Source organism: Sarcophilus harrisii, chromosome 4, assembly GCF_902635505.1.
Source record: "Sarcophilus harrisii chromosome 4, mSarHar1.11, whole genome shotgun sequence".
Lineage (NCBI taxonomy): Eukaryota > Metazoa > Chordata > Mammalia > Dasyuromorphia > Dasyuridae > Sarcophilus > Sarcophilus harrisii.
This window is the reverse complement of record NC_045429.1, coordinates 60,153,527-60,225,615: the sequence shown is the minus strand read 5'-3', so window position 1 is coordinate 60,225,615 and position 72,089 is coordinate 60,153,527. Positions and strand designations below refer to the sequence as shown.

At 38.1% G+C, this 72,089-nt stretch overlaps 3 protein-coding genes and 1 long non-coding RNA gene across 8 annotated transcripts in view; 2 read left to right on the top strand and 2 right to left on the bottom strand.

Annotated features, from left to right (window-relative positions):
* Positions 1-11,502: 11,502 nt before the first annotated feature.
* Positions 11,503-45,109, bottom strand: LOC100919517. 4 transcript variants are annotated; one of them, XM_031936896.1, is made up of 9 exons: positions 44,761-45,109; positions 42,157-42,235; positions 33,255-33,366; positions 30,261-30,348; positions 28,003-28,110; positions 22,950-23,069; positions 21,662-21,774; positions 17,284-17,342; positions 11,503-11,896 (listed from the first exon to the last, which is right to left on the bottom strand). In XM_031936896.1, the coding sequence occupies exons 3-9, from the start codon at positions 33,272-33,274 to the stop codon at positions 11,706-11,708; spliced, it is 699 nt and encodes a 232-aa protein (XP_031792756.1). In that variant the 5' UTR covers positions 33,275-33,366; positions 42,157-42,235; positions 44,761-45,109; the 3' UTR covers positions 11,503-11,705. The 4 variants fall into 4 exon arrangements, with proteins under 4 accessions (XP_031792756.1, XP_003767468.2, XP_031792757.1 ...); XM_003767420.4 differs by lacking the exons at positions 42,157-42,235; positions 44,761-45,109 and adding an exon at positions 40,597-40,732; XM_031936897.1 differs by lacking the exons at positions 28,003-28,110; positions 42,157-42,235; positions 44,761-45,109 and adding an exon at positions 40,597-40,732.
* Positions 45,110-45,652: 543 nt separating this feature from the next.
* PIGC (phosphatidylinositol glycan anchor biosynthesis class C) lies at positions 45,653-50,761 on the top strand. Its single transcript, XM_012547665.3, has 2 exons — positions 45,653-45,795; positions 49,432-50,761. The coding sequence occupies exon 2, from the start codon at positions 49,585-49,587 to the stop codon at positions 50,461-50,463; it is 879 nt and encodes a 292-aa protein (XP_012403119.1). The 5' UTR covers positions 45,653-45,795; positions 49,432-49,584; the 3' UTR covers positions 50,464-50,761.
* Positions 50,762-65,869: 15,108 nt separating this feature from the next.
* The window catches only part of DNM3 (dynamin 3), a 565,331-nt gene continuing 559,111 nt past the window's right edge, over positions 65,870-72,089 (bottom strand). Inside the window, exons 22-23 of one of the 2 annotated variants that reach the window (XM_031936892.1) lie at positions 66,707-66,780; positions 65,870-66,047 (exon numbers count right to left, since the gene is read on the bottom strand). In XM_031936892.1, the coding sequence (XP_031792752.1) occupies positions 66,747-66,780 (34 nt within the window). In that variant the 3' untranslated portion in view covers positions 65,870-66,047; positions 66,707-66,746. Of the gene's footprint in view, positions 66,048-66,706; positions 66,781-67,755; positions 67,838-72,089 lie in introns of those variants that run through there. The other variant, XM_031936891.1, reaches the window with a different exon arrangement.
* Positions 67,721-72,089, top strand: part of LOC116419061 — an 11,108-nt gene continuing 6,739 nt past the window's right edge. Inside the window, exon 1 of the long non-coding RNA XR_004229284.1 lies at positions 67,721-67,791. This is a non-coding gene — a long non-coding RNA (uncharacterized LOC116419061). The remainder of the gene's footprint in view (positions 67,792-72,089) is intronic.

Below are 72,089 nucleotides of genomic sequence, written 5' to 3'. Positions count from 1 at the left end.
GGGTTGGAATAAATCAAGTCCTTGTACTCTCAAAGAAGACTTAATGCAAGATAATTGCTACAGATGAAGGAAATAGCAACATGACTTGTGTGGGAAAGCTCTCATAATTGAAATTGAGGCTCAATTAACCTTATTCATGGAAGATCTGATGGGAGAAGGCAGCCAGTGCAGAACAATAAAAACCGATTGACTCTGCCAGGATGGTGGTGAAATACAGTCCGTTTCCTTTTTTTCCCTCTCTCTCTTTTCCTTCCTCAAACCAATTTCTGAATTCTGGAAGTGTGGTTTGCAAACTATGTTGCATAAGTCAAGTTCTTAAGAAGCTTTATTTGGCAGATGAGAAGGGGAATAGAGGGAGATGATGGTGAGGGTGGGGGTGGAGAAGATGATTCATAACTTCCATCAATAGTTGTAAAATTTTGAGTCTTGAGACTTCTTTATACTCTTAAAAATTATTGAAGACATCATGGAGCTTTTGTTCATGTGGCTACATCTGTCAATATTAACTCTATTCAAAATTAAAACTTAAAAATTTAAAATATAAATTCAGTTAAAATAACAGTAATAAATCTATCTCTTGTTAAGACAATATATATTTTTATGAAAAAAAAAACAAAAAGAAAGTAAAAAAAAAAAAAACCTATATTTTTCAAACCAAAAACAAATTAGTAGAAGAGCGGCTTTGTTTTAATATTTTCACAAATCTCTTTAAAGTTTAGCTGAATTATTATCATATTATTTTGGTTGAAATATAGAAATAATATCTATTTTCACATAGTTACATAGCTGGAAAAGGGAAAAATATGTTAATAGACAAATAACATCTTAGTATTATTGTGAAAATACTTTAATCTTTTGGACTTCCCGAAAAGATTTCAGTGATCCACAAACCATGCTGTGAGGACTACTGATTATTTTAAAGATGAGGACAGAGAGTCACAGAGAATGTTAGTTTTGATTTTCACTAAATTTACTTTGCATCACTTCATATTTCCTTGTATTCTTTATCTTTTTTATGGTTTAACATAAAATTATATCCATATATATCTTATCTTTTGGCTTAACCAAATTGTTGGATATGAATGTTACAAGTTTTCACTATTACTGAAAAAAATCAGCTAAAGATAATTTTTGTAAAAGATTAATTGTTCCTTTTAATAATATCCCTACTACACCTTTCCTAGGCACTTGCTAATCCTACCACAACCCTAAGTGTTTTTGAGACAAAAAGCAAGATCTGTTTCCAACTCTTAATGTTTCAAGCAACTTATTCTAAACCAGAAGATTTTAACTTTTCTGAAACTCCACATTCCTGTTGAATTACAGCTCTGAGCCAAATAGACCAGAGTTCTCTACAATTAAAAAATACGTTTTCTTGGAAATAGCAAAGAGCAGCTGTCTAAACCTGGCTCACTTTTCTCTAATTCACTGACAGAACATCTCACATGCCTTGCCAAAGATTCCTCAAAGTACAAGAGGGAATAGAGGGATGGATAATAAATGAACACACACACACACACACACACACCCATGTCATTGTTTCCCCATCTGGTCAACTATTTATTTATTTATTTTTAAATTAAATTTTTTAATAATTTATTATTTTTTTTATTATAGATTTTTATATGCAAAACATATGCATGGATAATTTTTCAACATTGACCCTTGCAAAAACTTCTGTTTCAACTTTTCCCCTCCTTTCCTCCATCTCCTCCCCTAGATGGCAGGTACTCCCATACATGTTAAATATTCATCTCTTTATTTGATTTAATTCTACAAATAGTCATTAAGCAGTCTTCCTGTTTCTTTCATGTGACATATCATCTCCCGACACTGTACCTTTGTATTGACTGTTCCTCATGCCTGACATGCCCTCCCTTCTTACTTCTATCTCTTGTCTTATAAATACTTGGCTGCCTGTAGGACTCAACTCAATGTCTTTGGACTCCAATGCTCTAGAGGGGAAAGTGAGATAGGTGACCTGGCACAGCACTCCCTCACTTAAATCCAACTCACTTGTATGTCATGATACCACTTTCCTAATGTCATGGTTCTTTCAAGAACAAAGGACAAACAACAGGGTTATTACTTTTAAAAGACCATTTCTGGAACCCTCTGATGCTTGTAACTCATTCCTTTTCCCCATGCCAAGATCTCTTTGTACTTATTCTGAAAGCTTTTAAAACAAAATCTTAAATGTGAATGTTGTATTTTTACTCTCCTTGGTTCCTTCCCACAATTAGAATGTCAATTCTTTGATGGCAAAAAATATTTGCTTTTGTCTTTGTGTTCCCACAATTTAGCACATAGCAAGAGATTAATAATCAATGTTTGTTGATCAATTGATTGATGATTGATTGATTCCCTATATTACTTTCTGAAAATGGTATGAGAAAAGCAGTGAGGTGAAGTAGAGAGCTAGCTTTGGAGTCTGGAACATTTCAGTTCACATCTTGTTTCTGTATCTATTAGTTTTGTGACCCTGGGCAAGATACTTAATCTCTCAGTGTCCCAGGAAACTGGAAAACTGAATTGTGTAGGAAATGATTAGCACAAGTAGAGGGAGTTTCCTAGTGAGTTCCCTACATAAATGAAATCACAAATTTGGTTTTAAAAAAATCCACATCAATAAAACAACAAATCTTAGATTCAAGTCTGGGGAGATTCATACATACCTCAGCAACTATCAAAGTCTTGAGCCATCCTGGCATGGGATTTTTGTTGTTGCTCATAGAGATCATAGGGTATGAGTGAATCCCAATACTATCACTCCCTTGTGACCTAGGACAGATTATATCTCATTTGCTATTGTTCAGCTATTCAGCGGTTTCTGACTCTTCATGACCACATGGACCATATTGTCCATGGGTTTTCTTGGCAAAGATACTGAGGTGGTTTGCCATTTTCTTCTGTAATAGAATAAGTCACAGAGGTTAAATGATTTGCTCAGAGTCACATAGCTAGTGAGAATCTGAGACTGGATTTGACTCTAATCCACTGAATTCTTCACTTTGCTGGACTGTACCTTCCTCATTTATAAAGTAATAGAGGGGATGGACTCAAGGACTTCTAAGAGACCTTCTAGTTCTAAATTATTTCTTTAGTGGGATAAAGCTATTAGTTGATATGAACAAATCTTTGAAAGGAATCATCCCTAGTATTCAGTTCATATGTGTTTTTTGATTTTGACCTTAATTGGACCCTTAATTTGACAAATATACACACGTGTATTTTATCTTTTCAATTTAATTATATGTTTGTCAAAAGTAGGATCCCAGTTTTTGATCCATATATATCCCATAGAGCAATTAGTAGCAATTGAAGACAGCTTCTTATACCTGCCTTTGTATTCAATTTATTATCATGTTATTTTGATAATATCTAGTTTCACATAGTTATATCCACATAGATCCCATAGAGCAATTAGAGCAATTGAAGACTTCTTATACCTGCCTTTGCATTCAATTTATTATCATGTTATTTTGGTTGAAATATAGAAAGAATATCTGGTTTCACATAGTTACATAGCTGGAAAAGGGAAAAATATGTTAATAGACAAATAACATCTTAGTATTATTGTGAAAATACTTTAACTTTGATCTTGATCTCAATGATCTTTAAGGTCCATTCCAATTTAAAATTTTTTTTTTTCTTTACAATCCTGTCTGTAAGAGCTAACATGATTGCTCAATTCAACATTTATTAATCCCTCACCACTGTATTGTAAAATAATGTGCTAAATAGTTTTTCATTTTTTTTAAAAAGAAAGAATTCTTGTCTTTAGGGAGTTGACTTTCTTTTGGGACTTGGGGATGATTTACAATGTCCACAAGCATAAATAGGAAGTAATTTGAATAGGGAAAGTGAATGGAACAAACTGTGGGGAAAGGATAGCTCTGGGATTTTGCTGTTGCACCATTTCAGTTGTGTTCAATTCTTTATGACCACATTTGGGGTTTTATTGGCAAAGATACTGGATTAGTTTAATGTTTCCTCCTCTAGTTCGTTTTACAGATGAGGAAACTGAGGCAAACAGGATTAAGTGCATGTGAATGGTATAAGACAATGTAATAGAAAATATTCCTTTGGAGCATAAGTACATAGTACAAACAGAATTAACTACCATAGCTTTTCTTTGGGAATAGTAGTTTTAGTTCATTTCTGGAATACTCCCTCTACCTTCCTATTTGTAGAATAGTCAAAGAGATCATAGATTCTTGATTTAGCCATCAGAGATCTGCAAGAAGATATTGTGTGTGATCTAGTATAAAGCTTCTTAAACTGTGGATTCCATACATAGTTGAAAAACTGAATATGAAGATTATGATTTATTTTCAGCAAATGTGTGATTTACATACCTATTTTATATTCCTATTTTGTATTCCTATATTTATATGTGTATATATATATATATATATATATATATATATATATATATATATATATATATACATACATACACACACACACATACATGCACACACTGGGGTCATATAAAAATTTCTTGAGAGAAAAGGAGTCACAGGTGGAAAAAGTTTAAGAAACCCTGATCTAGTACAAAGAGCTTAAAGCCTTAGAATCAAGAGGCCTGGGGTTCAAGTCTCTTGACTTGAGTGTAGACAATCTCTACACTTCATGGGTATGCAGTCTTATACTAGTTACTTAGCTTCTTGTTTGTTAAATGGAAACCTTTCTCACAAAGCTGTTGCCCATAAAGTATTTTGTGAATCTTTAGGGCCTTTTAAAATATGGACTATTTATTTATTTTTCTTTTCTTTTTTTTCTTTTTATTTAATAGCCTTTTATTTACAGGATATATACATGGGTAACTTTACAGCATTAACAATTGCCAAACCTCTTGTTCCAATTTTTCACCTCTTACCCCCCCCCCCCCCCCCCTAGATGGCAGGATGACCAGTAGATGTTAAATATATTAAAATATAAATTAGATACACAATAAGTATACATGACCAAAACGTTATTTTGCTGTACAAAAAGAATCAGACTCTGAAATATTGTACAATTAGCTTGTGAAGGAAATCAAAAATGCAGGTGTGCATAAATATAGGGATTGGGAATTCAATGTAATGGTTTTTAGTCATCTCCCAGAGTTCTTTTTCTGGGCATAGCTAGTTCAGTTCATTACTGCTCCATTAGAAATGATTTGGTTGATCTCGTTGCTGAGGATGGCCTGGTCCATCAGAACTGGTCATCATATAGTATTGTTGTTGAAGTATATAATGATCTCCTGGTCCTGCTCATTTCACTCAGCATCAGTTCGTGTAAGTCTCTCCAGGCCTTTCTGAAATCATCCTGTTGGTCATTTCTTACAGAACAGTAATATTCCATAATTTTCATATACCACAATTTATTCAGCCATTCTCCAACTGATGGACATCCATTCAGTTTCCAGTTTCTAGCCACTACAAAAAGGGCTGCCACAAACATTCGTGCACATACAGGTCCCTTTCCCTTCTTTATAATCTCTTTGGGATATAATCCCAGTAGTAACACTGCTGGATCAAAGGGTATGCACAGTTTGATAACTTTTTGAGCATAGTTCCAAACTACTCTCCAAAATGGTTGGATTCGTTCACAACTCCACCAACAATGCATCAATGTCCCAGTTTTCCCACATCCCCTCCAACAATCATCATTATTTTTTCCTGTCATCTTAGCCAATCTGACAGGTGTGTAGTGGTATCTTAGAGTTGTCTTAATTTGCATTTCTCTGATTAATAATGGCTTGGAGCATCTTTTCATATGACTAGAAATAGTTTCAATTTCTTCATCTGAGAATTGTCTGTTCATATCCTTTGACCATTTTTCAATTGGAGAATGGCTTGATTTTTTATAAATTAGAGTTAATTCTCTATATATTTTGGAAATGAGGCCTTTATCAGAACCTTTGACTGTAAAAATATTTTCCCAGTTTATTGCTTCCCTTCTAATCTTGTCTGCATTAGTTTTGTTTGTACAAAAACTTTTCAGTTTGGTAATATGGACTATTTATTATTGCCACTCAAGTGGACTATGCTTTTCCTTTATTGGTAACAGAGAACACAAAAGTGGGACTTATTGAAACATTTGCAAGTTTTAAAAAAAGTGACAAAAAATAACAAGAGTAAATTTAGAATATAGAACAACTTTACAGCATAGTAGTCATTTTAAACTTGAGGGAACGACTCCCCAGGTCACTGGTGGACTTAAGAGGTGCTAAAATGAGAAGAAGCTGCTCCCTGAAGGTCCATCTGCTTCCTTTGTTCAGAGGCTCAGTTTCATCAATTCACCCCAGAGGAACCAAGGTTTGAGACATAACTCCCTAAAAAGCAAGCTTACAAGAGACTGGTTGGCAAATGAGAAAGTGATTTACTGATTTGTAATGAGAAATATAATTGCTAGGTGGACCAAACTATTTACATCATTTGGTCAATATGATTTTTCTTTTCTAAGTAAAGATGTTTACTCAGGAAATGAAATTAAGATGTAAAGCCTTTTTGATGGACATAGGGTCCATAAAGGGAAGTTATAGCTTAATGGACAGCACCATAAAATTATGGAATCCTTATGTTTCTATCATCAGTTTTAGGAATATATGGGTAAAATAGGAAGGACTACTTTGTGTTAGCCTGTTAGGACACTATCTCCTTTAGGTAAGGCTGGAAATGCATGGCAGTACTCTTAGTATGGGAACTCCCTTTTTTTAGATATCATATTGGAAGTATTTTCCTCATGTTATGCTAGCATTATTTCAGATGATTAGAATTAATTAGCACAAGTTCATTAAATATGACTTATATTTCATATATTTGTCAGTTATATTTTAAATATTAGTTCATTTGTTGTATATTATACACCTTATCATGCATTGTTTTATATATCACTTTATATTTTTATGTAACTTGTCATAAATTAGTTATGATTTACAAACTAGTATGTATTATTGTATATTTGTCATCTTTTATGCACATTATCATGTATGTTATATTTAATATATTAATTTATACATTATCACATATTTGTTATAGTTTAGTCTTTATGATGCGATTTGGAGGAAATCCACTAACATATTTGGTAAAGTTCCTTCGGAGGATCAATGGAATAATGTAGACAAGCATTGTATAGGGGGAGAGGTGTGAATGGGTTGGTTGCTATCTGCCCTTATTAAAAATATGTTCATATTGAAAGGATCATAGTTCATTCAATATTGCGATATGCTCAATATAAGAATCAAATTCCCATTTTATTTGTGAAACATTAATATTCTCTTTTTTTCCTCTTTGTCCCTTTTAATTTACTACAAAAATAAATGGCCAAATGAGCGGGGGTGTGGGGTGGAGGTGGGGTTACAGGTTAAGAGTTTAGTAGTATTCCCTTTAGCCTACTTGTAGGAGTGACAAAATTTCACAGGATGTGCAGGCCTGGGTGGGTTTCTATCTGCATCACTGGAGGGAAGAACTACATCCATAAAATCCTAAATCCATTGAGTATTGGAGGTATTATTATAGAAAGCTTATCTGGGAACAATCTATTCCTAGCCATATCTAATTTCTAAAAACTGACCAATTCCATTCATTTAATTCAGCAGATTTGAAAGGCAAGGATAGATCATTGATTCATTTAAAATAAAATTTCATTATTTTTAATGGTTTTTCTTTTTTTAAGTGGGGGTTCTAAATTTTCTTCTTTCCTCCAGCCCCTCCCCTATCCATTGAGAAGACAAGTAATATGAAATTAAAAATGTAATCTAAAACATATTTCCATATTAACCATATTGCAAAAAAAGAAAGAAAAAAAGAAAGAAAGAAAGAAAGAAAAAGAAAAAATTATGCTTGTTTGCAATTAAGAGTTCACCAGTTCTGTTTCTGGAAATAGATAGCATTTTTCAACGTTCAGAATTTCAACAAATGTTTTAAAGGAACTTTTATGTAGAAGACAAAGGACTAGGCATTGGGAATAAAAAGATGAACAAAAAATAGTTCCTTCCTTCAAAGAATTTACATTCTCTCAGGGGAAATGTATAGATAAGTAATAAATGCCTATTTGGCTTTTTAAATTTAAATCTCACTTTTTTGAATGGAAGAAATTTACTCTTCTCCTCCTCACTTGAAACAAAGCAAAACAAAACCCTTGCAAATGTAGAGTCAAGCAAAAAAAAAAAAAAAAAATTGCACATTGGTCATATCAAAAAATATGTATGTTTCAGTCTGCACCCTGATTCCATCACTTCTTTTCCTCTGGAATACTGATTTATTATTACATTGATCAGAATTCTTAAGTCAAAGTTGTTTTTACAATACTTTTATTGTACAAACTGGATTTTTTTGTTTTGTTTTTGTTTTTGTTCTACTCACTTTTGCTTCAATTCTTAAATGTCTTCCAAAGTTTCTCTGGAAATGTCCCCTCATCATTTCTTATAACACAATACTAATCCGATACATTGAAATATCATAATTTATTCTGTCTTTCCTAATTGATGGTTTGCCTTAAGTTTCCATTTCTTTGCCACCACAAAAAAATACCATATTTTTTGTATATAGGAATCCTTTTCCTTTTTCTTTTTTCTTTTTTTTTTTAATCTTTTTAGGATATGGGCCTAATAGTGGTATCATTTGGACAAACTGTATGGATGATTTAGTAACTTTTAGGGCACAGTTCCAAAATTATTTTCTGGAGTGGCTGGACCAATTCACAGCTTCACCAATAGGAAATTAATGTGCCTGTTTTCCTGCAGCTCCTCTGAATTCTTTTATTCCTTTGTTTAGTTCCTTCTTCCTTTTTTCCTTTATCTCTTCTCTTTCTGTCTCTGTCTCTGTCTCTGTCTCTTTCTCTCTGTCTCTCCCTCCTTATCTCTCTCGACTCTTTCTTCCTTTCTTTCCCTCTATCTCTCTCCCTCCTTCTCCCTCCCCCTGTCTTTCTTTCTGTCTCTGTCTCCCTCCTCTCTCTCCCTCCTTCTCCACCTCTATCTTTTTTTTTTTTCCTCTTTCTCCTCTCCCACTCCATATGTCTCACAGGACTGGAGTGTATTCCCGTCTCACCTCTATCTAGGAGAATCTCTTACTTCCTTCAAGACTCAGCTCAAACAGTATTTTCCTTAAAACAAACATTTCCACATTAATCATGCTGTGAAAAAAGAATCAGAATGAGAGAAAAATCATAAGAGAAAAACAAAAATGAAAATATGCTTCTATGTGCATTCAGACTCTTTCTCTGGATGTCAAACGTTTATTTTCTCAATGAAGCCTTTTTCTGATCCCCTCAATGGCTAATAATCTAATTATTCTCTGTGTTGATACATAAATATGTATATGCACATATATGTATACATACAAATGCAAACATGTGCACACACATATACACATGTCGCTTTCTCCAATAGAATAAAAGTTCTCTGAGGTAAGGGACTGTTTCATTTTTCTCTAGCACAGTGGCTATTTAACAAATGCTGATCCATTGCGGTCAAGCTAACCATTGTCTTGCAGCTGAACTCTGGTTACTGAAGAATACAAATAGGCTGATGGCTTTGCTTAAATCCAGTCCCCTTGCAGGTCAAGTCCTCACACTTGTGATGTCCTTGGCCCTCTTCGAGAACAACAAACTTCAACAATGTTTAAGGAATGATAGTAGATTAATAGTCGAGTTGATATCCTAGTTTTGCTTAAGGACTTCCACCGAGGGAGATTGGGTGATTGTTGGAACACACCCATTTCACTGTGGGATAGCTGGAGTTGTCAGCAAGTTTGTACTTAAATTAAGTCTGAATTTTTATCTTTTTGGTTTCTCCTCATTACTGCTGGTTCTGCCTTGGGGGCCAAACCAGACAAGTCTAATCCCTCTTTCACAGGACAGCTCTTCAGATTCTTACATACAGCTGTCATAATTCTCCAGAATCATTTTTTTCTTCAGGCTAGATATTTAAATTGTCATGTGGAAAAGGAGTTGGATTTATTATGCTTGGTTGCAAAGGGAGGAGCTGGTGGTAATGATTGGATGTTTCCTAAAGATTCTTGGTTGATATGAGGAAAACTTTCACAATTAAGAGCTCCTCAGTTGCCTCAGGAGAGAGTAAATTCTCCATTCCTGGAGGTCTAGGCAGATACCTGTTGGAGAGGACATGGTGATTTCTGCTTAGCTTTGATCATATATGTGACCTTTGGCGTCCTTCATCCTCTGAGATCCTTTCATCCCTTAACCAGAAACCTTCCAATAACCTCATTTCAGCCTATCCCTATTCTACCCACCATTTAAACTGGAATATCCAGCCTTCTTGTTTGTATTTGCTCCTTCTGCCCAACCCTGAAATTAATAGATATTTTCTTCTTTTAATCTGAAAGTACCCAACTGGTGTTTTTTTTTTTGTTTTGTTTTGTTTTGTTTTTTGTATAATACTCTTACATTTCTTCTTAATTACTCTTTATATTTCTCGAGGGAAATATTGGAGAGATGTTTCTTTAGTCTCTTCTGCCACCATTGTCCAATGTGGCCACTAGTAAACATTCAATAAGGATGATTTTCCTCTTTCTTTACCAGTTTAGCAGGTCAATCAGTCAATTAGTTTTTGTTAATAGTTTACTGTGTATGAAGCATGCTATCAAACATTGGAGAAAAAAATACAAAAAACAAAAACACCGCTAAAAATACTAAAAAACCATTTTCTGCTCTCAAAGAGCTCTCAGTCTAATGGGAGAAACACAGTACAAATCAGTACATACAAACAAGATAGAAACAGGATAAATGGGAGTAATTTCAGAAGAAAAACACTAAGATTGAGGATTGGGGAAGGGTTTTTCTTGTATTTGCTTTTTTTTTTTTTTTCAGAAAGTGGTATTTTGTGACTTGAAGGAAGCCAAGGCCAAGTTTCAATATGTTTCCTGTCTGTTCTTGGATAGGTCTTAGGTGTACATATTGGAGATAGAGAAATGGGGCAGTAAGATGAGGTGTTGATATGAAAATATAGCCATTCAAGTTCATAAAATAAACTTGAATTATAGTAATCACTCACTTGACATTTGCCAGTCATTTGAATAATAGTACCTTGGGTCAAAGTCAACACATAATAATAGCTCATATTTATATAGTATTTCCTTTAAAGTTTGGAAAGTGCTATATACATTTTCATTTAATCCCTAGGATAACTCTGAGGCAGGTGCTATTATGATCCTCATTTTACAGATGAGAAAATAAAGGTTTAAAAGAAGATAAATGACATGGCCCAAGATCACATACCTAGTAAGTGTATGAGGTGGAATTGAACTCAGGTCTTCCTGATTCCAAATCCAATGCTGTCTCCCTTTTGCCACCCATTTTCCAGGAGGAAGCAAAGGTGAGATATAGGTGGCCTTTTTTTCTCCCTTCCTCCCCCCCTTTTTTTTTTTGCAGGCTGAACACCAGATGGGATTTCTAGACTCTCTAATAATGATGGAGAAAATATCCCTGGACAACTCATTACCTGGAATTGGAAAACCTTTTGTTAATTGGAGATTAAAAGTACAACGAGAAGCATTTTCAATGTTCTATGTTAACCAATTGTATTTATAATCCTATAAATTAAGCTACTATATTATTAGGATATAAGTGGTGGACATAATAGTAGGAGTAAAAGATCTTCATCAGGAAGGAATGCAAAAGAGCCTCCTTTCTTAGCCAAGACTGGGCATGGGAGGAGGGCAGGAAGACATGAGAAGAGGGCAGCAGTTGATAGAAAATCAGTGGAATTTACTATGCTTGGGGCTCTTGCTGATATTGAATTCTGCCCATATATTCTTTTCCTCTGGAGAACATTCTTTTTTAGAAGGCCGTGAACTCTGGCAGGATGTTAAAAGATCAGTATATAGTGTCTGTAAAGGCTTCTTGGCACCCCAAATGGCCCGCATTGGCAGTCTGTATTGAACATTTTCTAAAGGAGGAAAAAGGAGAAGAAATGAATCAACCTATGTCCATATTTCTCTGAATCATAATTTTACTTCAATATACAGTTATACATGGCTACTTTATACAACTAGTTGGAAGCAGGAGTTAGGGAAGATGTGTGTAAAGCATTTAGCATGATTCCTATTACTTTGGGTATTCAATAAATGCTTTTTCCCCTCCTTACATTTAAGTCCAGTCAAGTTAATTTTTGATTACTCAGGCTTCATCTTGTTTTCCCTACTATTTGGTGGATTTACCGCTTATTAGATATTCCATTTTTGTTTGTCATGTTCAGTTCTTTGTGAATCCCATCTAGGTTTTCTCAGCAAAGATACTGGAGAGGTTTGATCATTTTACAGATCATTATATAGATGAGGAACTGAGACAAACATTGTTAAGTGACTTGCCCGGTGTCACACAGCCAACAAGTGTTTGAGGCCAGATTGATGAAGATGAATCCTGATTCCAAGCCCAGCGCTCTCTCCACTGTGTCACCTAGGTACTCAATAGGGCTTCCACCCATGGGTTAAAGAGGAATGAATAAATTTTTCAGTTTATTTTGGTATTTTCTCTGAGAAAAATGATGGTGGGGAATAAAACTAAAATCCTAAGGCCTAGCATGAAGTTTTCTGACTGTCATGTCCAGTAACCTCATACATTTTATTGGGGAATCTTCAAGTTTGTTAAAGGACTAAAAATGATCCATACTTTGTAATCTCATAAAGTTGGTTGTGGGATCAGTTCTCTCCTTTTTACATAATGAGCTATGAATTTTCTTTTCCATGCCTCATAATATCAATCAAACTCTGATTGAATGAACTCTGACTGATACCCTAAGTAACAAAAACAGATAAACAAGGGATGGTTTGAAAGGTTTGTGGGAGGAGAAGGCAGAGCAAATGGTGGGGATTATTGACATTTCATTTCCACTTTCTAAAGAGAATTCTTGATTCTGGACAAAGTTCCCCTACCTTCAGCTCTTGAGCATTTATAGTTCTAATGATTTCACCTGCTTGTCAGAAAGATTGTGTGCACAGTGGATGATGAAACGTAGGAAAAAGATATAACTGATAAAAGGGAAACTGAAGTAGTAGGAGCCACTGCTGATTGAAGACAGATGAGAAATTCAGATTAAAATAGTTCAGAAATAGGATAATAAATCAAAGGGATACTAGAATTCATTTTCCTGGATGATTTTTTTTAGGGGGGGACATAAGTCCAGTTGCACTCTTCTATAAGAAAGAAAATTCTAGAGATGATGAGTTAATGTTTCAAAAGAGAGAAAGTGAAGAAAATTATGGGCATTAGAAAGGACTCTTCCCTTTCTGGAATAATTCATTTTAGTGGGCCTTCAGAAAACTAGCCTTGTGCATTTGAAATATGATTCCAGCTACGTGTTTTACTTCTGTGATCCCCACTTCTGGGAAAGCTGAGGCTGGTGGGTTACTTGAGCTTATGATTTCTGACTTCTAGGAGGTCTAAGACTGATCATGTATCCTCATTAACTCTGGCACTGATACGGTGATGTCCTGGAAGCAAAAAGCTACCTGGCTGCCTGAGTGTGGGCAAACTGGTATAAATCAGAAATGGGGCTGTCAAAACACCATAAAGATCAACAAAGGATTTGGGTTTATCAATGGTTGCTGAACCTTCTGGTTGGGGGATATGGGGAGGTGGAGGAAGAGGAGGAGGAGGAGGAGGAAAAGGAAAATAAAAGTTTACCAAAGACTAACACAAACTTTTCATTGCATAAAGGATTAAAATAGTGAGTTCACCATTATTATTGGACTTCAAGCAGGAGCTGGATGACTGCTTGTTAAGAATTTAGTTGAAGGCAACAATGAGATGATTCAAAGCAGTCCAATTGTTCAATAATGAAGAGAGCCATCTACACCCAGAGAGAGGACAGTGGGAACTGAGTGTGATCACAACATAGCATTTCCACTCTTTCTGTTATTGTTTGCTTGCAATTTTGTTTTCCTTCTCAGGTTTATTTTTTCTTTCTAGATCGGATTTTTGTGTGTGTGTGTGCAGCAAGATAACTATAAATATGTATATATATATATATATATATATATATATTGTATTTGACATGTATTTTAATATATTTAACATGTACTGAACTACCTGCCATCTAGGGGAGGAGGTGGGGGGAAGGAAGGGAAAATTTGGAACAGAAGGTTTTGCAAGGGTCAATGATGAAAAAATTACCTATGCATATGTTTTGTAAATAAAAAGCTATAATAATACTAATACTACTACTACTAATGATAAAATAATTTAGTTGAAGGGATGTTGAATTGAATGACTTCTGAGGTCCTTTACAGTTCTGAAGTTCTGACAAACTAATATTTGAAACATGGCATATGCTCAAAACTTCTAATGGATTTGGATGCCTGAATTCTATGGGACATGTTAATGCAACCAGCTCATTAAGGAAATATTATGTCCAGAAACAGTACTTAATTGGGCCATATTTGTAGTACTGTGCTCAGTTTTGGGTGTGTAATGAGTTGAAATGGTCCAGAGGAAAAGCCAGTTAGGAAGATTAGAGGATTACAATAATGGGATACAAGTATCTATTGAAACCATTAGGGATGTTTCATCTAGAGAAGAAATATATTGCAGGGGTATAATTATTATCTTCAATATCTGAAGGGCTATACTATGGAAGCTGAATTAAATTTCAGAGTGGAGAATCAGCATCAGTAGGCAGAAGTTATAGTGTGGTAGATATCAGTTTAATAGAAGGAAGAAATTCTATTCAATCAGGAGTCTCAAAATGAACTGGATTCTGAGTGCTTCCTTAATGCTGGTAGAACTCAAGAAGAGTTTGGATGACCACTTTCAGGGACTGAGAGTTCATTTCAAGGCTATAAGAATGTATACTAAATTTCAAACAAGGATTCTGGAGGTTATACAGGCAGGTAGTGACAAAGGTAGGATTTGAACTCACATCTTTTCAAAGATCTTCAAATTCAGGGCTTCTCCTGTTGCATCACACTGCTCTTTCCTCCAAGCCAAAATACAGGGATCTGGCGCTGTGTACAACTTTCTTCAGCCCTAGCACTGGTAACTCAAGAGTATCTTTCAGAGGCTAATCAACTGATTTCTTTTGAAATTGTAATTTTTTTTTTATGACATTGATTAATGCTACCTTTCCTATCTAACCTGTAGACTTTTCTCCACTTTTGTTTTGATCCTTTTCTAGGCTTCTCCTAGAGTTTCTTTTTTGTTGTTTTAAATTCAGGCTATTCTGAATGCTTAAGGGATATATATGGGACACTCCAGGAATGGTTCCAGTTAGACTTAGCTTCAGTCTTTTCTTAAGTCTTTGCTCTTAAAACATCCTCAATCACTGTCCTTTCACTAAAGTAGGATCTAGCTTTAAGCACATTTTCTGTAGACCAGATACATCTGCATGTCACTTGGAAATGGGGTTCTTCCTATGTACAGGTAAGTTAATGGTCATCATGAGGACAAATAATGAGATTTAAAGGCTCAAACTAAATTTGAATTGTTTGTCAGCCTGGGCAGTTCCAAACACTTGATCTCCCCTATGCAAAGAGCTGTCCCTTCTTCCCGGTATAGAGGGTACCGCTGGATTCAGGATGTCACATACTCAAATCGAGAGTCTGATCTTTACTACTGGATCATCATGGACACAACCCACTAATCCCTCTGAGTTTTGGCTTGTTCGTCTACAAAATGAGGATAAGAAAATTACCTATAGTACCTACCTCACAGGGATATTGTGGAGCTCAAATTAGGCAATCTATGACAGGCATTTTACAAATTTTAGAAGGACAGAACTTTATTGAGGGACAGAACTGAATAATGGATAGAAGGTCACTGTTGGAATCAGAATTAGCTGTGTTACAGTAGCTGTGTGGGCTTAGTCAAGTAATTTAATTTCCAAGTTCCCTCATACAATTCCCCAAGATGACTACAAATGAGTTGATTATCTATGTAGGTGGAAGGAGTTTTCATGCTAGAATTTCTTTATACCAATGGAAAATCACAGGGTTGAAATTAAAAGAAATCCCTCGAACCCCAACTCCAGAAAAAGCTGACATACTAAAGGTCAGCTGGCATTATTTCACCACCTTTTAAAATTATTTTGCATAAGAACCTGACTTATCCCAAATGATCTGGCCAAGAGTAAAATGATATCTGGATGCTCTAAGGCAAATCTCACTTTTCCAAAACCAATACCAGTCAGAACAAACAAATATCTGGGAATGTACTAGCAGAGGGCAGAGAAGAGGATGTCCACTGGGGCAGCTACTGCCTACTGGCTACGCATCTTTAGGCAACTCACTTCACTTTTCTGAGTCTTAGTTTCCTGATCTAGAAAATGAACGGTTGTTAAACTATCATCTAAGGTCCTTTCCAGCCCTAAATCCTGTGTTAGCTAGATCCCAAGGGTACTAAGCCTGGCACTTTTCACAGTCCATGCAGCAACTCTGGAAGGTCTGGGGCTTTGGTTCTCCCTGAAGGGAGCTTCACCCCAGGCAGAAGTTCTAGGCTACTCTATGATCCTAGTGTTCTCAACAATGAACTGACTGCTCAGAAATAGTGGAGAGTACCTAGAAGGGAAAATGCTGATTCTTATGGGGAAAATGAGAAGGAGCATGGAGCGCCTGCCCCTGGAGTCAGAAAACCTGATTTCAAACCCCACTTCTGACATCTAATTGATGAGAGACTCTAGGAATATGACTGGACCTTCCCTGTCCCCAGCTAACTCTTGAAATGGGTGAATCACAGAGCAGGCCAGTCTACACTGGTAGAAGAATCTTTTATGATGAATCCCCTACATCAATGACATTACAATTCCAGTGAGGAGAAAACAGGTGGGCTGCAATCAAATGAGACAGCTTGAAAGGCCCAGATACAATGGGATAGACTCGTAGGAAATCTGGATGCCCCTTAACAGGAAATATAGTAGTAGGCTGGTCAGGAAAAGGGATAAATGGTAAAGGACAAAGAAATGTTATCAAGTCACTCAGGGAGCATAGGTGCTAAACCTTGGACTCAGGATGAACTGAGTTTGAATCTTGCTTCAGACACTTACTGGGTAATTACTTAGCCTCATTCTACTTAGCTTCTTCATCTATAAAATGAGGATAATAAAAGTGTTTGATTTGGAGAGTTGTAAAAATAAAATGAGGTGATATATGTAAAGTGTTTCATAAACCTTAAAGAACTATGTAAATGTTATGGTGATGAGAGGGATGACTATTTTCTTGAAGATGAGGGCTGGTAATGATAGGAGAATCCTATCAAAAAAATTAAAAAGACATGGGTGGGAATTCCCAATTTAGGTTATGGGGGGTGTTTCTTACGCCAGGAGGGTTCCAAAAGATATCCAACCTGCTTCGATGTCCTGATTGACACTGGTTTCTGTAGGCTTGTATTTTGATCTTATCATCCTGATTGGAAGAGGCAATGGATTACGTTAGTTAGGTTTCTTGGCCGTGGAAAAAGCAAAGGTAAAAAACAGCTCAGTGGCTGTCATCACATGCTTAATGACACAAGTCACCCGAGAGTTCTAACAATGTCCTGGTTTTTCTTTCCACAAACATAACCCTCAAATCTATCTTGCCACAGCAAATTTCACAGCTCATCTAGATTTTTTTCAGTTGAACACTCTGAAAACTTAATTATTTCACTTGGCTCACTGGGCAAGGTTATTAGTTCCAGGATGAAAATTTGAACATGTCTATGCTAGCATTTCCCAAATATTGTGTTAATGATGGCACATTTCCATTGGCTCAGAAAATTTGATCCCTGGAGCGAGGGAGCTGGATTCAAGAGCTTACATGTTCAAATTCTGGTTCTAACATTTACTCTGGACCTGGAGTCTTATATAGATTTATATATATAAATTATATAGATTTGCAAAGTTCTTTACAAATATGATTCTCACCAAAACTTTATAAGGTGGGTCCTCATTACATGGATGAGGAAACTGAGGCTGAGAATGTTTAAATGACCTGCTTAGAGTTACACTGCTAGTAAATATTTGAGACAGAATTAGAATTCAGCATTTAGTCCACTGCATCATCTAGTTGATTTCATAATAAGATCTTAATTGATTCTCACAACAACCCTGGAAGGTAAGTGTGATTATTGCCCCAATTTTACAAATGAAAAAGCAAAGTCTTGGAGATATTAAATGATTTTTCCTAGGGTCACATAGCTAGTAAGAATCAGTCAAGATTCAAACGTGGGTTAATCTGTCAAGTGCTAACATCTTAGCCAATGGAAACATTCCACCAGTGCCAGAGCAATTTAGTAAACCAACTAATCTAACTGTATACGACCTAGATGTAAGCATTTATTAAGTACCCACTCTATGCCAGACACCATGCTATCTCCTAGAGATGTTGTGTTTTTCAAATGAGAAGATATATGTAAAGCTTTGGTCCAATTCCCTCAGTTTCCGGAGGCCTAAAGCAGTGAACTGATATATCCAAGGTAATCCAGGAAGTAAGCAATAGGGCTGGAATTTGAATCCAGGTCTTCTAATTCTCCAAATCCAGAACTCTACTCATGTTGCAAGTTTGTGGCTGTAGATTATTTTAATTGGTCACATTATCTCCATGAAAACAACTTTGAAAGGGGATGGAAAAGGGAAAAAAAAACAAACATTTATTAAGTACCAACTATGTGCCAGATGTACTGACTTTAACAAGTATTATCTCATTTGATCCTCACAACAACCCTGACAGGAAAGTGCTATTATTCTCATTTCATAGTTGGGGAAACTGAGTCAGGGAGAAGTTAAGTGATCTGTCCAGGGTCACACAGCCAGCAAATTCTTCCCTCTGGGGGAGGAATATGAATTCAGGTTTTTCTGACTCCTGGTCCAATTGTTCTAACCACTGTGATGCCAAATATATACTTCAGTTACTTCTAGGTTATCAAAGAAATCAGAATGCCTCTTTGCTGTTACAGTAGAAGAGCGGGATAAAGGCCAGTTTAACTTCTTACATAATATTATTTATGAAAAGAAAACATGGTAAAATTTTTATTTTCTTTTTTTTTCCTTATGGTTTGAATTGGGCTTTTGTTTGGCTCTCTTTGAGGGAAATTCTCTTTCACCTTTGGGCCAAGTCTATTTATCTTTGGGTCTTTCTTGGGGAAACTAAGTGGGTTATTATTGTTTAAATTATACAATAAAATATAGCAACTCTCCCTCTTTCTCTCCCTCTCTTTCTCCCTTTCCCTCTCCCTCTCCCTCTCCTTCTTCCTCTCCCTCTCCTTTTCCCTCTCCTTCTCCCTCTCCCTCTCCCCACCCTCCCTCTCTTCCTCCCCTTCCCCCTCCTCCTCCCCTTTGCCTTCCCTCTCTCTGTCCCTCTCTCTTTCCCTCTCCCTCTCCCTCTCCCTCTCCCTCACCCTCTCTCTCTCTCCTCTCTCTCTCTTCTCAGTCTCTAGTTCTTCTCTCCTCCCTCTCTCTGTGTCTGTCGCTGTCTCCTTCCCCAAATTCTCAGACACTTAATACTTGCTAACTGGGTGTAACCTTGAGGAAGTCATTTAACCCCAATTGCCTCAAAAAATAAAAGAGGGGAGGGAGGGAGGAAGGAAAAGGGGGAGAGAGGGAGAGGGGAAAATTTGAGAGAGTATCCCCCTTCCCCACCCTCTTTATAGATATGGGAGACTATGGGTATGAAATGTTGCTTGTGATTTTCAGGCTTATTTGGAAAATTTTTGTTTTGCTGGACTGGTTTTTTGTTTGTTTTTTTGTTCTTTAATATAAAGGATCAATCTTTGGGAGGGGTTGGGGAAAAGAGGGGATAAATTAGGAAGCATAGGTGATATAAAATGGATACATATATATATATATATATATGTTTATATTTACATATAGTACATAATAGATCCTACATTTAAGCCTGATAGTGAAACACAGTAAAGTCTTGATGAAATCTCACCATAACTCTATTACCTGGGATTTTTATTGTATTAAATTCAATGGATATTCATTAAATAATGTATAAATAGTACAATTCTAGTTCATGGTGATACAAAGATTAAATATCTTCCCTGGCCTCATGTAGCTTACTTCTTATACTTCTCCCGGAAAATAATCAAAGGAATATAAACGATAACCGTATAAAAATTATAATACAATTAATTTGCCTCATATTTCTATATTATTTTAAGGTTTACAAATCGCTTTCCTCACAACATCCTAGTAAGGTAGAGATTGAAATTACTACAGTCACCCCTACTTGACTGAGTCTCCTAGAAGGGAATTTACTTGCCCCACACAGCTAGTATCTGTGGAGGCAGGTGTCTCCTGGCTTCCTTCAAGGATCAGCTCAAACTCCACAATTTGTAAGAGATCTTTATTCCCGATCCCCACCCCACCTCTCTCTCTCTGTGAAAAGTTTCTAGGGCTTTCCCCACTACAGTGGATGTACCTTTTAGGTACATACATACACATGTTCTTTTCCCTGTCAGAATTTGAGGTTCACGAAGGTTCTCTCAGCCTCTCCACCGCCTTTCCTTGAATGCCCAGTGCTCAGTTCAATGCCTGGTAACTACTAAGCACTTGTTGCTTGTCCTTTGTTCCCCAAGAGCACCACAACATCAGGGAAGAGATGCCATGACACTCCAGTGAGTTGGATTTCAGTGAGGGAGGGCAGGGCGAGCTCTCCTGCCTCACTTTCCCCTCCAGAACCCTCTGGATCCAATGGTCAGATAGAAATTAGGATGAATGAACATGGTCTGGATGTAGGGGGAAGATCTGGGCCTTTTTAAGCTAACGTCTTCAAGGTCTCAGTTTGACTGAGGCTGCATTCCTTCAGTGATTAAGGCTGGGTAGCAACTGAGGCAAAGAATGGCCTCTTTCACCCAGTCCAAAAAAATCTAAATAAATAAATTACTCTGGGAGGAGAAGACCCTCAGCCAAAGCAGAAATGACTGCTATTTACATTTAATCTGAATCAATCAGGACCCAAACAGTGGCTAAATGGGGCTTGGTCTAGGACCTATTGGTGGCCAATTAGAAGCACTTAAATTCTTGTCAATCGATTGAAAGTAAACTCAACTTGTTTCAGCTATAGGGATGAAATAAAAAAGAATTGTGACAGGTACATTCTTGGTTAATGAGCAGACTACCCCTTCTCTAATCCTTTGGTAAAATTGATTTCATTGGTTTAAGACAATGTGACCCCAGATATATACATATATATGTATGTGTGTGTGTGTGTGTGTGTATACACACACACACACACACACACACACACACACATATATATATATATATATAGAGAGAGAGAGAGAGAGAGAGAGACAGAATGAAGAAGAAACAGGCTACTTGGGGGCTAACAAAGAAAAATTTAAAAGAAATGAAATTAACATCCCCTTTTAGAAATGGGTTGATACGGAATTTGTTTTGCTTGGTTATGCAGCTATTTTGAGGGGATTTTACAATTGCTCAGTGGGGGATTAGTGTATCTGAAAAACAATATTTTTTAGTAAGAGAATTGTCTGGTTGGGGAACAGTGATGGTGGGTACTGAGAAATTATATCAAAGGAGTCATATGTATCAAAGGAGGTAATTGAACTCAAGTCCTTTATGATTCTTAAGTGAGATTCTATCTGCTATGACAAAGTGCTTCTCTAAGTATTTTGGTTCATCAAGATTTTATTCCAGTTCCCAGTTTTATAGATCCATGACTACTCTTTCCCCCCACAATGCTACCAGAACTAATTGTCCCATTGTAAGTCTTCAATTTACCTGTCACTCATAAAATCCATGATGGGAAATCGTAGATGCTTTGGGGCATCCAGAATTATCATTTTTTTGGTTGGCTGTATGAAATGGGGAAGGCCTTGATATCTTGTGTCCTGCTGTTGGAAGCAATTATAATATTAGGTAAAGAACCAATATAGCAAACTTAAGCTGTGTCTTCCACTCTAGTCACTGCCACATGTGGTCTGAATACACCAGAACCACCTAGAAATCTTTAAGATATTCTTAATCTGTAGAACCACAGTGGCCTGTTCTTCATCTGATCAGGTTTTGAAAGGCCTTGAAAGGTTAAATAATTTGTTCTGAGTTGCTGGTAGAACCCAGGCTTGAAACTCAGGTATCTTGATTTAGCTGGAATTAGGGGTGATGGATGGGATGTGTACTGACTAATGGGCATGTGCTTGCATACACACACATCCCAACCAGTGGAAGACCAAGAAAGCTGTTCCAATGGCTGGAAAGTAACCTTTAGAAAACTGTCAGGAAAGGTTATTCCTCCATCCACTAGAACTGCTAAAAAAAAACGTCCTTGATGGGCTATTTATGACTAAAAGGCTGGACATCATTATGTCAGGCTGAAAAGCACAAGATTTGTATGTCAGGTCTTTCTATTCCCTAAAGTTCTCCAAGGCTCTGAAGGCATTCTGATTTGGATGTTAGGAAGGATTTTTTAAAATTACTGTATCTCTTCCTTTTGGATCAATTTAAGAAGGGGAAATGGGACTTGGGCTGAATTAGAATAGACTATTCTAAGTAACAGATCAGTGGAGTCTCTTCTGATCAATCATGGGTACTTTCAAGAGGCAGGAGAAGAAATCTTGAGGTCCCAAGGCTGGATTTCAGGGGAGTATGTACTGAAAGCAGAAACAAACCATGTAAGGGAGATGTCCAGAAGAAATCTGAATTTTAACATCACACAGACTATAAATTTCTAAGGGTAAATATATAATAGAGACTGGCATAGGAAATACCTACATATGGGAAATTCTTTTTATCAATTCAAGTTGGTACTTGCTTGGAAATTTATAGTCTTAGAAAATTGTTTGCCCACGACTGCAGAGTTTCTGCGTATCAGGGGCAGGACATGCCGACTTTGACACGGGCTCTACATCACCATACCACAGGAACATGGCCTTTTATTGGTGGCTTCATTTAAAATTCCAGTACCTCATATAACATTTTACAAAATCCTTTGCAAAAAGGATTTCTCTGCATCCATGGATGGGCAAGTGTATAGGTAGTTGGTGAATGCATGTTGCTTTTTATCCCTTACCTTCCCATTAAGTCCCCATCTCTCTGCCTTCATTCTCAAGCAGTCTGGACAGAGGACATATTGATCAATGACAGGAAGGTCAAGATCAGACATGTTTTCATTTGGATATGATTGTGCTGCCTACAAGGAGAAAGAGACCAGCAATCGGGAAAGAGGGCAAGGTAGTCAGAAGGTAAGTGGGTGGGGAGACTAATAGGAAAGGACAATTCTAGACCTAGAGTTGGAAGAGGCTCTTAGAAGGCATATGGGTTAACCCTCTCATTTATAGTGGTAACTGAAAGCCAGAGGGATTGTGACTTATCCATGGTCCCAGAGCTAAGGAGCACCATGGATGGGATTTGAACTCGGGACTCCTGGCTTCATTGGAACACACTAGGTCGTTGTCATTACCCATTACCCATCATTCTTGCAGATATGGATCCTTTGGCTCTCGAATTACCTCCAAGGTAGAATGTTGATGATATATAAACAAATAAATGAACAATAAATAATGGAGATCAATAGCAGATTAAAGTGCCTCCTAGTTTAAAGGTTCCTGAATTATTATAAAAGTAGACCTCCTTGTAACTCTTCAACACTCCAACCCTTTCCTCATACATTAACTCTGATCCCTTCCCTTTTCATCAGACCAAATCAAAAGGACCACCTTGATAATTCTCTATTAGGATTACCCTAAACATCATAAGGTTTAAAACTACAATGAGGAAGTCTTAGCATTTTATTTAACCCACTTGATTTAGAAATGAGAAAATAGAGACCTAGAGAAAGGAAAAATGATTGCTCAAGATCACAAAAGTGGATTCCTTTTGTCTCATGCTTTCAGATTAAATCTATTGCTCTTGCAAGATGTTGGAGCAGAGTTGCAAGGGGAAGGGTACAAAGCTCCAGATTAGTTTTCTCTTTCAGGGAACATGGCAGCAGGATTCTTTCTGTGCTTTGTTGTGGTCACATTAAACACTGAAGATACTGTCCTAGTTTGGGAAAACTTGAATTTGAGGAAAAAAGGGTTAGGACAAGTATTTTGGTTGTTTTTTAAAGTCAACAACTTTGGCTCAGAGCTTGGTTGAGAAAACGGGCAAAATTGGTTAAAAAGGTCTGAAAAGTCCCTTCCTTGTTCATTTTTAATATATCCTGTGTATGTCTTGTTTGTACATAGTTTTTTAATATTTTTTCTTACATTAGAATGTAAGCTCTTTGGGGACAAGGGCCAAATTTGTGGGTTTTTTTTTTTTTGCCTTTTTTGTATACTCAGTGCTTAATAAAGTGCTTGGCACTAAATTCTAGACATTTATTAAATGCTTGTTGACTTTAAATTACATTTATTCACCTCATTATTTCCTCCATTCAGACTAAAGAGTGGGTTATTTAGTTGGGATGGATCACAGATATAAAGCTGAAAAAGATCTGGGACACCATCTAGATTAAGAGAGATCCCATGGTTTCTCTCAAGTTACATAGGATATGAGGTTAACAGTTAGGATCATGAATTCCTTAACCCCAAATCCTGCTATTTTTTTCACTGTACCAGAATGGTACCTATTGCAGATGGAATAATAATTAGACTGAAATGATGAGGCAGCTTGAAACCCACTCTCTATAATCATAGCACTATTCCTGCCTTGATTGCCCTTTCTCTTTGGTGGGTTTGTTCCTGAAGGACTCCTCTCTTACTAAAACAAGGGAGATTAAGCTTTTTGGATACTTCTGGAAGGCCAGAGGTGAGAAGGGTAAGTGTGTTTCATTACTAGTTCTCTGGAATCATGATTCTAACTCTAAATGAATACCTCCTGACTCTTAAAAATGTGCCTCCTAACCATAACCCTAACCCTAAATACCTCTCAAATCTAACCTTTTGAGTTTTTCAGAATTTTTTTCCATATTGATAATTATTACAGGGATGGTTTTGATTTTATTCACTTCACTCTGTAAAAATTCCCAGATATCTCTGAAACCATCTCTTCATCTCTTATAGGACAATAACATCCTGTTACATTTATATATCATAATTCACCTTGCCATTTCCCCAGAGTTGGGCACCCCTTCATTTTTATCCCAAAAGGAAATGCTATATTTTTGTACACAAATGACACTTTCCACAATCTTTGATCTCTTTAAATAGTTAATGCCCTTTGACCCAGTGATACCAGACAGAACATTTTAATAAAGAAGTTCTCTTTGTCTCTGTGTCTCTGTCTCTCCAGGCTTATTGTCCACCTGAAATCTTTCCTCAAAGAGCAACAGACTTGGACTGATTTGTGCGGCTGGCAGACAGAAGAATGGGCATTTTGCATTTTCTGTGAGGTAGCTGTGAGTCACCCAATGGTTGGCCAGTTTCATATTCTCTGTGCAAGCTCACTCTTGCAATGAGTCTCTCCCATTGTTGATGCAAATAGGTTGGGAATCCATCTGGACAAGACCTTGCCTCCTGTCTGGGATGCTCTTCTTTTCCCTGGAATAAAGGGCTTCTTTCTTGTCATCTCAGGGTCTTTTCTTTTAATGTTGAATCAGCAACTGGGTGCAGATCTGGAACTGTTGTAATGATTAGAGGCCCAGGATCTTGTTCTTCTGAATCAAAGAGTCATAGCCAAGAGGATAGAAACCTCACTCTTCAAGAAGCAGCAGCAAGAGAGAGGAGAACCTGCTTGTCTGGCCCTTAAACATGTTCCACATCACTGATTAAATCAGAGAATCAATAACCTGCTCTTCAGGTTCCATAGACAGAAACTTCTTGTCATGTTTCCATACCCAAGGTCTCACAACCTGGAATGGCAGTGTTAACAAATAGCGAGAGGGACACTTGTACTAGAGTTAAAAGACCTAAGTTCAAATTCCATCCATGATATTTATGCCTTTGGACAAATCACCCAGCCTCAGTTTCCTCATCTGTAAAATGAGAAATTTAAACAAGATGATGAGATAGCCTCTGGGGTCCAGCTTTAACTTCATGATCCTCCGAGAGCATACTCACACCTGTTTGTATAACAGAAGCTGAAACTACAGACAACAGAAAGTGAAGACATGCTTGCTTCTATTTTGGGGGCACCAAATAGTCCCACTTCCCTACCACACATAAAATAGCATCTCATAAATAATCTTCTGTAGCTGAAAAATGTATAACCCTGCAACCAATTCCAGTGAAGATCCTTTTCAAGCCTGGTGAGACATTTCTAGGAAAAAAAAAAAAAAAACCAGAATCCATCCTTGAGCCTGTATGTGAATACTCTTCAGTGTGGTCGGACCTGCCAGAGGTTCTGTTTGGCTTGCCCAGCCTTTGAGAAGCAAGTTTGCTCTTTTATCCCGATGGAGATACACATTTCTGTCTTCTTTTTAATGATTTCTCAGAAATTATTGCACACAAATCTGGAGTTTGAAATTAGGACTCATGAATTGGTTTCTATGACCTGTATTGGTCTGATTATGTCTCTGAATGATCTCTATGAATCTCACTTATTTATGATCATTGAAAGAGCAATAGATCTATACATGTTATTTACAGGTGAAAAGAGGTATCTAACACCCAACAATTATGTAGGTTAGGCTTTCCAAAGCACTTTATATATTTTTTAAAAATAATTTTTATTGATTTTGTTTTTACTTAGTTTAGATTTCCTAGTATTTCTCCTTCTGCCCTCTCTGAGAGCCATCCATGAAAACAGAGTATTTTTTAAAGGAAAAAAGACTATGTTTTGAATATATTATTTCAATTGATCCTCAACACAACCCAATGAGAACAAAAGCTTTCCATGGCATGGATTTGCAGCAATATGGTGCAGCAGATGGATTGTACAACATAGGAATAATGTTTGTGTGTTGATTTTCATATTTATCCATTGGACAGCCTTTTCTTGACCTGCTCCATCCTCCATGGTTTCCTAACAGGTCATCCTTGATCGGCTGGGTCTTACCCTACCCACCAGAAAAAGTGTTCCAAGAGAAGAGCTTCCATCCTCACCCAGCAAAGCAGATGTGAGCCTTGTAATGTGACTCCCAGTAATTATGCCAGCTGGTCTGGGATGCCAAAGGGAGCCAGGTCATTCTGCCAGTCAGATGACAAGCACTTAGTAAGTGCTCACTATATGCCAGGCACTACGCTGGTGGCAGGGCCTTTGCCTCTGTCCCTTAGCCCACACTCCTAGGCTGAGTTTCTTTTTATTGTGGTAATGCTAGCAGCTGCCTTGGCCAGCCCTAGTGAGTTGGGGATGAGGTGGGAAGAAAGGAAACACAAAAACAATTAAAAAAAAAACCCAATCCAACACCAAAAACCACCAGTCAGAGGGCATCAGCTGACACAAACCACATCATCTTTCCTTAAAGAAAAATCAACAGAGAATTTGCTTGGCTCCCACCTCTAATCAGACACTGGCTGAGAGTGCTGGCTCATGGGAAACCCCATCGCCTAGACTTCTCCTTCCTGTAGGTCCTTCTGGACTTTCTCCTGTCAACAACCCAACACCCCAAAAGCCCAATTTAGCTTAGAGTTTCCCCTTCACAAATACTCTGGAGGTAGGGTTCACAGCCTCCACTCAACAGAACACAGACCTAAGAGATGCACCCACTCACTGTGAAGGTAAAGCAGAGGAACATGCTCCTTTTATGAACAATAATGGACCTGTGGCTTTGGGAATGCTCATAACCCAAAAGGGTGATCAGACAAGCCCCCAGAGCCTAATGGCCAACACACACATGAAAACACCAAGACCCAGAGGAATGCTCCCAGGTTCAGAGCCAAAGGGCTTTTTTCTGTGGCATCTGGTCCAGCACGTCCTACTTCATTGGGGGGAAAGTAGCTTGTCCCAAAGTCACCCAGGTGTGAGTGGCAGAGCCAGCATTTGAACCCAGATCCAGTAATCTCAACCCAATATTCTTTCCACTAGACCATGAGTTATCTAGCTTCCAGCCAACCAGCCATCCTTAAAATATTTCTTCCCCTGGTGATTTTCTGTTGCCACACTCGGTCTTGCCACAGAACAGCTTCTTAGATATTCTTTGTTCATTGTGTACCCCCTTTCAAGTTATCAGAGCCAGTGGGCAGGATAATTTTCACATTTATTACCGGTGAGGTGTGATGTCTGTAATCCCAACCACCAGGGAGGCTAAGGCTGGCAAAATCTCGAGCTTGGAAATCCGAGCTGTGGTGCGCCATGCCATGCTGATCGGGAATCTACAATAAATCTGTAATCAATATGATGAACTACAGAAGGAGAGGGGCACTAGGCTGCCTAAGAAGGAATAAATTGGCCCAGTTCAGAAATGGAGCAACTTGTATTCAGATCAGTATTATGATGGGGATATGAGTAGAACTGCACTTTCAGTCTAATCTTTTAAAAAAAGATAGGAGGTCCAGTGTTTAAAAAAAAATTATTGCCCCAAATCCTTAACTTTCTAAGAAGAGATTTAACTTTTCAGGGCCCAGAGAGAAGTTAGGTTAGGAATATTCAGCATATGGCCAGGATGACAACTTGCAAAAATGCTATGTATATATCATTTGGTATCACTCGAACCTCTGCCCAAGAGACCTGCATGGATCTGGGGACACTTTAGAGATGTTTCCCCATATGTCAGAGGCAGAGGTGCTGTAGTGCGGGATCTGGAAGGGCAGAGCTATCTGATATTGTGTCTAGAAATGGGGGAATCAAGTTGCTAATGTTTTTGCTCAAAGTCACTCCCTCTTTTTCCCCATTTCCCCCTTCACTTCCAATCAATGATCTGGAGAACTGATGGAGGTCAGAACAAGAACAGGGATAGGGATTTATTGAGTGGACAAAGACAGACACGGGCCAAATCTAGAATGGGATCAAAAAGTCACTATGGGTGATGGAGTTAGCCCTAAAAAAAAAAAAAAAAAAAAAAAAAAAAGACTACTTGGGACAAATTGGTGATTGTGTGGCATGGACCTGGATTTAATCCTGGCTCTACTATGAAATTGTCAGACAAATCCTTTCACTGCTCTGTTCCTCAGTCTCCCTACATGTAAGATATGGCCAGGAATACCTACTTATCTCATGTAAGTGCTGGGAAGATTAATGAGATAACACCATTCCAACATTTTCCAGGTGTATATATATTACCAAGATTTTTTCTTTCTTTCTCAGGGAGGTGAAGAAAAAAAAAAAAAACCATAAAAACAACATGAGTCTCCATTTATATGTCATGTCAGTGGACAGAGCATTTTCAGACATTTTATCTGATTTAATCTTCACAGCAACACTACGAGAGTAGGCCAGAGCGGTTATTAATGTCCTTCTCTTATATATGAGGTTCAGTCACTTGTTTAAGGGATCAAAACTCTGTTCCACCAATCATTCATTATATGATCCAGTTCAATTCATTAAGCACTTATGAAGCAAACCCAAACAGCCCCTGCTCTCAGAGAGCTTACATTCTATTTCTTTTTTAGGGGGAGCAATATGTTATTGTTATTCACTTGTTTCAATCCTGTCTGACTCTTTGTGGCCCCATTTGGGGTTTTCCTGCCAGAAAAACTGGAGTGGTTTGCTCTTTCCTTCTCCACCTCATTTTACAGATGAGGACACTGTGGCAAACAGAGTTAAGTGTCCAGTCTAGGATCACCAGTAAGTGTGAGGCTGAATTTGAACTCAGATCTTCCTGAGTCAGGCAATAAGTCTAACTGCCCAGGCAATAAGTTCAAGGGCTCACTGAGCCTCAGTTTCCCCATCTATGAAATAGGAATACTCTCTGCTCTGCCTCACTCAGGGTTTTTTTTTTTTTTTTTTTTTTTTTTAAAGGATTACATGACTATGTAACAAGTGAAAACAATGAAGTTTTGTAGAACTAATGAAAAGGCATTAGAGCAACAAGTCCAGGTAATTCAGACTACATAAAGCTCCATGTGTGCACATGTGTGTAACATCAGTAATTGGAGAGAGAAATGAGAGCCACTGCTTCTCCCTCTCACTGACACTACTGTCTTGTGCTGGCTAGCCCCTTGCCACCAGCTGCTCTCTCATTTGGCCAAGCTGAGAATATCCAGGTGACTCTATCCCTGGAGGGCAGGCACAGAGGAAGCCATCCAGGCAAGTATTTTCTTTGGGAGAAGTTGGGGAAGGGGGCAGGAAGGGAGCTTTGGGAGTCTCCTCTGACTCTGACATCAGGGGAATTTGCCCTGCCTACTGGGTGGAAGCCATCCAACTGAATCCCCATTGGATGAGTTTCCTCCACCCCCACCCAATTCACCAAGAAGCAAGGTTTGGGGCCGAGGAGAGTGGGGAAGACAGAAGGCAAGCACCAAACTACACCCTGGGGACTCTAAGGGTTGCCATTTGGGCTCATGTCACTGGAAAACTTGAGTACCTGTTGGGAAACTTCTGGTATTTTAAACAAGCTGGGCAGAGTCAAATCCTTCTTGGTGTCAACAGCAGCGGGAGGTGAGGTCTGAGACCTGAGTAATCAAGAGCAGAGAAAGTTAACACCCCCTCCCTCCCACCCACCCACCTACTGGGGCTTGGGAAACCAGTCCCTTCTTCTCTGCTTTACAGGGAAGTCTGACACAGAAGGGGGTTTTCACCTTACTTATTACTCTCAGATGGAAAGAAAGAGAATGAGAACAGCTATGTTCCTCCCACATTACCCCAGTCTCTTTTGTCCCCTTTCTCTCAAGTAGAAGAAAGCTTTCTATGAATGGGGAATATAATCTTGAAGATAATACTATCAATAGGCTTTTTTTTTTCTTACATACAAATTAGGAACAAATTTTTTGTAAAAGCAGATGATTAAGATGTGTGAAATGTTGGTTTTCCAATAGGACTTTGAGCTGGAAAAGGACCTATGACTGCATCTAATGCAATCCCCTCATTTTGCAGATGAGGATCCTATGATCCAAAGAAGATGATTTTTCTAGGATCAGAGAGATTTAGCATAGCTAGGATTCTCAAACAATTTTTCTGAAGCCAAATACTCTTTTCATAGCAACATGGCCTACCATTCATGCGTTTTTTTCCCAAAAGGAATTCAGATAATTCCCAGGACAAGTTGTGTATAGGAAAAAGGTGGGAAAAGCTTTTTATCAGAAGCTTGGCCAGTTTCCTTATCTGCAAAATGGGAATAATAATATCACCTACCTCCCAGATTGCTGGAGGATCTAGTGAGGTCATATTCACAGAGTACTTTATCATTATTATTGATGGGTTTGGGGCCAGAGCAACTCATGAAGCAGTTTGCAGTACAGAGAGGTTGCATCCATCTTGGAGGGAGCTCCCATGTCAGGCATATTATGACTTTTAAATGATAACTATATCCACTTCCCCTTTCTTATTCTCCCCTTGACTGCTCGTGTCCTCTATAATTTCTAAATGTTGAGCCCTGTACACCAAAACAAGTTGCCCATTGCTCTCTACCAAGTTTTCTTCTCCTCGGTCTTCTGAATAACAACTACTAATTATAGATAGAGGCAGAAGGTCAATAGTACCAATGTTCTTCTCTGTTTGGACTATCTGTTCACTGTTTCCTTTTGCCATTCTTGATATATGTGTGTGCATCTAACGTATATCTAATATATACATATATATAATGTGTCTAATATATCACATCTATCTATATCTATTCCTCAATCAATCCATCTATCTGTCTATCTATCTATCTTCTCATTTACCTATTTATCTATATCATGCTACTAGTGAGCTGGCTAACGAGTAATTATATACTGTCTTTATACTCATTATTTAACTTGATCCTGGCATCAAATAAGTGGAAAATATGAACAGGAATAATAATAGCTTTGCCAGGAACATTTTTCCCTTTAAGTGGGGTAAGGCTTCATTGTCCATTGTTCATTTAGAACAGACATGTAAAGGGAGAATGTCTTAGCTTCCATACAGTATTTGTCCTGTTTATCTTCACCACCACCCCCTCTCCTCCAAAGGGTTGGGTGGGGGAGGAGGAGGAAGGGCAGGGAGATGGAAGAACACTGCTCATCATCCCAGTCCAACTGCCTTTACTTTCTGCATAGGAACAGGCTGGAACTTTGACTCAATGATCTGATTTCTGGAAGCTGCAAACTTCCATCCAGGCCTAATCAGGCTAGTCCAAGACTGCTTCAGTAGAATAAACACCATACTTGAATCAATGGGGCTTCAGAGTGAACAAAGTGAGGCCTTTCAGTATGTGCTCTGCCAGTCTTTGGCCAATCATTCTAACAGGAAAGTGCACTGGAGGTACAGATGTGAGAGGTCATAGGTGGGCTCAGTTCCAGACACAAATAGGTTATGTTTTTCCTCTGCCTAGCTCTAAAGCCATTTTTCTTTATTTTAAAGTTAAACAACAATAGAGATAACAGAGAGATGGAGAGGGAGAGGGAGAGGTAGGGCAGACAGAGAGAGAGACAAAGAGAGAGAGAGAGAACATTTCTATGCATAGAGCACAAAACAACAAAAAAAGAATTATCTTAGAAAACCATAACTTTCCATTTCATATCATTTACTTTTTAAAAATAGTACATAATAATTCAATATATTACTTTCAAAATGTGATCTCAAGCTATTTTTCCAAATCTTGAGTTTTCAAGTAAGTACTTTTAGCCAAATGTAGGTTTTCTCTTTACTGACAAAAACTGTGGCATTTGGGTCACTTTACAAAAGTCTCAGATTCAGAAGATGATTTGCCACCAATGGCTATCTTGGATCACCCAAGACTACAACAACTGCAAATCTAATTTGTCACTTCTATCCCCCCTTAACAAACTCCAGGGACTCCCTGTCACCTCCAGGATTGGATACAACCTCCTGTTTGTCATTCAAAGCCCTTTATAATCTAGCCCCAACCTGGCTTTTCTAATTTTCTTACACCTTATACCCTACCAGTATTCTTCAGTTCAGTAACACTGGTCTCCTTTCTGTTCCATGAAGGAGACACTTCATCTCCATCTGCTGGCTTCCTTGGCTTTCCTCAAGTCCCAACTAAAATCCTATCTTCTACCCAGTTTTTCCCCCCTCTTCTTAATTTTAGTGCTTCCTCTGTTAATTATTTCTAATTTATCTTGCATGTAGTTTGTTTGTACTTATTTATTTACTGGTCTCCCACCATTTGATTATAAGCTCCTTGAGAGCAGGAACTGGCTTTTGCTTCTTTTTCTATTCCCAGTGTTTAACAAGCAGCTGACCACATGGTGGGTACTTAAATAAATGCTTATTGACTGACTGACTGAAATTCCTTTCATCTCCTGGAAGCTCCAAACATTTTACTGGTTTGAACAGCTAATGATTTTCGGGGAATTCTTAAGCAACCTTTTCCTCCCCTTGGCACTGTGCTATCCATATACCTTCGCTATTGGGGAAAGACGAGGGGCCTCACCTTCCATCTCCCTTTGACATCTCCTTAAGTACAGTTTGTTCAGGACTCCAGGAATAAGTCGTTCTCCCAGAGCTGGTGGCTCCTGCACCACCAGCCCTGACACTTCTCAATCCTGTTGTGATGGGGGAGGGAGGGGTAGTATGAAAGGTTTTATAATCTGGTGATTTGAAATTGATAGTTTTTTTTTTAAGCCAAATAGATTGTTGGTTTTATTAGGAGGTATAGTACACTAAAGAACTACATATTGTCCTTGTTCTTGTTTCACCCCTACTTTATTTTTTTAATTATGAATTTAAAAAATTCTAATCTCCTTGTTCAGGTTAGAATTGGCATTCTACAGAGACATCAGTATTATATGAAGTACCTTTAATAAAATAAAATTTTAAAAAATTATCTAACAATTCTCCTAATAATATTTAACAATCCCTAATTTTTTTTTTTAGTTCAATAAGTAATACCATTAAATTGCCAAAATAAAGGTTTTTCCCCCTTTTAAATTTTAGGAGATAGAGAACACTGGAAAGTTAGAGCTGGAAGGGTTGTTAGATCACTTAATTAATTTTTTTTTGGTAAATTAGGCAACTGAGTCTGATTCCAAACTTCCTTAAGTCTGGAATATTTTGGAAGTTGCCCCATGTGTAGTCATTCAGACATCTACTAATTGACCCATTAGGTAGGCTACTACCTCATCCCTGCAGCTACAGCTACATTCTCTCTCTCTCTCTCTCTCTCTCTCTCTCTCTCTCTCTCTCTCTCTCTCTCTCACACACACACACACACACACACACACACACACACACACACACACTGTCTATCTCTGTCTCTGTGTGTCTGTCTGTCTCTCACACACACATAGTCTCTCTCTGTCTCTGTGCATCTGTCTCTGTCTTTCTCTCTCTCACACATACACACATAGACACTGTCTCTGTCTCCGTGAGTCTGTGTCTGACTCTCTCTTCTTCAAAAATGGTCAAGTGTGAGGAAGGAGGCCCAAGTTATTGAATTTGCACTCTGGATAACATGTTTCTTGCAAGTGGATCTCCTTGCTTGAGAGTGAGGATGATCTTTCCATACTAAGAGTAAACAAGGCCTTGGAAATGATCCAATTTGTCTAATATCCCTAGTATCAAATATACCCTGAGGGCCAATAACCACTTAGAAGCTAGTCCAAAACTAGCCAATGTGTCAACACATTTTTAGATGGGGAAAATGGATACATGGTAGAAAGGCTTGGGCTTAAATGTTGTTTTTCTCCTTTCTGTATGTTTTTTTTTATTGTTACTGTATCATGTCTGATTTTTTTATGATCTCATTTGGGTTTTCTTAGCAAAGATACTAGAGTGAATTGCCATTTTCTTCTCCATTCATTTCTTAGGTGAGGAACTGAGGCAAACAGGGTGAAGTGACTAGTCCAGGGTCATACAGCTGGTAAATCTGAGGTCAAATTTGAACTCCTGTAGATCTTCCTGACTTCAGACACAGCACTCTATCCCCTGCCCCACCTAGCTGCCCAAAAGCTATGGAATCTTGACAAATCAATTTTTTTAGCCTTACCTTCCCTGTCCATAAAACAGGAAATTGTAAGGAAAGAAGTTTGTAAACCTTAAGATGTTATTATTAAATGAGATGATGCATGCAAAGTTCTTTGTAAATCATAAAGATGAAATATGTGAATGTTTCCTTTTATTATTATTACTCTTATTGTAGTTTTCTGGTCACTTCTGATAACTAAGAAGAATAAACTGAAAAATGAAGAATGTTTTAAGCTATAAACTTATTATGAACCCATTAATGTGGTGACAAGATATTGGATTTATAGTCAGAGCATCTGGATTTTCATCCTAATTGCTGCTCAGTACCTGGGACAAAAGATATCTTCTCTCAGGGTTCCTCATCTGCAAAATCTGGAGGTTAGACTAATGATCTCTAAAGCCCTCAAACTAGATTCTATGATCCCAAGTAAAAAATTCTGAGGAGTTAAGAGAGAAATCAAGTATTGGCAAATAGGTTGATCTATGAAAGAATTCGTATGGAGGGAGAAGAAAAGATGAAGATCCTAAACACTGAACACTCCTCTTCTTCAGGGCAGACTTGGACATTCTAGAGAGATGTCAGCATTATATGAAATACATTATACCTGGAATGGGAAGGACTCATTTGATGATCTGATCCAAAGAACTTTAAGGTTAAAAAATATAAAAGGAGGGAGAAAAAATGTCCAGATAAAACTGTGGATCTAGATACTGTAGAGGAAATAAAATCTGACAATAAAAGAATAATAGTGAAGAACATGGTCATTAATACATGAAAAAGTATTGAAAATTGTCAAGAGCAATACCTATGACCTGAGATGCTTGATGTACAGAGTATGGATAAAGAAAGAAATCTGAAATATTATGGCAAGGAGGGAAATTCAGCATCATAGGAATCACAAAAGACTGGGAAGGATGAACTAGAATATGATAAAGGAAGGCTATAACTATAGAACCATATATTTGAGAAAAGAAATAGTGAAATCACATTTTGAGTCAAGAAAAATTACACATATAGAAAACCATAAGAATAGAAACATGCAGAACTTTTGAGCGAGGATAAAAGGAGAAGGAATAGAAGTGATTCTATTATAAGAAAATAATATTGAACTTTCAGCCAGACATAGCCAATGTCTATTAATTTCCAGGCACAGATTGCAAGTGATGGAGTGTGAAATCCTGGGCTAGCTCCCTGAAGGCCTCAGAATCAGCCGGAGTTAGAATAAGTAAAAGTCCTTGGTCTTCAGTGGGAGAAGTGATGGGAATGGACAAAACTGCCACATGTTCTCCACCAACCTCCCTTCTCCTCCAAAGTGACTCTGGCTTATCTCACTTTACCCCCTAATCCCTCCTACGATTATCTCTATACACCAAAAGATCGAGCCAGCATGGAATAGTGAGAAGGGCCATTTTTCCAAGCATATGCTAATAGAGTTATTGTCCAATAGGTAATTAGCCTTAAGTGCTAGGTTGTCTGATTACAGTGTACTTATTCAGAGTTTCAGCCCTTTACAATGGAGGAAATCCTATTTGCTAAAAACAGAGCAAGTAGTAAATTCTTTAAAAAAACTTATGTGTGTGTGTGTATATATATATATATACATATATATACATATACATATATGTATGTATATATATATGCATGCATATATATTACCTAAATATGTTTTGTTAAATATTTTCCGATTTCATATAAATTTTTAAAAATTTATTTTAAAAATTTTGTATTTCAAATTCTCACTTTCCTTTTCATCTCTTCTCACCCCTTGAAAAGGTAAGCAATATATCGATTATGCATGTGTCACACAAAACAGATTTCCATATTAGCCATATTGTAAAAGAAAACATAAGCAAAAAAAAAAAAAATCTAAGAAAAATAAAAGTTTAAAAAAAGTTTTAATCTGTACTCAGAACTCAACAGTTCTCTCTCTGGTGATAAGTATTTTTTTATCATGTGATTGAAATTATTTTGGATCATTGTATTGATCAGAATAGCTAAGTTATTCACAATTGATTATCATTACAATATTGTTGTCACTGAGGACAATGATCTCTTGGTTCTGCTCATGTTACTTTGATAAGTGGGATGGTTTTAGAAAAGCCTAGAAAAACTTGCATGAATTGATGCTGAGTGAAGTTTAGAGAACCAAGAGATCATTGTATAGAGTAATAACAAGATTATGTGATCAACTGTGATGGACTTGGCTCTTTCAACAATGTGATGATCCAAAGCAATTCAAATAGCCTTGGGATGGAAAGTGCCATCTTCATCCAGAGAGAAAACTATGGAAATTGAATGTAGATCAAAGCATAGTATTTTCTCCTTTTTGTTGTTTTTGTCATTTACTTTTTTTTCCCCTTTCTCGTGATTTTTTCTCTTTTGATTTATTTTTCTTGCACAGCATGACAAATATTGAAATATGTTTAGAAGGTCTGACATGTTTAATCTATATCAGATTGCTTGATGAAATGAGGGGGGATTGGAGGAGGGAAGGAGAAAAATTTGGAGTACAAGGTTTTGCAAAGGGGAATGTTGAAAATTATCTTTGCATGTATTAGGAAAAATAAAACACTATTAAAAATAAAATAAAACAAAACTGATGAATTCTTGACTTGCCTTTTGGACAATATAATCTTTCAGAAGGTAGAAGAAATGACAATGGGACTTTTATGGATTTAATTAGAATTAACAAAGTGGAAGAGCATTAGTTGATGTAGTGATTAAAGAGAGGAATTCTGAGAGAAAATGAACATACATATTATTCTAGGTTTTATGATGATCTTTCTAATGCTCCTAATTACATATTGTTGTTTGACTCTACATAACTCCACTGTTCAAAGGCATTCTGTACTTCTTCCTGACTACTGAAAAAGTTCAAACTCCTTAGTCTGGCATCCAGACCACCAAATTTCAATCTATAATTTTAATCTGATATAGCATACTGTTTTCGCTAAAATGTTAAGCCTCATTTGTACATTGTTTGGGCAATTGTTTCTGTTCTGTCCTAAAACTCTGATGGTCTTTTCCTCCCAGACTGATATTTTTGTGAAGGCAAACTAGGAAGTCTTTTGCCTCCATTCTTACCTAATCTTTAATCACTGAATAGGTGTTGCCTCAGACAAACTAAGATCTGGAAAAAGACCTTAACTTAAAAAGGCCAAGGTCTATTACTGTATCCTGGGCTGTTTCCAATCATCCTGACCTATCTCTTACCACTGAACTCCAATGACTGCAGGAGAGACTGGGGCTGATGACTTTACACAGCCCTATCTCACTTAAATCCAGTTCACTTGCAAGTCAAGACATCACCTTCCTGATGTCAATGATCCTCTTGAGAAAGAAGGACAAACACAATACTCTATAGCTAAAATAGCTAATTAGCTGTTCCTTGATTATGCTGAGTGCTTTTGAATTCTGCCACTTTGACTGTGACATTCTCAACATTTAGAATGTCTTCCACTTGACTCAGCAATGGCTGAAATTCAATTTGCCCTTCAAGGGCAAATACCACACACCTTCTCACTATCTCTACCAAATCTTTCTAGATTGCTCCCAGCCAATAGTGACTTCTTTCTCAATTGAATTTATATTCCTTTCTGAATTGAACATTTTTACTATTATTATTTTTAGGCAATCAAATATGACTGTCCTCATATACTTTATTCAAAGGGTTTTACTCAGTTCCACAAGACAAAAGGTTAAAGGGGGATATATAACCCAGAAGAGCACTGAACCCATGTCACCCACCTCTTCCAAGGAGGCAGAGATGCTGCTATTCCTAGTTTACTTTTGGTTCCCGGATCTCTGTAAAGAGTCGAAAGAACTTTTGTGGCTCCTTTCTGTAATGTGTCTGCTTATTAATATGGTGCTGCTTCTTGTGCCTACCACATTGAATCCTAGAAATCTATGATGCTTCAATCTCAAAGAGATGTCCTAGGTGACTGCCTGTAGTTTCCTCTACAAATCTGTCTTTTTTTTTTTAGTAGTATTTATCTTTCTTTTCCACAGGACTTTATACAATTAAATTGTAAATAGCATATATGTATGTGCTTCTGGTGACCCTTGACAGGGAATCCTACATTATTGCTTGATTTCATGATATTAAAACCAAATTTTGCTGTTACAATTACTCAGGTGAACCACTGAGAGAAATCAATGTTGATTGATTCTTAGCATTTCTGTCAGCCTATAAAAACCATTATTGATAAATAAGTTATCAATGCACAGTATCTCACATTATTACCTGTACTAGATTGCAAAACTCCTTGAATGAAGGTCTATATTTTATTTATCTTTCTATTACTCCCAGCTCCATGTACACTGTATTGCACAAAGCAGAATTTAATAAATTTACTGGAATGAATAAAGGAATTAATGACATAAAAATGAAAGATAAATCTGGCTAAATTCTAGATTTTAGGAAGGCAGAACTAAAAAGTGTTCAGAGAAAGACTGGCATATGGCTAGATACTCTCTAAGAGAAAAGAGTTCAAGAGGAAAGGAAGAATATAAAAAAAGAGATGTTATAATCACAAATGATCCAAATAAACTAGACAAAGATAAAGACGGAATGAATATCTGATTTTTTCTAAAGACAAGAAACTGGGAAAGTTAACTTACTCAATGAAACAATCAGGATTCCTCAACAAACTAACTAGAATAATGATCCAAGTTGAAAAAAACCAAAATTTAATAAACATAAATAAGAATGTGAGTTAATAGGGCTTAGTGACTGAAGGGCCATAGTCACAGCAGTTAGGAAGACCAAGGTTCAAACTCCACCTCTAACACATATTAGCTCACTTCACTTCCAAATATTCTAGATAATTCTCTAATTCTCGATAATTCTCAGAAAGTTCCTGTTCTGTATACACGGAAGAAATTTCCTTGGTTAGAGTTCTCTATGCCAATTAAATCACAGATATGGATCAAAATTTTGAATTATTTTACTTGTCTTAAAAATATAAGCAAATAAAAACATCTCTATAAGTATAAAATAGCAGAGGCTAAATAAGAAAGTGCTATGTGAAAAAAAGATCTGGGGATTTTAATTGCCTGAAGATCAATATAAGTCAATAGTGTGATACAGTGGCCAAAATACACCAAACAAATTACAAACAAAAAACTTCATGTAATTTTGAACTATATTAATAGAAACATAATGCTCAAATGAAGAATGGTTATTAATTACTCTACACTTTTGGGGTATGGGTTCTGTTCCAGGTACTTAATAGCAAATAGGGGCTGAGTGGAAAGAATGTTGAATTTGGAGTCAGAAGCACACCTGCATTCAAATATGGCTTCAGAACTGGTACTAGTTGTGTGACCCTGTCAATTCACTTGACCTCTATTAGCCTCAAATTTCCTCTTATATAATTTATGATAATAATAACACCTATCTCATAAGACAAGATTAAATAAAATAATATATGGAAAGTGTGCTGCAAACCTTAAGGCTCCTTATCAAAGTAACAATCACTATGTTTTAAGAGGAATATTGACAAACTAGAATATATTCAGATAAAGACAACCAACATGGTAAATGAGGGACATTTAAAAGCATGTTAAAGAACTGGGATACTTAACCTTTAAGAAGAGAAAGATTGGGAAAAGAATGGGTGGGATGTGATAGTTATCCTCAAATATTCGAAGAGATATTATGTGTAATTAGATTGTAATGTGATTAGATTGATTCTATGAGGGAGAAATTCAAATTAATAGACAGCTACTTCAGGGAGGCAGATTTTTGCTTGATATAAAGAAAGTAATAGTAAAAGCAACCTGACAATGGAATGTTTTGGCTTCCTACCTCAGTGTGGCTAAGGCTGGCTCAGTATGGAGTGAGTTCCCAGTCTCTGGAGGCGTTCAGAGGCTAGACAATCATTTACTAGCGATATTTTAGAAGGGATTAGTGTATCTCCCTGGGGGTTTGTGACAGTTAAGTTCTCTTTCAATACTAGAATTCCGTTTCCTGGGATTCTATGACACCAGCGATATTGTCACAATACCATAAAGTGCCATGATATGATGGGGAAAGAATTCCTTAAGGGAGGGAGAGTTTCCTAACACTTTAGGGGCTTCCAAATATTTTGAGGGATATTGTAAAATTCTCCCTAAATATTCCAATCAAAAAGGAGATGTTTTCTTTAATTCAACAAAGAAGTATATTGCGAGACTTGGAGATGGGGTGGAGAGAAAAAGAATGAGGGGTAAAGAGGGAGGGAGGAAGAGAGGAAGAGAAGGAGGGAGGAAAGGAAAGAGGAAGAGAGAGAGAAAAGAAGAGAGCGAGAGACAGAGAGAGAGAGACAGAGACACAGAGAGACAGAGACAGAGTCATAAAATCAAGCATGTCAAAATCTAATAAATTTGGAAATCATGTTTCAAGACTTTTTATAGTGGAAAGCTTACAATGAAGTAACCAGGAAGAAGATCATGATGAAATGTGTTGGAGAGAGAAATTTGCTTTTGGGGACATGTGAGTGATAAAGATAGAAGGGGAGGTCAGCTGAGTTTCAGCTTCTCCAATTCATCCTCATATGGAGATCTGTCACCATTTCTGCCTCTTGTCTGAAAATCCTGGTCAATCAGTTTGTGTTCCCAGAGCAAAGAACCACTCAAGTTCATCTTAGCTTTACTCCCTGAGCATGTGCTTAGAGAATCAGAGGCCAAAGATTCTAGGTGAGCCTGAGGATCTAGAAACCTAGTCCATTTATGCTGGACAGAGCAACATTTCCAGCACAGAATAGTAAATGGGATTTTAGAACTGAGATCAAAGCATTCTGGCCCCCAAGATAAAAATTCCAGATTCTCAGGCTCCAAAACTTTCAACAATTTTTTGAAGTGTTTCCCAAGTTAATTTGGTTATGAAAACATTTAGGGTTCTGAAATATAATCACAGAATCCATAACATCCGGCCCAGGAAATGGCTTAAACTGGGGACAAGGTAGACCAAGGAATTTGGGGAGTAAAATAGAGGAAATTAAGCTTATTTCTATGCTGAAAAGTGTAATAAATAATTTTTATAATATACATTTTCATATTTAAAATGAATATATTTCATTTTATAAAATTAATTTTATATTTCAATTTTAATATTTAAAAAGTTATTTCATATTTTAGAAATAATATTAGCATTGAAGAGGTTCTCACTGAATTATTATTTATGATCAGCAGAATATCAGAGCCCTCCAGGAGAGTTTGGGCATCATTAATCTACTAGTTATTTCTATCCAATTTTTTTTTTTTTTTTTTGTCACTGGGCTAAATAAAAGCTGAGGAGGCTAGCTTGGTCATCTCTTGATCATTACAGCCTTGGAAGCTTCTTTGGATGACCTTAAAACTTCAACCTTTTAGTGGTTAAGTTTGTTACCTTTTTTGAAGAGCGATGAAAAAGGAATGACTTCCTTGTTAGAATTGTCATACTTTATGATGGGAACTTTAAAAGGAACCTGGAGAGGAAGAAGTGAGCCTGGTAAATTTTCAGAATTTGTTATACTGAATAATAACAATAGCTCCCACTCCTGATTTATTTTTAAGTTACAAAGTGATTTCTTCCCAACCATTTTGTGAGGTAGGTAATGAAAGATAAGAAACCGAGCCTAGGAGAGACTGAGTGCTAGGGCCACTTCCTAAAGAGGCTGAAAATGGATCTCAGAGCTCTCTGACCTCCAACACAAGTGTTCTGTGTCACTGGTCCTTCTCTTCCCATTACTCAGTAAACTCTATTAAACCCCTCTGTCCCTAGGATCAAATCCAAACCCTCTGTTTCGCGTTCAAAGGCCTTCATAATCAGCCCTCCCAACCCTACCCACTACCTTTCTTACACCTTACTCCTCACTGGTACTCAGTGACACTGACCTCCTGGCCGTTCCATGCCCTCCATGCCCCCTCCTTCTTCATCTCTTCTTTTGACTTCCATTGCTTCTTTAAAAGTCTCAACTAAACTCTCATACTCCATAGGCAGGCTCTCCCACCCCCTCTTAATTCGAATACCTTCTCTTTGTTAAGTTTTTTTTCATCATGCATATACATGTTTGTACATATCTGTTTGCTTGTTGTCTCCCTCATTAGATTATGATCTCCTTTTGCCTCTTTTTTTATCCTTAGGACTTAGTATACTGCCTGGGACTTAGAAGGTGCTTTGTAAAAGTTTGCTGATTTGCAAATCTAATATTTGCAAAGTCTAATATTAGACTAAAATCATAACTCTAATCAAGATAACTCTATTAGAGCTGACTCTAATTTATAAGAAACCAAGCCATTCTCCAATTGATAAATGGTCAAAGGATATGAACAGACAATTTTCAGATGATGAAATTAAAATCATTACCACTCATATGAAAGAGTTTTCCAAATCATTATTAATCAGAGAAATGCAAATCAAGACAACTCTGAGATACCACTACACACCTGTCAGATTGGCTAAGATGACAGGAAAAAATAATGATGATTGTTGGAGGGGATGTGGGAAAACTGGGACACTGATACATTGTTGGTGGAGCTGTGAATGAATCCAACCATTCTGGAGAGCAATGTGGAATTATGCCCAAAAAGTTATCAAACTGTGCATACCCTTTGATCCAGCAGTGTTTCTACTGGGTTTATACCCCAAAGAGATACTAAAAAAGGGAAAGGGACCTGTATGTGCCAAAATGTTTGTGGCAGCCCTGTTTGTCGTGGCTAGAAGCTGGAAACTGAGTGGCTGCCTATCAATTGGAGAATGGTTGGGTAAATTGTGGTATATGAATGTTATGGAATATTATTGTTCTGTAAGAAATGACCAGCAAGATGAATACAGAGAAGTTTGGAGAGAATTACATAAACTGATGCTAAGTGAAATGAGCAGAACCAGGAGATCATTATATACGACAACAAAGATACTGTATGAAGATGTATTCTGATGGACGTGGATTTCTTTGACAAAGAGACCTAATTCAGTTTCAATTGATCAATGATGGACAGAAGCAGCTACACCCAAAGAAAAAAAACACTGGGAAATGAATGTAAACTGTTTGCATTTTTGTTTTTCTTCCCGGGTTATTTTTACTTTCTGAATCCAATTCTCCCTGTGCAACAAGAAAACTGTTTGGATCTGCACACATGCATTGTATCTAGGATATACTAGGACATATTCAACATATATAGGACTGCTTGCCATCTAGGGGAGGGGGTGGAGGGTGGGAGGGAAAAATCGGAACAGAAGTGAGTGCAAGGGATAATGTTGTAAAAAAAATTACCCTGGCATGGATTCTGCCAATAAAAAGTTACTATATAAAAAAAAAAAGATAACTCTATTATATTGTAATCACCAAAAAAAAGTGGCCTTGATCTCAAGTAAGTTATTTACCACCTCTGGCCTCAGTTTCCTTACCTGTAAAAGGAGAAAGTTAGACTATATGACATGTAAGATACCTATTTCCTCTTAGTTTCCAAATCTTGGCCACTATATTTTCATACAAATAGAATATATAGTTTTATATATATATATCTATATTCCTTTTCCTTGCATTTATTGGGTATATGGATCTAGTAGTGCTATCATTGGATCAAAAAGCACGCACAGTTTAGTAGCTTTGGGGGCACAATTCCAAACTACTTTCCAGAAAGATTAGACTAATTCACAGCTGCACCAACAGTCCATTAATGTATCTGTTTTCCCACAGCTCATCCAACATTTACCATTTCCTTTTATTTGGGGTCAACTTTGACAATTTGATTGCTTAATTTCCTTTTTTCTATTAGTGACAGTATTTTTTTCATGTGGCTATTGATTGAGAGTTTAGATGTCTACGTCTGAAAACTGCCCATTTGTATATCCCTGTGATTGTTTATTAATTGGGGAATAAGTTCCATTTCTAAAGTCCCTCCCAGGCTTAATATTTTACCATATACACAGTCTTCACAATATAGTATTAAGGATCAGATGTCAAAATTCATGGAAAATGCTTTGCAAACCTCATAACTTCATCCATACCTTTATAAATGATTACGAGCAGGACTCCAATCTCAGTGCCTGGTTTCCGATGCCCTTCCTGATTTAGTAAGAAGTAGGTCTAGAATCCATTATTGTCTATATGGGACGGCAGTTTGGTACAGGGGAAGGTAGCAGACCAAGGTTCAAATGGTTCCATTACTTGCTGCAAGTGTGACTTTAGGCTAGGGGACCTTAAACGATTTTCTTTTCGTTTTCGTTATTTTACAACAGTATTTGAATGTTTTGTTTTGTTAAATTTTGTTAAATACTTGAAAACGTTCTCAGCAGAGACCCCCGAAGAGAGGTCCGTGGCAAATCTTAAGCCAAATCTCCCTCCTCACCTGATTCCTGCCTTCTAGGCTCGGCTGAAACCCCTCCCCCCCCTCCTCCCCTCCCCCCCCTCCCCGATCAACAGAAAACCTTTCCCCGTCTGCTTTTCAGTGCTGGCGTCTTTCCTCTGACGTCACTTTTCATTGATAATTTGCACGTACGTGGAGTGGATACTACAGGGACCCACACTACTCGTGCGTGTCACAGGCACCACACACGTGCGCGCCACGGACGCTGCAGCTGCACACGCACACACCTCCTGTTTATGTCTTTTGTTCCCAACTTCTGGGTACCGTTTTAAGGAATTAAAGCTCATGAATATGCACGCGTTTACACTTTGATATAAACATGCATCCACCGGCTTATTTAATCGGCAAGGCTTCGAGCTGCTCTGAGAAGGCTGGGGGAGCTCGTACGTACGCAGGGGATACCGGTCCCAGACTGCGCGGCGTTTCCCGGTTAGAATGCGAGCTCCCCCAAGGCACGGGTGAGGGTCGCGCACGTTGGCCCGGGGATCCGCATGCAGTCGGGCCTGCCTTCTTCGCTTCTTCCACTAGATGGCTCCAAAAGGTAGCATCTCCGCCGCGGAGCGGGAGGAGGCCCGGTCTGCGGCTGCGCAGTCAGCGCTCGGGCCGTTCCGGGAAGGAGTAGGGAGGACGTGGCTTTGGCTCTGACCAAGGGGAGGAGCCTCTGCCGAGCCCACAGGTAGGGGGTGGGGTGGGTGTCCCCGCAAGCCCCTTTCCTTCCGAGTCCGAGGAGGGGATCGGGAGACTGGGCGGGTGGGAGTCTAATATTTCGGAAGGCGTGAAAGTGGGGGGAGGGGGAGGGGGAGGGACGAGCTTCCTCCTTCCCAGGGTGGTGACATCAGGACCGGGCTGAGGCCGGGGACCCACGCTTTCTTCCTTTGGCCGTTTAGTTTAATCTGTTTCTTTTTTAGTGTCTAGGAAATTGAGGCTGGGGGGTACCCCTACTGAAGCGGGATTTGAACCCATGACATCTTAAAGAGCCTGTGTTCTTCCGAGACTCGGCTCCAATGAGCAGGAGGCCTCTCCCTCTTTCCAGTGACGCCATGGACCCCTCCAGTTCTGCTCGTTGGGGAGGCGGGGGCGGGGCTCTCTTGCCCGGGTGCCTCTTCTGCCCTGCGCCACACTGCCCCCTGGAGTCACTTCCTCGCAGTCGCACTTCCCCCTCCCTCCCCCTTTGGGGCTTACATATCAGTACTGTGTCCCTGTCTCCTTTTGACTGAGGAGGTTTCCTGGGTCTGGGTGATTGCTTACGGTGTGTGCAGAGACTGGCGGGCTGGCGAGTGAGACAGGCTGGGGGCTTCCTTACTATGCTAGAGCATTCGCCGGAGTGGCGGGCGTCCCGAAGACGCATCTCTGATATACACAAGGAGTGCCGGTCTCGCCTTGGATTGCTGGATCTTAAAAAATGCTCCTCTCACTCCTGTCTCCTGTTCAAGGATCTCCCATGGGTTCCAGAGCCATCTCCAGCCAGCCTGGTCCCAAAGGGCTCCGCGGGGGAAAATGAGGGCAGGGTCCAGCCGCTTCATCCCAGTGCTCATGCACGTCCTGGCCTCCCTTCCTCCCCCCCACTTGCTCCTCTCTGAGAACCGCAGCAGCATTTATTTGATTTGTCTCAAATTTTTTTTTTTTTAATTTTATTCATTGTACATTCACAGACCAAAGTTCTGCGGTTTAGGTAGGGTAGGGTTGGTGTGATTGTTTATTACACTCAGCATCCTCTAGTGCTGATTTGTGGTCAGTCCTGAAGGCTTTTGGCAGTATATAGAATGCCTGGCCTGGAGCAGGGAAGCTTTCTAACCGCAGACACTGACCAACTGCGTGGGCCGGGCAAGTCACTTAACTGTTTGCCTCAGTTTCCTCATCCGTAAAATGAGCTGCAGAAGGAAATGACAGACCGCACTAGTATTGCTGCCGAGAAAAACCCAAATGGCGGCAAGTTGGACACAACTAAGTAACAAATGACTCCGAATACCCTCCTTAATGTTAAAGTTTATTTTTGTAAACTCCTGATCTTGTTACTACCTTAAGGATTTGGGGATTGTAGATTTAGAACAGGAAGTTATTTTACAGCTAGGGATATACTGGTTAATGTTTAATAACTGACTCTCAAAAAATAAAAAATATGTATCGCATACTTTTAAATTTAATCCGCATTATTAATCTTATCTCCATTAGTTTCTAAAATCTAGTCTAAGTACAAAACAGATCAAGTTATGATTTGTAATGTTTCCAAGTTTCCGAGCTGTGCTAAAAATGTAACAGTCAGCTCTCCCAGGCCTGAGTGAGTTGGCTCCATGCTTTCTTTGAAGTCTTGCAGTTGGCATGTTATAGATGAGAAAACTTGTCCATATTCACATATATGACAAAGCTGGATTCATACCCAGGCCTCTGACTCTCAAGGCTAAGGTTTTGTTTTCAGCCTTAAGTCTCCTCCCTACTAAATTGTTCAAATTAGAGTGGTATGTAGTTCCCAGGGGGAGAGCAGGTTCTGGTGGCATTTACCTTTTTAGTCTAGGGAGCAGAATCTACCAGAACAGTGAACACTTCAGCTGAGGTCAGATGATAAATTCATGAGGTCATAGGATCTTAGAAATCCAATAGAGCTTGGAAGTCACTCAGCCTAATTAGTCTATAATATAGAAGAAGAAACTGAATGGTTACTAGATACCTCAATACAATCTGAAAGGTTATTATACCTAGTTATAAGCAGAGGTGAGACCAGAACCAAGACCTCATTTTCAGGCCAACTTAACTGTCCTAATTAGGGCAGTTCTGCTATAGTGGTATATAGTAGTGCTGACTAAGTACGGAACACTGGGTAATGATGCCCCCTTCTTTGCCATTGTATGGTAGTCCTGAGTCCCTGCTACAGCATAAAGAAATCTGCCTGCCGGTCTCTGGTTTGCTGCCATCAACGATATCAAAGAATCTGCCTCCAACAGAGGGGATACATATTTCCCAGGTTATGAGCAGTTAGCAATTTTAAGGTGTCATTCCAATTTGGATATGAAACTCTGGACAAATTTTAGATCCTTAGTGTCTCCATCTGTTAAATGGGACTAATGCATCTTTATAGGAGTCTGCAGATATAAAAAGGTCATAGCTGTTTAAACAGCAAAAGGGGGAGGGGGATGAAGGGCTCAGTTGATAGAATATTTGACTCTGTTCTGAGCAAAATGTCTTAACTCTGCATATCTTAAGATCCTTATCAAAATTTGGTTTCTTTCCTAGCACCTAACATACAGTAAGTGAGGAGGAATTAATATTAGTTTAAAAGGAAAAGGACCTAGGGAAAAGCAATAATGGTAATTTATTTAGCAAGGAATTTTTTTTTTTTTTTTTTTTTAGCTATGGTTTGTATTCCTGCAGTTTCCTAGTGTCTGTCACACTTATTTGGGGTCCTATAATGTTCCATGTGGCTTAGAGCAGGGTGTCAAACTCAAATAGAAACCTCTACTGACTTAGAAAACCACAAATTAACATTATTATATGGTGTTTTATTTATTTTGTTAAACATTTCCTAATTCCATTTTAATCTGGTTGGGAGGTTTGGCAGCTTGAGTGGGCTGGGCCCTGAGCTCCAGTCTTGGTGCAGAGCAGTTTGACTCTGTGGGTCTTGTATATTAGGATCATAGATTTAGAGCTGGAAAGGACTTCAGAGGTCAATCAGTTCAATCTCCTCATACTGGATGGGAGAACAATATCAAAGCAATGAAATCACATGCCTCAAGTCACACAGATCTTAGGGGACTGAGATGGGAGTCACATTCAGGTCCAGTGATTCCAAGTCACAGGAAATAATATTTGTAAAAAGCTTGGCCCAGTGACTGGCACAGGGTAGGCACTTAATAAATGTTCCCTCCCACTTTCTCCTCATTGTACCAACATCATTCTACTATCCTTAGAGATAGGCATCTTGCCATTCAAAGTACTGTAGTTAGAAAAAAGATGTATTTGTGAAGTTTTTGAAGTTGTCTGTCATCACACCTACCTCATTTTAATATTTATAGTCTAAATAGATTTGATTGGGGATGTTTAATTCTTTCTTGGTTGATCTACAAGGAATTCATTTCCAAAGATTAACTGATATTCTCTCTCTCTTTCTCCCCCTCCATTCCCTCTGTCTTTCTCCCTTCCTCCATTTTCTCCCTCCAACTTCTTTTCTCTCTCCCTCTTCTCTGTCATCTCTCTCTCTCTGTCTCTCTTTCTCATTCCCTCTCTCCATCTCCATCTTTCTCCTTCTCCCTCCCTGCCTCTTTTCTACTCTCCCTCCCTCCTGGAATTTGGTCGACCTTGTTCATCTAATGGACCATAGAAATTGACTGGAAAATCATCTGGTGCAGAAGAGTATGGAGAATCCAGAGAGGGCCCATCTTCCATCCTCCTGAAGAGCCAGCCCCACCAGGGCTTATGGGTGAGAGTTAAATCCAGTCTGTGCTCGGATGATAAGGGCCTGTGTTCACAACCAATGGCCAACGCCAGAGTCGTGAGGTGGCAGAAGGTGCTGTATGAGCGGCAGCCTTTCCCTGATAACTACGTGGACCGGCGGTTCCTGGAAGAGCTGCGCAAAAACATCTCCACCCGCAAATACCAGTATTGGTCTGTGGTCTTTGAGTCCGGGGTGGTGATCCAGCAGCTGTGCAGTGTCTGTGTCTTTGTGGTCATCTGGTGGTATATGGATGAGGGTCTTTTAGCGCCCCAGTGGCTCTTTGGAACCGGCTTGGCTTCCTCCTTGATTGGTTACGTGTTGTTTGACCTCATTGATGGCGGCGCTGGGCGGAAGAAGAGTGGGCGCACGAGGTGGGCCGACCTGAAGAGTGCCCTGCTCTTTATTACATTCACCTATGGCTTCTCCCCAGTGTTGAAGACGCTGACGGAATCCGTCAGCACTGACACCATCTATGCTATGTCCGTTTTCATGCTCTTGGGGCATCTTATCTTCTTTGACTATGGGGCCAATGCTGCGATTGTATCTAGCACCCTCTCCCTCAACATGGCCATCTTTGCCTCTGTCTGCCTGGCCTCCCGCCTGCCTCGATCCCTCCATGCCTTCATTATGGTGACATTCGCCATCCAGATCTTTGCCCTGTGGCCGATGCTACAGAAGAAACTGAAGGCCTGCACCCCATGCAGCTATGTGGGGGTCACGCTGCTCTTTGCTTTCTCTGCCCTGGCAGGGCTGTTGACCATTAGTGGTGTAGGGGCTATACTCTTTGCCCTGCTACTAGTTTCCATTTCTTGTCTCTGTCCTTATTATCTCATCCGCTTGCAGCTTTTCAAAGAAAACATTCATGGACCTTGGGATGAAGCTGAAATCAAGGAAGACCTGTCGAGGTTCCTCACCTAGCTTGGGGCGGGTGGAGAGTTCCCACATTCTGGTACTAAAGACTGAAAGACCAGATCCCACCCCTCAAAAAAAAAAAAAAGCAGCCATAAGAGGAAGAAGGTTTCTCAAAAGCATCAGGTAGGGGAGATGTCTGAAAGAACAGCATTAGAAGAATGAAGTAATGTTGGTTGCTGATGATTTACACTTCTCCATCTTGCAGAGTGGACTGTAATCTTCAGAGGTCTGGCAATGATACTGACACTGGATTTGAGATTTGTTGTGGCCAATGGCGTGGTGTAGTCTTGTATTAAAAACTGAAGCTTAAAGTCTGAGTTCTTTCATTTGACTTTCCTCTAAGGGGGAGCAAGGGAATAAGCATTTATTAAGTGCCTTGTAGTGCCATACATGTGCTAAGCTTATAATTAAGTCATTTGATCATCACAACAACCCTGGGAGGTGGGTGCTATTAAGGAAACTGAGGTAGGCAGCAGTTAAATACCTTGCATGGGGTCACACAGTAAGTGTCAAGAGTTGGATTTGAACTTGGATCTTATTGACTCCCAGTGCTCTAATGGCTCCACCTAGCTACAAGGACATAGAATATGGACAAAGCTTACTCATCCAGACTTTTTAGCATGGGTCATGATTGCCTATTGAATAAAGTTCAAACTCTTTCACCTCCTTTCACATTCTATCTTTTCAGTTATAACTCATACTGCTTTGATCTGTTTTATGCTAAGCTGGACTGCTCAAGAAACTGCCCCTGGAAGTAGATCGGAGAGTTCTGCAGGATCCCCTTCTCTGTTCTCCATCTCCATTGCTAGAGGTATCCTGTGCTTGGAAAGCTACTCTCTTCCTCTGATGAATGGGTCCTACCCATTGCATGATCTCCAACCCCAATACTATTTGTTTATTCCATGAAGGCTTCCCTGATGTCTGCCTTTGCTAATAACCTTCTTCCTAGGAGTACTTAAGAGTAGCATTGATGGTACACTAGTGCATAGTGTGGTTACATATTAGCCCCCTACCAGGCCATGGGGACTCTATAGGGGTAAGGATCGGATCTTTTCTAAACTTTGTATCTCTCTCAGCAACTACTACTGAGCTTTGCACTTGGGAAAAGAATCGGTGTTTATTAAACCAATGAATAAATAAAAAAGAGAAAGATGATTAGTAAAAATATACCAAGTTTTCATTAACTCTGGGCCTGTGTTCATGTAATTTTCTGGGGGTATCATTCACTGAAATCCTTTAAAGTTAATTTCTATCCTTATAAAATTTTAGAATCTCAGTATTAAAAATGGGTGCCCAGAACACAGTATCCAAATCGTGCTATGATCAAGACTGATGGCATTGTCTCCTTTGTCTTTGAAGGCAGCCGAAGATTATATTAGTTTTTTTTATTATCATATCATAGTATTATTGACCTGTTTAGAGCTTCAACAAGGCATAGAATTAGATTACTTAAATCTCAACCTATGAAGTCTTTTAAAATTGGGGTAACTTAGCACCAACTTATTGCACAGACTTTATAGATATTCATGTTCAAATAACATCAGTAGAAGGGGACAAATTCATTTGAAGTTGGTGTTCATATAAGATGAATGAAATTCCATGGCTTTGTGGAGCCTGGGTTACTTTTCTTTGGAAAGATGTTTCAGAAAAAGTGTTTTTGATTAGGATGTTAGACCAGTGTCTTAAGCCATTTAGTCCCTTGGTGTTCTTTTAAATTTTATATCTCAGACAAATGAGTACTACGATGGCACTTTGATGATTAGAACACATAGAGTTTTTACTATCTAAGAAAGTACTGTAGAATAATTGAACAAGTCTTCCCTCCGCCATGGGCTATATATGAAAGCAAAGCTTTGTATCTATTCTCTACTGAAAAAAGCCTTCAAATTCTTTTTGTCAATGTAGACAATTCCAAGCCCTTTACTCTGACATCCAGGGGTTTGCATAATATAGTCTTCAATCTATATTGCCAACCTCATAGTATTTCATATATACCCTATGATCTAACCAGATAATTTTGTTTTGTGGAAAATAACCTTTCAAGCTAAGTGGCCCTGGGCATCAGGTAGCAAATAAAAAGGGAAAAAAAAAAGATTAATTTGAGAGTATAAAATGAAATACTCTGATTTATTAGCCCTGATCAAGAGGAGGAGGTATACCCAAGTCATTACTGATTTTGTCCATAAGGAGAGTGGCTTCTTGTGCTCCTGAATCCAAAGTACACAAAACAGGGTGAGCTATAATGAGGAAAGGTTTGGGAAACACAACTGGCAATTTTCTAGAAAGTATGTAACAAATATCAGTATAAACTCTGATGCAGTCACATTTAAACTTCTTTATGTAGCTTTGATTCTCACACTTGACTAAGAGTAATCAATGTCTATTAGGATGATCAAATGGATGGAGAAGGTAGAAAATTCCATAGGTGTTTAAAGTAAATTTAAATATATATACCTCTACACATATATATTTGTGTAGTTTTAATCTATCCATTTATCTAAGGTGAGAGCTAAAAAGGAATATAGTTAAAAAATTTAAAAATTGTAATCGGTGTGGATAAGGTTCAAATGGCCTTAGAACTTGACTAGCAAGATTAGCAATCTTGAAGTAGTACAATCTTGAAGTAAACTTTGCAGTTTAAGTAGGAAATCCAGGTAATTTGTCCTTTAAACCATAGGAAATGAGAATATAGATTTATTATTCTAAGAGAAATACAATAAATAATAAATACAAATAAATCACAAATAAGGCAAATTTATGAATGACACTCTTATGGCTACTAAAGTCAGAAATACTTAATCATCAAGGTTCACCTCAGAGAGGATAGTGTTGTAAGAGGACTAGGAAAACATCTTGTAGAAGGTGGAATTTGTGTCAATTCTTGAAGAAAGCTAGGGAAGCCAGGACGTAGAACATTCCAAGCATGGGGGATAGTCAGTGAAAAGGCAGGGAATGGGCGAGTATATTGTGGGACGAACAACAGGAAAGCCAGTGTCAATACCCAAAGAGGGGTAAAATGTAAGTCTGCTTGGAAGGTTAGGAAGGGGCCAGATTTCAAAGAACTTTTAATACCTACCAAAGGATTTTGCATTTGGTCTTGGAGATAAAGGGGAGCTCCTTGAGCTTATTGAGGGGAAGAATGTGACACGGTCAGACTTGCACTTTAGGAATATCTCTTTGGCAGCTGAGCAGAGCATGATCTGGTAATAGGAGAGACTTGAGACCAGGAGACCCAAGTATATGAGTAATACTGTGAAGTAAGAAAAGAGATCTGATTTAACAGATCAGATATTTAGAATGAATGCAAGGAAGAAGTCAAGAGTATTTAGGTTAACTTTAGATCAATAATACTTCTTTCAACATTAACTGAAATGCTCAGTAACCTTATAAAAAAAAGGTCACTATGTAGCAATCTTATTGTCCTTGACTTCTTATTTGTATTCAAGTCAAGTTTTCTTTCTGGAAATGTGTAGGGCTACCCTAGCTTTTTAATTGAGTGATTAACTACAATATTTAAGTGAATGAAAAGTATTAAAAGACCAGAGCATACATTAGCAAAGAATTCAGACAAGAGATTCCACTTTTTGCCAGCAGAGGGGGCTAGTCATATTTATTTATATTAAATGTCTAGCTCAGTAAATGTTGAAGCAGGTCCAAGCAGCAGTGCCATCTTGTGGATATCTTGAAGAATATTTGTTTCTTGTTTTTTTCTCTTTTCTTTTTCTTCTTTCTTCTTTACTCTTTCTTTTCTCTTTCTCTTTCTTTTCCTTCCCTCCTTCCTTCCTTCCTTCCTTCCTTCCTTCCTTCCTTCCTTCTTTCCCTTCTTTTCTCTTCCTTCACTCCTTTCTTTCCTTTTTTTGGGAGAGTATATAACATCTAACTACTTTCCTCCCTAAAGACTTTCACCTGTTCTCTAAGTTTCAACCAGTTAAAAATCTATCGAATTGAGGCCTTTATATCTCAGTAGCTGATCCACTGGGCTTTTATAGAAATGATTTCCTTCCATGACAGGGTCTTCTTATGTCAGTGCAGGTATGACTGTGTCTGTGATCAGGAAACAGATGAATTATTAAATTGGTTTGAAGTATCACGAGCTCCTTTTGCCTCTTTTTGTATCTCTAGTGCTTAGCATAGTATCTGGCATATAGTAGATGCTTAATAAATATTTACTGATTGATGGTTTTATTTTCCCACCTTTCAGTAATACCTCCCCTCCCTTATATACATGATAAAGTATCCCTAGTTTATAGTTAGCCCCTTAACCACACAGCTCCTCCACTGCTTCTCTCAAACTGGTGATTCCCTTCCCTAATTCTTCTGTGTCAACAATTCATTGCTATCTTGTATCCTAATTCCTCAGAGCATTATTTTATATGAAAAGTAACATGGAGTAGTACAGACCCGAGTTCATACCCTAACACTGTAAGGCCAGAGGAAAGGGGAAGAGAATAAGCAGTTTGTATAGCTTCCCTACTATGTGCCAGGCACTGTGCTAAGTGCTTTATAGAAATATTTCATTTGACCTTCACAACTCTGTGAAGTAGATGCTATTATGATCCCTATTTTACAGTTAAGGAAGTTAAGGTAAAGAGGTTAAATGACTTGGCTAGAGTCATGCAGTAAATGTTTGAGGTGGACTTCGAATTCAGATCTTCTGGACTCTGGACTTCTGGACTTGGTACTACCAACTATTTTCAAAGTCAATCTATTTGAACCTCAGGGTTCTCATCTTTACAACGAACATTCAAATACCAGTTGTACGTATTTTACTGGGTTGTTGTAAATCTGAGATGAGAAAAATGGAAGTTACTATCTTTATAAAATTCACTCTGTTTTGGATCTTAATGGTGTGAGTACCACCTCGATAATTAATTTTTAATCATTATATGTCAAATATTGTGTTAAGGTCTAGGATACAAAGAAAGGCTTTCAAATATGCTCATAGTCTAATGGGGGAGACAACAAGAAAATTAGGTATTTGCAAGATGTATGCAGGACAAATTGGAGACGACATCAGAGGACCAGGAAAGGCTTCTTGTAGAAGGAGTGATTTTAGTTGGGGAAGCCAGGGGAGAGAAATGAGGAGGAAGAGCTCTACAGGTGTGGAGGGCAAGTAATGATGGAGAATGAAGTGTAAGGAGGAAGGCTCTGGTTGTGGAGGGCTTTGACTGCCCCAAAGAGGATTTTATATTTCATTCTGGGGTGATACAGGGTCAATGGAGTTTGGATTGGCAGCTAGAGGAAAGGGTTCCATGGTCAGATCTGCACTTAGGAAAGTCATTTTGACAGCAGCACTTCTCAGACTTTTTGTGCTGTGTGATTCTTATCTGTATCCCATAAATTCCTTGTGAGGCCTACCTCTCATTCTTTTAATATATAATGGATACTAGTCCACCTCTTGGTCTATTTGGTACCTCTTCCCCTTATTATGACCATACATAATAGGTACTGTGGTAATAGGATAAATGTGTTACCTTCTGGTAATACATGTACATTTTAACAGGCCCTTTCTGGAGATATAATATTTTTAGTAGCAAAAACAGTGGGGATTTCATATATGAGGATTCTGGGAAGATTTCTAAGCAGGTCGATTTTTTTTTTTTTTTTTGCTATCCCTTAAATCAAAGCACCTAATCATTTTTTTGGTATGTCTAGTTTTAGATGTGATCCTTTTAGATAGGAAGTTGAGGAGATAGTCAGCTGTCTGATTAGAAACCACTTCCTGAGCTTTAATTTAAGCTGAAGCAGCTAAACACTCAGATTTGAGGCTCAGAATTTGACCTACACTGGGAAGATGCCTATTTAAGTAATGTCCACCATTATTGCTTTAACCAGAGTGAAGGCAAAATGGTGGCATCTCACAGCTAAGAGGGGATAGAAGGGACTAGGATCTAACTATGGCCAGCTTGACTATTGTGACAGTTGGAAAGGAGTTAGAAGAACAGCCTCAAAGCTTTTGAACACTTCCTCAGGGCCTGCTTGATTAAGTCCTTTCATTACATTCCAAACTTCCATCTGCAGCCACTAGCAGCTCCACAGGACCTGCCTTTCCATTCATGCAGTCCTCTTCCTCATCCCATTTTCTACACACACACACACACACACACACACACGTTTGATGTCCTGGGGCTATTCCATCTTAAGACTGTGACAAATGCTAACTTTGGTAACTCATTCTTCAGTCATGAATGTACTTCCATTTCACCATAGTCACCCCATGATAGTGATTCTGAACCTCTATTTGCTATTGTTCAAACCCCATTTTCCATCCTGCCCTGATTACTTGTATTACTTTATCTCCCTCAATCCTCTCCCTTAAAATCCCAACTCAAAACTACCACTCCTTCCACTGTGCCCTCTGGAATGTCTGTTTCATAAGCAAAAAACTTACTTTCTTCTTAAATCCTTTCCTTTTTCACTCCTTCCATTTTCTGGTTCATAGTAAAATCTGACTCTCTCGATAAATGGCCATCCTGCCTGGCCACCCTTTCTAGCACTAGCTGAACTTTCACTCATTTCTCTTGGTTCATTAGTGAAGAAATAGGTTAGAATTTCTTTATTCTTCATTGGTACTTCTAGGTTCTCTCCTTGTCCCCATCACCCAGTAACCTCAGTAACCTCTTTTGAGGTTCATGCAATCCACCTCTTATAAGATGATCAAAATCCTGGTGGTGGTTGTCTACAGACCTCTAGGATATTCTTCTTCATTCTTCAGTGAGTTCAATGCCTCATCAAAGTCTCTTTCCCCTTTCTTTCCTCAAAATAGAGGACTTCAACATCTAGATTAATATTCCTTCAAAGATCCTAACCTCCCAGTTGTTCAATTTATTAATTTCCTACGAATTATTTCTCCATGCCACCACAGATACACACAGAGGTGATCACATCCGTTCTTGTCATCATCCACAAGAGTTCAACATTCATATTCAGTAACTCTGAAATTCCATTATCTTATCCTAGTCTGTTGTCATACCGTCTCTCCTGCATACTTATCCTTCCTTGACCTTCAATCTTAGCAAACCTCAGCTATTTCCAAAGCTAGGGATGACCCTGTAGAGGTCATACTTTCTTCCCTTCCCCATTTTGACTTTCTGCAGAACCAGTTCAACTTTATACTGTTCCCTTCTCCCAAGACACTTACTTCTTTGTCCCCTCAATGATCTGGCCTTTTTAAACCTTAGCCTTGGATTAAACCCACTATTTACTGCCTTTATTCTTATTCAAGTGGTATTGATCTAAGCTGGGTGAAGTCATGAAACTATGCTGACTGGATCTACTATAAGTTCTTATTTGTAAAATTTCAACTGGGCCCTCACTAGAGCACAGCAATTTATACATTTCCCTAATCAGAGAGAAGCCAGGTAGGTGGCTCTGTGGATAGAGCACCAGGCTTGGACTCAGGAAGAATTGAGTTCAGATGCAGCCTGAAACACTAGCTGTGTGACCCTGGGTAAGTCACTTAACCTGTTTGCTTTAATCCACTGGATTAAGAAATGGCTAAGCACTTCAGTATCTTTATCAAGAAAACCACATGGATTGTATGGTCCACGTGGTCACAAATAGTTGGACATGACTAAATGATTGAACCACAAATTGATTCGCTATCTCACTCACCACAGTGCCTTTTCCTCCTGAAATCTCAATTTAAATATCTGTCTGTCTCTGTCTCTTTCTCCCTCTTTCTCTCTCTGTCTTTGTCTCCCTCTCCCTTCCTCTTCCCCCTCTCTTTCTCTGTCTCTCCCTCTCTCTCCCCCCTTTCTCTCTTTCTCTCTTTCTGTCTCTTTCTCTGTGTGTCTCTCTGTCTCTGTCTCTTGTGTGTGTGTGTGTGTGTGTAACAATGCTCTTCTCTTAATTCTTCTCCTTCCTATCTGCCCATTCCTTTTCAGAACCTTTTGCTAAATTATTACCCAAATGATTCCCCCAACTGTGGCAGTATTAAAAGTTTTTGTTCTCAAGACTACTTTCCCTATGGGTCTTGTCTTTTAACCCTGGCCCTTAGGATAGTGCTTGACATGTACAGGTGCTCAAAAAATGCCTGTTGATTGCTTGATTGTCTAAGTGCTTTCTAAAGATGAATAAAGACAATTTTATAGAATTCCTGAGACATGAAATGAGAAGCAGCATGGTGATAGAGAAACTGTCAGTGAGTACCAACTATTCAGCTGTCTAACCCACTCTTGGTGCCCTGGGCCAGGCTAGCCATGGAGATCCTCAACTCATGTTTTTTCTAATTCCATTGGGAATTTCAGAAATTACAGGCTTGTGGGAGGAAGATAATTCTTCAAAATATCCTGATACCAGTGAATTTTCACTGGCCTTTGGGAAATGCCTAAGAGAGGAAGCTTAAGACAAAACTCAGAAGTTGCTCATCCCAAGTGAGACAGACTACCCTAAGTCTTTCTCCATTTCTGGACAGAATGTCCCTATGATTCTTGGCCCACAATACTGGTTTAGAGAATAATAACACTTGGACAACATTATGGTTTTTATCACAAGATATGACTTGAAGGAGGTGGGATAGGAAAGGATAGCATTGCTCCAACATCTAATCAATCAAACAAATAAATAATAATTATTTGTCAAATCCCTACTATGTGCCAAGTATTGTTCTGGGTTCTGGAGACACAGAGACAAAAGTGAAACAGTCTGTGCCTTCAAGACGCTTATATTCTAGGAGAGAGAGCATGTATATAAATAGTTGGATAGATAGAGAAATGATAGATAGATAGATACAAAATACATACAAAGCAGAGAAAGATAATCTTGGATGGGAAGATAGCTGAAGTTGAGAAAAAGGAAAGCACTCATTGTGAGATACAAGGTAGTATCTGAGCTGAGTCTTGAAGAAAAGAAATTCAAAGAGGCAGATGCAAAAAAGGAGGACATTCTAAGCATGGGAGTCATTCAGTACAAAGATAGAGATGGGAAATAGAGTAATTTACAAGAAATGGCAAGAAAGCTAGTATAACTGGACCATAAGATATAAGGCAAAGAGTAACAAAGTTTGGAAAGGTGAAATGGGATCAGGTTGTAAACAACATTAAATGCCCCAAACTAGCATTGATATATGGCCCTAATGGTAACAACAATATGGAGACACTGGAATTTACTAAGTGGGAAACAAGACCAGGGCAATACAATCAGACCTGTGTCTTGGAAAAAATAGTTTGGCAGTTTTGTGGAGGATGGATCAGAGTGGGTAGAGACAGAGAAAAGTAGATTAATTTAGATGCAATAGTCTAGTTGTCTGTTGAGTAGGGACAGGAGTGGGGTAGTGGTTAAAGGAAGAGTATAGAAAAGTTATAAAAATAGAAATGACAAACATCTGATTATATGTATGGGAGGGGAGAGAATGAACTGTTAGGGATGACCTTAGAGTCTCGAATCTTTCATTTCAAGTCAGCAACTATGGGGGAAATAGAGAAGGTCAGAAGAGGGAAAATTTTTTGAGGAAAATAATTTTGTTTTGGACATGTTGAGATTTCCAATTTGAAATATCCAGTAAGCAGCTAGTAATGTGAGGCTAGAGCTCAAGAGAGAGACTCAGGCTAGCTATCTAGGTCTGAGATTAATCTGCAGAGAGGTCATCAAATCCATGGGAATTTATCTCAACTAATGAGAGAGAGGATATAGAAAGAAAAGCAATCAGAGATCAGTAGACAGCCTTAGAGCATATCCATAGTTAGTGTGTTTGATGGAGACAATCATTCGGCAAAGGAAAAGCAATCAGAGATCAGTAGACAGCCTTAGAGCATATCCATAGTTAGTGTGTTTGATGGAGACAATCATTCAGCCTGAGGAGTAGTGATCAGGCAGGTGGGGGTGAAGAGGGACTAAAAGGAGTGTCATGAAACTGGAAAGTAGACAGCTTCCAGGAGGAGAAAGCTGTTAGCAGCATAAAAAGCTTCAGAGAAGTAAAAATAGTGAGTTTTAGAAAAGACCATTTGATTTGGCAATTAAGATACCACTGGTAACTTTGGAGAGAGTTGTTTCAGAGAAGTAATGAGGTCAGAAACCAGAATGCCAAGGGTTTAGATGAATGTGAAGAAAGGTATAGGGAGAATGAATGGACAGTTTCCTCAAGGATTTTCAATCAGAAAGGAAAGAGAAATATAGGACCTAATGAGGGCTTTTTTTTTTTTTTTTTTTTTTTTTTTTTAACGATGGGGCAATTTGGGCATGTTTGTCAGCATGGCGGAAGGAGCATGCCGATTGAGAGTAAATATTAGAAAGAGGGGGAGGGATTGTTGGAACAGTTTGCTAGAGAAAATGGGGAGAAGACATGAACAAGACAAGAAGGGAACTGGAAAAAAAGAAAAGAAAAAAAGAGGGTAGGAAACATCTAAGAACTGCAAGATAAGGAGAAGTGCTGAAGAGAGAGCTCGTGGTAGATGGCCTTGATTCTCTGTAAAGTCTGAGGTAAAGTCCTTTGCTTATATGGGCAAGGGATTTTAAGAAAGAAATTTGGAACAGCTACTGTATCATCTGGAGAAAAAATCCACTTGGGAAGAATAAAAAGATTCCCTTGCTGCTGAGAGGTCCCAGTTAGGATTAGGTAATACAGATTTGTAGTAGATGCAGTCAGTAGGGTCTTGTGACTTCCTCCAGCACCCTTCAGCTGGACATGAGTAGGAATGGGAGAGATAAGTGATAGAGGAGTAATCCAGCTCTGGAGTTTGGCAGGAAAAATGTCAATGGGAAAAGGGAGCAAGATATTTGAAAGTTGGGAACAGTGTAGTTTAGGAAAGCAGGACAATGTAGCCAGAGATGATGGTTTGAGGAGGGTGAAAAATTGGTTTGAAAGGAGTAAATCATAGGGAAAGATAGAGCGATAGGCCACCTACAAATTGAATACAGATGTGTTATTTTTGTTCTATTTGATTGGCTCCTAGAGGGAAGCTTCAGAGGATGACTTCTCACATTGGGCTCTGTCCCTCTTTCTCCTGCCTAAGCAATATTCAGACTAAATGGACCCCTAGAACCTTTCCTCCATTTTATCTTCATGCCATACACACACACACACACACACACACACACACACACAAACAGATCATGTAGTTTTAGTGGAAAGAGGACTGAAGATGGCATTAGAAGGGAGATCAATTCTGAGCCTCTGCTGATGCAGAAGGAGCATGTAGGAGAGTGGGAGCTGCAGAACAGGTTTGGATTCTTAGTGGTGATAGAAAACTCAGATACACATGAGTAAGAGTTTCTGGGAAGTTCATATTGACACATACTAACATCATCTATATTATATTATATTTTTATTTATTTTGTTAAATATTTCCCAATTACATTTTAAATCTAGTTCAGCCCCATTGTAGGCCATAATGCCAAGGGCAGTGTGTCTGGTACCTCTGAACTGAGAGAACTGCTAAGGCATCTTCTAGCTCTGGCTCTTCTGTGACAAAAGTTTTGCTACTTTTAGGGATATAACTTGGAATTTGAGGCTTCTAAGCAAACAATTCACAAAGGATCCCTTGCTCTTTTGTAAACTTTGTGCAATACAAGGCTGACAGTTGTCTATGCAGCAGAAGGCTCTTTGACAAGGGGGGGGGGAGGGGGAAGAGGAAATTGGCAAGTGATTTCTCCTTAATCTGATTGCTTATACTTTCTCCATTGCCATTTAAATTTTATCTACTTAATCATCATTCATAGATTTACACCATAATGGAAATAAACACCTGCCGAAGTTCATTCTCAGTTGATATCCATTTGAAATGTTGTTGGCCTTGTTATGTAAGTCTGCACTTTTAATGGCGTCCCCCAGGCTCTGGCCCTGCTGATAAACCACCCCCAAATTAAATGCCGCCATATGAGGCCAAACAGCATTGTTACCATCACACCTCTATGAAAAGCATGGTTGAGCTGAAATAGGAACCAATGGGCCTGAAGTAGCAACCAGTAGCCAGTCAGAGGAAAGAAGGTTCCTCCACAGATTATGGGCTTGCTCTGAAGGATTTAGTGTCTTCAGATGGCGGGTTGCTGATCTCTCATGAGTGGAGGATAAAGGTATTCCTAATGGTGATGATCTGCTAGAGGATGTAGCTTGATTGATCCGGATCCATGGAGTTAATGTCTATGTACGCCAACATTATATGTCTTATGTAACATATACATATTATGTATTATGTACTATTATGAATTATATTAGTTTAAAATATGCATGTATTTATTAATATTTAGCAATATATTATATTAATGTATTTAGTAATATATGATTAATATGTACATAATTATATGATAGAGAACTCTAAATGTATGCTCTATATACATAAATATATCTTTATACATTGATATATATGTATATACATGAATATATATTTTTACTTAAATTAAAAATTTGCAAAAATTTTGCAAAAAAATTTAATACTGGGTTAGTATACAAATTGAATTTTGCAATAAAAACAAATAAATATTTTTAATGCAGGAAGTAGTTTAAGTAGAATATCAGCTTTGGGCGTTGATGGCGGGGCGTAATGCCTTCTTCCTGATGGGTCCTAGGAAGGGGTTTACCTTCATAGCTGACTTCCAAGGCCAGTATTTTGGTTAAATTACTTGGACTCTTCATTTAGGTTTTAGTATATAATTTTCGAATAGTCCTACAAGAGGTATCAGGACAAGAATCAGTAAGAAATAGAGTATAGAAGCTAATTGACCGATAATAATGAATGGTTGTTCCACAGGTTGGCCGCCGATTCAGGTGAGTGTGATTAGGTTGGCGGTGAGGATTCAGAATAGGGTTTGGGAGATTGGGCGAAATATCATACTTCGTTGGTTAGCAGTATGGAGCAGGGGGATGATTAGGAGGATTAGGATAGATGCTAGTAAAGCGAGAACTCCTCCTAGTTTGTTAGGAATGGACGGTAGAATAGCATATGCAAATAGAAAATATCACTCTGGTTTGATGTGGGGTGGCGTGTTTAAAGGGTTGGCAGGTGAAAAGTTATCTGGATCTCCTAATAAGTCTGGTGAAAAAAGGGTTAGAAGGAGGAGTACAAGGAGAAGGAATATGAAGCCTAGAGCGTCTTTAGAGCAGAGCTATGAGGCTACAAATTGATCCTCAAGGAAGGAAAGGAAAAACATTGATTGCCTACTATGTGCTAGGCTAAATTGTGCTACATGCCAGAGATGATGGTCTGAGGAGGGTGAAAAGGGTCAGGCCTATATTTGATCATCTCCACAACTCTGGGAGCTAGGTGTCATTATTATTTTCATTTTACTTTTGAGGAAACTGAAGCAGAGTTTAAGTGACTTGCTTAGGGTCACACAGCTAATCCAAGGCTAGATTTGAACTCTAGTCTTCATGACTCCTTGCCTATCTATCTATTAGATGCCTCTATAAACTGTGACAAATTGGCAGTAAATTTAGAGGCTCCATAAACCACCTATGAGCCTTAGAGGTGGTGTCTAATAAAGTAGCTATTATTCAATAATTAATCTTTTGAGTGGGTGGGGCCTCTGGTATGCTTCTCTAGAAGTTCATCTAATTTTGTGTTTTTGAGGATGTGTGGTTAATAGTTGGTAGTTCCTTGCAAATGCAAAAGGAGGACACAAGGACTGATAACATTTGTTGAAGAGCTCTATTTGACATAAATGTGGTTATTCTGGTGGTAGCTCACAGTGCTGACTCTGTCCCTATAAGCTAGCTCCTTGGCCTGACCCTTTCAGCATACTGACAAGTAGAGCAATGCAGGAGTGAATTGTAATGCTGCAAATGAAAAGAGAGGGGCTTAGGCATCCTGGCGTTCCATGTTAGATGCTATATGTGGATGCAAATATAGAAGGATGGATGAAGTCCTCACCTAGGACTTCAAACTGGATTCACCTTTGGAAAAGGTTTATTTCAGAAGCACAGAAAATGGGATCCATCTGAACAGTTGGTCAATTACAATTAAAAAACAACAACCAAGCCAAACCCACCAGCAAGTGCATATTTCTTGAGGATTTGTATGGTATTTCATGTTGACCAAAGTGAAAACAGGAAGGTTAGCAAGTATCAAGTTTCCCCAGTTGTGGAGGAAAAAAGAGAAAAGATCCAGTATATAAATAAAGCTGTGTGATCCTGAATTTGTCACTTAATTTCTCTGAGTTTCAATGTTCTCATCCTTGAAATAAAGACAATATAAAGAGCTTCAGAGAGTTGTTGGGAGAAAATTCAGGCTCTGTAAACCTTAAAAGATAAGTTAAGTAAGAACTGCTACAAATAATAAATACTATGATTTCTAGCTAGGCAATCAAGCACTCATTAATCAAGCTTAAAAGTGTCCTGGATGTCCAAGAAGGGAAGTAGGAGGCTCTTCCTACCAATACGACTTATATTTTCCTGTGGGTTGCCAAGATATCAGGTGAAAGATCTATCAATGCAAATATGATTCAGAAAGCACAAGAACTTTCCTCTACTACTAAATCTGGCATGAGGAAGATGATCAATGGAAGGATTATCTTACCTTTGGATTTTTGTTGCCCATCTCTTATATTGATGATCCTTGGTTACCTGGTTTTGGAAATTACCAGTTGCATTTTTTTCTTCACTATAATGTTTTAGGACATTGTAAAATAGCTTTCAAATTAGGAGTGGTTTTGCTAGTATCCAATGACAGGATCAACATTCCAATATTTTCTTTTTTTAAAATTAGTCTTTGGAGTATTTGGGACCATGCATCATTCTTCTATTGGGAAAAGAATAATATGGGATTCTGATTGGTTAAAAAATAAATTCTATTCCTTTCTTTCTTACATGTCAAAATTACTGAGTTCTGGAATAGTGGATTGTACTATTATATGTGATTTAACTGGTTGATACTATTCTAGAACTCAAGCATCTGTTGTAGCTTTTTGTAATAGTTTTTCTTGAAAAGAGCCTAGAATTATTATCATGAAATTTTAGAAGAGAAAGAGTAGTTGTATTTCTCTGACCACCATGGACCATGATTACCTGGAAGGCACTTCAGCTTCCTCAGGTCCTGTAGAGCTTTGTGCTCCATCTTTTCTTGGGAGAATACAATAAAACAGAGAAACAGCATAAAATATAATGCTTGCCACCTTGCTGTGGTTTATATTATTAGCAGCTTTCTCTCCTCACTCCTTCTTCTCCATTACTTCTTACCTCTTTCTTTTCAGAAATATTAAGGGAACATTCCTTCATACAAGAAGACTGAAGGCTGCAGCAGGGCAGAGGCATCTGTTGTGCTCTGGATGCCCCATTGTACTGATCATCAGGTCAGTAACTTTAAAATAATCCTGAATGTTTTACCTTCATAGTTCTGGGTTGTGCAGAATAGGAAAAAATGTGTTTAAAACATTTAGGGTGATTTCCAAATGGATATTTTTGAAAAGAACAGACCAGAAGAAATTCACATTTATGTTTTTATATTTTAATTGAAGGGATGTAACTAACTTAGGAATGACATGATGATATGGGAATGGCATATAATAATATTGCTTATAAATGTAACAAATTAAGAGATTGGACTCAAGGTGAAGGGAAGGGCAGGAGTACATTCTGTCCTAGATGGTGCATCAATTTAGTCATCTCCAGGTTAGAGTAAGTTTGGACTGACCTCCCTTTTCTCGTGCTTCTACTTTTCCTAGTAATCAAAAAACATGAAGTATTAGAAAATAATTTTTATCAATAGAAAGAGGGAATTATTCTAATAGTTCATATAGAATTTCTAGGTACAAAGAAAAAAAGGCTTTGTAGCTTCTGATTGGAGTACATTCAAAGATAGTTTTACATAGGAAAAGAAAATATAACTGGAAGCTAGGTGGTATGGTGGATAGAACACCAGGCCCTGAAGCATGTAGACCAGAGTTCAAATCTGGATTCAAATACTCACAAACTATGTGACCCTGGGCAAGTCACTTAACCTTGATTTACCTCAGTTTCCTTATCTGTGAAATGAGCTAGAAAAGGAAACAGCCAGGCACTCTAGTATCTTTGCCAAGATCACTCTAAATGAGATCACAGTCAGATGCTACTTCAACAACAACAAAATACTTGTACATCTAAGAGTAAGCTTCACATTTTTGTCTTGTCCATAGATTTAGAACTGGAAGGGCCACAAAGACCCAAATAAGCAATTCCATAGTTTTGCAAATGAAGAAACTGACATCCAGGAGGTTCAAGTGTCTTGCCCAGAGTCACAGGCAGCAGAGTCAGGCTAGGATTTGGACCAACTCCCTCTGACTATTTTATCATGCTGATGCTTCTAGGTCTACAGTATTGAAGTTTGTATGCTCCACTTACCCAGAGTTATTCAGGAATTGGGAACTTTTTGCTTTCATAGCTAGTATATTAAAGCCTTCCTCATGGAGCGGCATCTGTAGGATGAATGTGATCAGAGTGATTTTTAAAGTTGGGACCCCTTCAATGAAGGTGCTCAGTCCTGCAGATAAAGGGTAGTTTCTTTGATTCTAATTTAGATCATATAAAGTTTCACAAAACAAAGCTGTAAATTGTATCTAAAACCATTGTGAATCATGGAAAATTCATATCTTATATATATCTTTAGATCTTATATATGATCTCCTATATTCCATTAAGAGTCACATCATTTCCAATTCAGTTTTCCAAATAGTTATTTTTTTAAAAGTTAAGAAAAAAATTCATATTTTCTCTCTTTTGAAATCTATCTCCTAGATTCTCTTTTTTCTAAAATATTATTGTCACTTAACAAAGATCATGTCTTTTCTCAAAGTGACAGTATCCCTTAGTTTGTTCTAGCCTAGACTCTGGATAACATTTCTTTGTTTTGCAATTGCAAATTGAGTTTGGAAGACTTTGTGTGATTCACACTTCCTGTTTCTTTCATGATCTCACATATTTTATCTCCTACTGTGAGAGTTTAGGAAAAGGTAGACATAATAGTTCTTATTTATGGGATTTCCAGAGGCTTGATTGAAATAATCCAGACTGTTGTGATTCTTCTCAACAATTTTTATTTAATCTTTTTGTTTTTTATTGGATGGCACTTTAAGAGATCTTTTCCCACTGCCAGAATGTCTTAGATCAGCACACTTTAGTTCATCAATCATGTTCTGTATTCTCTTTTATATCTCCACACTTATTAAACTTGTTCAGATCATTTCTGTTCATTCTTCCTCTTAATTAGTTAGCATTTCAATAAACCATACTTTCCATTTAAACTTCTCCATTTAGCAAAGGAAACAACAGACACATTTAATTTATTTATATAGAATAAATTTTTGGTGTTTTATTGTAGACAGTGATCAAAAATAAATTTTTTTTCTGTACATGCAGCATACAATGCCAATGAAAGCTGTTTTCAATACCATGATATAAATGCTGTTGGATATAAAAGGAGATGAATGGTGAGTGTGTTAGGATGGTCGTCCTGGAACTGCAGGAGGGGGCCGCCTGAAGGAAAATAAACAAAATGACAACAAAAAAAGAAAAACACAGACGAGGAGGGAGAAAACAGGGTTTAAATACTAAAATATTTGAATGGTAACATGCAAAAAAAATATCCCACAAAGTTAGTCACATTCAAGCCAGGCACAAACAAGCAGGAGTGGGGATGAAGGTGGGGGTGGGAAAAGGAATAATAAGGCATGGCAAGAGTTAATAATGGTTTCAACAGTAGGTTTTGCTGGCCATCACCTGGACTAGCTATGTAGAACCTACATTATGCAGAGGTTCAGTAATCCACATCCATATTTCAACTTCAAAGAAACCTGAAATTTTACATGTATGCATAGTCCCACTAATGCAGAGATCACAATTCTTTTACATCTTAATAGATGATCACATGAGTTGATTTGGCCCCAAATATCTTTTATCTGGTGGCCTCCTTGGTAATGTTGAGCCTCTGTACACTTAGCTTGCCTGGTCTTTAGATTATCCTCCATTTAGCCCAGAGTAAAGCCTCTCCAGCTTCTTAAGTTTGTCTCTTGCTAAGACAGCTTTTAGGATTACTTTCATACCATGAAAATCACTACAGTGAGAATTTTCATGGGGGTATCAAAGAGTGAGAGAATGAAACCCATAATCACATTTCAGAGGAATTTTAGGTAGCACTAGAAATCTTTATGATTAGATCATGGAGTCCCTGGGATATTTCCAGGGATCTTAAAAATGCAGTGACTGCTCTTAAAACAAAGGGAAAAAACCCTAATGCTATAGAATATGTTCAATTATTCTTTGGAAGAAACAGAGGGGAAGGTGGGGATACAACTTATTAGTTGTATGATATTGGCTTCTGGGTCTCAGTTTCCTCATTTGTTTAATGAAAAAGTTGGACTAAAAGGTTTCTAAGGATTTTTCCAGTTCTAGTGTTTTGTGATTCTGCTAGAAGAAATGAACAAAAATTGAATTGGAAGACTCCTAAAAAGGTTGAGAAAAATCGCTACTATTTATCTCAGGGTAAAATGTTGGAAAAATGGGAATTTTTGTGATTCCTTTTAGGATGAGGATGACTTGGAAAGATTTGAGTTTGGTTCCTGGGGAGTCTAGGAGGTCAGATCTGGGGCTTCAGTTGAAGTTTTTAATCTGTTGTGGTAAAAAAAAAAAAAAAAAAAAAAAAAAAAAAGTTCTTTTTGTCTCTCCACAGAGATCTGGAATCTTGATATGGATTGGGTAAAGGTCAAGAGTGTCACTCATTCTAGCTCTTGCCTGTGATATTTTCTAGGCATATCTGAAGATATGTTGCTTAATCTAGATAATCTAATATAAGCCTTCCTTTGATCCTGTAGTTCTTCAATATAATGTAGGTCTTCTTTTCTGATGCCAGCTTGGGTACACATTCACTTCTGGTTTGTTCCAGCTTACTTTTGCACAAACACTTCATGGAAGGGACTTTCTTCTGTGAGAGGTTCATAGGTAAAGCTCAATGATTAGATCATTTATGAACTTTCTCTCTCTCTGTCTCTGTCTCTGTCTCTGTCTCTCTCTCTCTCTCTCTCTCTCTGTGTGTGTGTGTGTGTGTGTGTGTGTGTATGTGTCTAATATCAGAAGATCCACTATTAGGTGATAAACTTTTTTTGGCTGCAATTACTCATGACAATGACTAAGATGTGGAGAGAGTCATTAACTCTTCATCAGTGGAGGACATCTCCCTAATAGTGAAATCTCAGATCATTAGGAGAATTGAAGGTTAAAAAATAATTAGATTTTCAGAACTGGAGGATACCTCAGAAGTCATCTAGTCCAATCCATACCTGAACAAAAGTACTTTCTATGACATAACACTCTCTTACTTGAGAGAAGAAACCCACTATTCTCTGATATATCCCTAGAGAGTTTGCAACATCAACCCATTGCTTCTAGTTCTGGTTTCTGGGCACAAGAAAAACAAGTATGTGACAAACCTTCAGATACTTGAAGACAGGTATCATGGAGGTGGCGAGGATGATTATGATGATATTTCATCAAAGTCTTTTCTTCTTCAGGCTAAACATTCCCAGTTCCTCCAATTTATCTTCTTATGATATGATTTCCAGGCCCTTTATTATCCTAAAAATACTTCTCTAGATATGAATTTATCTATATCTTCCCTAAAATGTTGGATCCAGCATTGAACAAATGTTATTTGACCTCCTTAGATCTGGACACTATGCCTTTCTTTATGTAGTCTAAGCTAGCATGTTGACCATTCCTCCAGTTTTGTATCATCTTCAGATTTGTTAAGTATGGAATCCACACCTTTATTCTAGTCATTAATAACATATTAAGTAGTGAAAGACCAAGCATTTAGGAGCTCTCCTACTTATTTACAAGATCAAAAGTTTGATATTGTTACATAGCCTTTCTATTATAAGGGATCTGTTAGTCTTTAGTTTCAGAGATTCCAGTAATGGGTATCCCTGGTGTTTTGATGAAGGATGTATAATTAAATTCATGTTGGAGTCAGCCAGATTTATTACCAAAACAGAAAGTAGAAACTATTTTTGAGTTTTAATGGGTCTGGTGAACAAATATTGTCTCAGTATGGTGGAGAGGTGAAACATTATATTGAGCAACAGGGCTGTTATGTCAAAGGAACATTTTCTAGCACATACCAAAACACTATAATGCTTGGGAATGGTTGAATGAATTAACCTATAAACAGAACTGGAAGCTATAGATGTCAGTGATGGAGAGGCAAGAATGTGTGTGTGTAAAGTATCAAATAAAAATTGATTTTGAGGAAAGATTCATTTTGAGTAAGGATTTCCTAATGACTCCTTACTTTTTCTGCATTTTGATTTCTTGCCATCCTCCCTGACTACCAAAGAAAACACTATGGTATTTGATAGAGCTATCACGGCTCCCTTCAGTTTTGTTTGTTTGTTTATTTTGTCATTCATTTCCCAGAATCTTCAATGTGTTTAGTTGTTTTTGGATGCTGAAAACCAAAAACTAGGATGGGATAACTAGGATTTTCCCACAGGATAAAAAAAAAAAAAACTGCAGGTATGTTTCTTTCTTGGCCCATGGAATGACTAAGGGAGCTCTGGTTCTGGCTCTATCTTAACTACCATGTCCCTACCTTCCATTTCCCTATGGGGTTCGTCAGTGTATCCTGACCTTATAGATTCCCCTAATGTCAAATGTAACTATATCACGAAAGTTCTTTTTTCTTGGGGACCAACTTCCATCTCACTGTCTCACTATCGAGCCTAATTCCTATATCCCTGTCTCCTCTCTTGGATTGTCCAGTAGGACTGCACATTTGGAGGTTGCCTAGTGCTACTAGAATCCCTACCCCTATTCACTTTTAACTGGCAGCATCATCTCCATGCCTTTACCTTCAACTTCATCTTTTGGGGACTGCCCAGTTGAATGGACCCAATAGGGAAAGATTACATTGTATTTCTCCTTCATTCCTTCCTTGTGTCTTCTGCCTTCCCCATTTTCCTCCCTAGAGCTTGCCAGGCCAGAGTGTATTCAATAGGGATGAACTATCTTTTCATGTCTAATTCCTCCACATACTATGCATTGTCCAATATATCTTCCCATCAGAGTTACCATCAATCCCAACTGCTACATCTTGTCAATGGTTTTCTTGCATGAATATATTGCCATCTGACTTTGATGGACAATCCTCTGCATCTCCATATTTCTTCATCCAAATTTTTCCCCAGGTACCTAATTATGCCAATGACTATGCCTATCTGTAAGTGGAAAAGGACTGAATTATAAATTTAGATTAATGGTTGGAGGATTAATCTGGAGAAGATTTGCTAGGAAGATGCCATCAGTCTTCAAAGATATGGAGGATTATAATATGAAGGAGGGGTTTTACTTGTTCTGTTTGACCCCAGTGGGCAGAACTGGAAGCAATGGAAAGACAATGCAAAGAGATGAATTTAGGGAAAGAAAAAAGTTCCTAATCATTTTTCTCTAATTTAAATCCTTCATAATTTAAAAGTATAATGGAATACTTTGGGAGATAGTAGTTTCCCCATTCACTGATCTTTAAGCAAGAATCCAGTGACCATTCATCAGGAGATGGAGGTTAGACTTGAAAGTTGATCTCAAGATCCCTTTGAAGTATGAGATTTTTGTTATCTGACTATATCTTGCTCACATCCAATCCAGAATTCCATTAAAGATTGGCCTTGAGCTCTTATATATTTTTCCATGAGCCAGTGGAATAGCCATTGTCTGTGGCTGAGCTCTCTGTGCATAT

Coding starts and splice junctions, on each gene's coding strand:
- LOC100919517 (XM_031936896.1), bottom strand. CDS start 33,274: ATGTCAAAGGGAGATGGAAG. Junction 17,343..21,661: donor ATGGATTTTATGAGTGACAG/GTAAATTGAAGA, acceptor TCTTCCAATCAG/GATGATAAGATCAAAATACA. Junction 11,897..17,283: donor CAATCAGGACATCGAAGCAG/GTTGGATATCTT, acceptor TTCCTCCTTTAG/AAAATGTTCAATACAGACTG.
- PIGC (XM_012547665.3), top strand. CDS start 49,585: ATGGCCAACGCCAGAGTCGTGAGGTGGCAGAAGGTGCTGTATGAGCGG.